The sequence below is a fragment of the Cupressus sempervirens genome, chromosome 3 (genome assembly GCF_028749045.1).
Source record: "Cupressus sempervirens isolate cs-2001-9-10 chromosome 3, ASM2874904v1, whole genome shotgun sequence".
Lineage (NCBI taxonomy): Eukaryota > Viridiplantae > Streptophyta > Pinopsida > Cupressales > Cupressaceae > Cupressus > Cupressus sempervirens.
This window is the reverse complement of record NC_143120.1, coordinates 738,441,192-738,513,280: the sequence shown is the minus strand read 5'-3', so window position 1 is coordinate 738,513,280 and position 72,089 is coordinate 738,441,192. Positions and strand designations below refer to the sequence as shown.

Genomic DNA, 72,089 nt, shown 5'->3' with positions numbered 1-72,089 from the left:
TTATTTGCAAAAAAAGTCATTTAAAAAATCATAAATGTAACATAACCACTGATAGTTTTATGTGTTTTCATAAATTAATGATTGTAACATAATCACTAGTTGATTGGAATGTGTTGTTATTATTCTATAGTGACTAGATTAAGGTAAAAATAGAAGTTTAATAAATAGTTGTGATGTATAGGAAAGAGAGATATCTCACATGAGAGGGGGACGAATCTAAGATGACACATAAGATACTTTTAAGAGGGAGCTATACTTGTTAAAAAATTTACAATGCATGTAATGGAAAATCATAGAGAATCTTTAAAAGGAAATTAAAGAGTATGAGAAGTGGAAGGAAAATGTTGTTTTGTAGACTCGTATTCAAATTTGGGTGTCGATTTTCTAATGAAGGATTCAAGCACTGCAATTTGGTAGTTTTGGCTCATGTTATCCTTGTATCTCACTCTATCCTTGTATCTCACTCTCTCTTATTCCCCACCTCTTTATATTTCTATTTTTTTCCATATCTATATTTTTTTTTCCATATCTATGTAGCCATCTATCCTCTTTATCTCCCCCTCACTAATGTGAAGATGTTGAGCAAGAAGTGAGGTTTAAGCACTTTCTTCTTCCTAATCTACCAAACTAAAATTTTGGCCTTCCTAATATCTTACTCCTTTAGGATATCATTTTTGTGGCCTATCCAAAGTGATAGGGTCATTTGTGAACTCATCCAAGGTGAGTACTTCTCCAATCAAGATCTTGCACCTTTTTGTTTTAGAGACACTAGCCCTATTCCAAGCCAATAACTATAACTCTTCACCAATGTCTTCACCAACCCCAAGTTTCTATTGGGACACCTTCCTTATGTTGAACTGATTGAGAATCAACTCTTGGTTTAACCCTCCAATTGTCATACAGTACAAAATGTTGACTATCATAGAATTCCTTATAGGTCTCCTGCTCTAATTTTTTGGACTTAAATTCCTCTTAGGTTGAAATATAACTATTCTATGGGTAGATTTAGACACCCTTTTGGAATTTATTTAAGACTCCAAAGCCTTGATTCCCAATTCCAGTCCTATAGCACTTAACCCATGTAAAGTACATAGACCTAATAAGGTCACACTAGGTTTGGTTTTCAAAGTAATTACTAGATAATTGGTGCATGGCCTTAGACCTCCTCTACTAACCAAAAATAACTCAAATCCACCATTAAACAACCCATCAATTCAATTCAACATTTTAAAATCTTTTTGATCTCAATCCTACCTGAATACACTAAGCTATACAACTTAGGGACTAACGCAAACATGGTTTTTCCATCGAGACACTTCTTGAGCTCTAGGAATCTATAATTATACCTTACTTACTTGAATTTTCTAGACTCTTAGAGAATTCCACTAGTTCAAATACAAGTTAGGGCTTCATTTGTGGAATGAGCTTTAACAAGACTTTTCCTAGATTGTTTCTAGAAAACTTGCCTTAAACACTTTAAATCAAAACTAAACTATCTCAAACCAATTTAAAATATCACAATAACACAACTTAGGATCTTCAAAAAATCAACTTAGTTTGTAAGAATCACCATAGATATGATTGCACAACTAAAACCATACTCCCTAAGGTACTTCTCTAACATGTACCATGCTTACTAACCTTGTAATGAGCAATTAATCTAAAGAATTGGTGGCCACCAAGCAAGAAAGTTGTGAAAACAAGGGTTAAAGTTCAGGGGACAAACCTATAGCAGGAGATTTTTCTTAATATGGATAGTGTTTGAGTTTGGGAACATGCTTGTGATGAAAAAATGTTGATGTTTGCATCTTTAATTGGTCAGAAAAGTGTCGGCACGTGTGGGATTGACCAAGCCCTAGGAATAAGGGTTCTGAAAGGGTGAATTGGGGCTTCTAGGGTTAGGGAAATCTTAGATTGAAATTGAGTGTGGAATCTCCTAATTAAAGACATTTTAAGAGACTGTGCAAAATTTGGAAACCAGATCTTAAGTCTTCCTATCAATTGCTTTGTAATAGCATCATTCTTACATTGTTGGAAATAGGGGCAGCATGAAGGATCTCTGATATTTTCTAAAGGAAGGGTATCTAAGTTTTATATATGTTTTGTGCAAGGATAAAGGGTATCCAAAACATCCATTTCTTCAAGGAGTCTTTTGGGAAAAAAGAGAGTTATTGATCAAATTGTCTTGCTGCTATCACTGAATTGGAAAAACTTGCATTGACAACATTTGGGTACATTGAGCATTTTGGCTTAGAAGGTATTGAAACTGAAAGTTATTTATTGGAACATGTTAAATATGCCAAAAAAAACCTATTTAATATGTTATTGATATTTATAACATTGAAATAAATTTATTGCTTGTCAATGACTATTTTAGCAATTACCTAGTTTGATCTCATCAATCGTAACTTACTCAATTATTCATATTAAGAGGTACTATCATAAACATAGCATCAGTATACATATCATAATCAAACTATAGGATTGAAACTCCTACAACATTCTACAATGCATACTTTATTCAATCAATATCTAGTAACATGCTAAAAACACCAAGTAAAATATTGAATGTTAATGACAACCAAAAAATGGATTCACATATTATCAAATCTATACCAATATTCATCAATAAATCAAGTAGCAGTGTTGCATAATTTATGCCTAAAATCTCCCCCTTTCACATTAATGGCAACACTCATCTTAAAACATACATTAATGGCAACAATTACATATCATAACACTACAACATGACAATACTCACATATCATCTTGACTTATTCATGGATGAGTACACTCATATTCTTCAATACTCACCAATATTTATCATCTTCAAATTATGATGAAACACAATAATATTTCCACTCTTTTCTATTATATATTCTCCCTTATGAAAATACTCATAGAACTAGATTGCAACACTTCTCTACTTCATGTCTCTGCTTGACTCATATCTTAACTATAACACTTCTCTCCTTGAGTAGCATTCGCCAATAGTTCATTTGTCCCCCTTTGACTCATATCTTCTATTTTTACATCACTACCTTTGATATAAGTCCATTCAATATTTTATCTTCATCTCCATATAAATAATCTCCCTATAACCAATCTCCCCCACTTTGACAAAAATTCCAAAGGTAACAAATCATTCATAATATATGCCCCTTTACTTTTTATTATTATTGATTATAACTTTCTTTCTCTTTATTTATCTTGGCGTTACAACATCACACTAAGAATTCTCCCATAGTCATGCTAAGAATTCTCTCTAAGTCATGCTAAGACTTCTCCCTCAATGGATTATACCACTACACCAATTCATACATATGATATTCTTCGTAAGTACATATGAAGTGATACAATCAACATATTCATTTAGTTAACTTTAGATAGGAGAATGGACCCAAATCTGACTTTGATATCAACATACCAGATCTTAAGTCTTCCTATCAGTTGCTTTGTAATTGCATCATTCTTACATTGTTGGAAACAGGGGCAACATGAAGGATCTCTAATATTTTCCAAAGGAAGGGTATCTAAGTTTTATATATGTTTTGTGCAAGGATAAAGGGTATCCAAAAATCCATTTCTTCAAAGAGTCTTTTGGGAAAAAAAAAAGTTATTGATTAATTTTTCTTGCTGCTGTCACAAAATTGGAAAAACTTGCATTGACAACATTTTGGTACATTGAGCATTTTGGCTTAGAATGTATTGAAACTGAAAGGTATTGATTGGAACAAGTTAGATATTCCAAAATAAACCTATTGATTCCTTGAAACCTCTAGAGTTGACTATTTGTAGATTTTGCCCATCAAGACCTAGAAGGGTCTCTTGGAACACTTCTACACTTTTGCTCATTTTGGGTTGTCTAAAGGGCTCATTATACTTTTTTCTATATTAGAAGGGGACAAGATGAGGTTGGGGATAGGGTTTAATTGGCCATCCAGAGCTAACGAAGTAGACAATTTGATCCCACGATGAAAGGTGAGAGAGATTTGGCAATTGGCAACTTTGTACTGGCCAACACTACAAGTTTCAGCATCACCCGAGATGGCATCATAAAATGAAAATGGAGTGTAATCTCCAAAAAGAGAGAGATGTTATTGTAGGTCTCCGCAACATGGTCCTATAGGAACTAGAATCACATCTATACCTCGCACGAGCTCTGAGATATGCCCCGTAAAAGATCACAACCATATGGCATTTAGTGACCCTTAGGGACATTCTGGTTTGGTGTGCCTGAGAATGTTCAAGCACTAAAGGGGATAGGATGAGGTTGGGGATAGGGTTTACCCAACCACCTAGAGCTAACAAAGTAGACAGTTTGATCCCACGATGAAAGGCGAGAGACATTTGGTAGTTGGCAACTTTGTACTGGCCAACATTGCAAGTTTTAGCATTACCCAAGATGGCATTGTAAAAAAAAAATGGAGTGTGATCTTCAAAAAGAGAGAGAGGTTATTGTAGGTCTTCACAACATGGTCTTGTAGGAATTGGAATCACATCCATACATTGTACAAGCTCTGAGATATGCTCCGTCAAAGATTGCAGCCCTATGGCATGTAGTGACCCTTAGGGACATTTCGGTTTGGTGTGCCCAAGAATGTTTGAAATATGAAGGGGATAGGACAAGGTTGGGGATAGAGTTTACCTAGCCAACTGAAGCTAATAGAGTAGAAAATTTGATCCCATGATAAAAGGCGAGAGAGATTTGGCAGTTGGCAACTTTGTACTGGCCAACACTGCAAGTTTCAGCATCACCCGAGATGGCGTTGTAAAATAAAAATAATGTGTGATCTCCAAAAAGTGAGAGAGGTTATTGTAGGTCTCCACAACATAGTCCTGTAGGAACTAGAATCACATCCATACCTCACAGAAGCTCCGAGATATGCCCCATCAAAGATCGCAGCCCTATGGCATTTAGTGACCCTTAGGGACATTCTAGTTCGGCATGCCCAATAATGTTAAAGCTTTGAAGGGGATAGGATGAGGTTAGGGATAGGGTTTACCCAGCCACCCAGAACTAGTGGAGTAGAAAGTTTGATCCCATGATGAAAGATGAGAGAGATTTGGCAGTTGGCAACTTTGTACTGGCCAACACTGCAAATTTTAGCATCACTCGAGATGGCGTCGTAAAATGAAAATAGAGTGTGATCTCCAAAAAGAGAGAGAGGTTATTGTAGGTCTCTAAAACATGGTCCTATAAGAACAAGAATTGCATCCATACCTCAAACGAGCTTCGAGATATGCCCCATGAAAGATCGCAGCCCCATGGCATTTAGTGACCCTTAGGGAAATTTCGGTTCAGCGTGCCCGAGAACGTTCGAGTGTTGAAGGGGAAAGGAAAAGGTTGGGGATAACATTTACTAAGCCACTTGGAGCTAATGGAGCAGACAGTTTGATCCCACGACCCTTTTTCCACTAAGTTGCAAATTTGAGTAACTTTTACAACTTTCAACAATGCAACTTTGCACAAAAAGTGCAATTTTTACATTTTTCACTTGATTCCAATTCTATAACTTAGAAAAGGTTTGGAAACAATAAAACCTCAAAGGAATATAGGAATATAGATAGTTTTATGGTTATTTCCTAAAAGTTGTTAAATTGTTGCAAAAGTTGCTAATGCAACTTTGCAATTTTTTCACTTTTTGGAATTTCAACAAATACCAATATAAATGAATCCTAATCATTCCAAATGATTATTATAGGACTCAAAACCATTAAAAAAACCTTAAAAAGTTCAAAAAATTGCAAAAAAGTGCAAAAAGTTGAAAAATGCAAAAAGTTGCTAAAGAGCAATTTTTGCAAATAATAGTTGTCAAACTGAAAATGAGGTTGTATGGTGTTCCAACCATCCAAATGGAAGTTATAACTATTTTAAGGCATGTACTTAAGATCCCCACACATGGGAAGGTCATTGTATCATGGATGGTGGACAACATTGGTGAATTAAAAACTCAAATTTTTTGTCTTTTTAAATAGTTTTTCAATTATGTACGGCCTTTATGGATTGGTGGTGGTACAAGTATTATATGATTGGATAGAGGGTTGAGTTAGGATTCCATTTCAATTGGTTTGAGGTCTTTATCTTGTATATAGAAAAATTTATATCAGTTTTAGTGTAGCTAGGTCAGATTTACTCCAAATTTGAGAGTTTCAACAAGATGGAATCCTAACTTGCAAACCCACTATGGGATTTAAATGCTACTTTGTGGAATGAAATTTAGGAGATGGTTCTTTGAGATGGTAGAGATTTAGGGCTGTAGGAGCATGGCATCTATTTTTACCAGCAAGCCCTAGATTGAACATAATCTTATGTATAGTCTAGGTTTGAAGGAAAAAGAAGGACCAGGCTCCCAAACTAATTAATCTGACCCAAGTGAAGGGTGTAGAAGGACAAGTTTGATATATAGCAGAAATAAAAGGGGTTGAAGCAAGTCTATGAACTCATTTGTTTATGTTTTCCTTGTAACCCAGCCTAGACTAGCCATTTAGGATTGTGACACAAAGTGGGCATAACTTGATGCTAGAGTCGAGTTGGTGGTTAATCTTTTGGAATCTGTTATGGGATGTTAAAGAGTGTTTAAAAATGCAAAAATAGTGGGGGGTCCTTTATATGGTTTGGGAGTTTGACCGTTAAAAATAGAAATTGTCCTAGTAGGAAGTGTTGGTAATAGTTTTGAAATTTGATTGTTGAGTGTTGAGAAACCTCAAGTTTGGTATTTTTCTTGTTGGTTTGAGTCTATAATAACCATTTCCATCTAAAAAGTTGAGTGCTGAAACCATTTAAGAAGTATTTTTCTTTGTAGGCCTATTGGTGGCAGGGAGTTCCTAAGTGTTGATGCAAGTTGTTTTAGTACCCTAAGTTTGAGGGTTGGGCTTGTGAAGTGGAGTCCACTTGCATGGTAGAGTCTCCTTGTATTAGAAGTCCATTTGATCCTTAGTCCTTGGTGTCTTCAATGAATTTATCTCCATATAATGACCTTGGTACCCCTACACCATTAAGCGATGATGATGAACATGAGTAAAATTATGAGATTTGTGCCTACATGTTACAATGAAAAAGTCATATCTATTTTGAAATTAAGAACTATAAAACAAGTTTCAAGAGAAGCTTAGGCTGGAAGACTTTTTTTCTATGAGATGACTACTCTTGGTAATAAGCTACCAAATATTGAAACTACACTCAAATCCAATATTTATAAGGATAAGGAAGAACTTTTGAAAGATAGTAGCTATGCTAAGTGTAAGAATTTTCTCGAGGAAAAAAATGAAAATGACAAGATCTAGTAGCTCAGTCGATAACATAAATTTTCCAATTGTTGGCCAACACTGATGCAGGAGCACCAAGGTCATAAGCAGGAGGCAAGATGAGAAATCCTTAGGTGGATTGGAAGACAAATGGCCTTCTAAGGTCATTGAAACTTGTAATGAGTTTAATCATGGAAATTTGATCTTGTTTTCATCATATTGTAATCAAAGCTTTAATGTAAGCCTTAATGGCATTATTGAGCCTACAAGGTACCTAGGGGTCATTAGGAATGGATTTGGATTGATCCTAGGTTAGGGGTGGATAGAAAAGACCTATAAAGGTCTTGAATAATTTTATAAGGCTATCAAGGCCTCTAAAATATGTAAAAGGCACTAAAAGTGCAATATTTTGTAAAATTGCCAACATTGGCAATATAAGCCAAAATGGGCTTAATCGAGTCATGTAAGGGGTCCAAAGGGTAGATATGATTTTTGTTTAATTTTTTGTGTTTAATAAGGTCTCAAATGACCATATTAATGTAATGGGATAGTCATGTAGCAAGGAATATCAAAAACTTGTCAATTGACAACTAAAAGTGTCAATTTGACAACAAAATAAGGTGATTAATGCACAAAGGTGGTTAGAGGGGTAGTTAGGGAGGTTTCATTTGGTTTTGAGAGTCTAAATGAGTTTAAAACCTCATTCCCATGTGTGAGAGACAAGTTTGGAGATAATCATGACTTTACATCACAAAGCATTCACATTCTAACAATTTTCATATTCTTTCATTACATTTTGATCTAAACAACAAATTCTAAACTTTCACTTATTCAAATGACTAATCTAAAAATGGGTCCTATTAAAGAATCTAATATAAATTCAAATAATGTATCTAGATTCTAAACAAATAAAAACATAAAATCTATGATTTAAATTAAATCTCATCACTTACACATCATAACAATACGGTCCACCTTAGTCATGTGGATCATCTTGGGGAAGAGGTTGTAACATTGTATTTAGATCCAATTGATCACTTTTTCTCTCTCTCCCTCTCTCCCTATTCAATCTAATGAGCCAACTAGATTTTCTCGACATTTTAATGTCTCAAGTATTGCCTCATGGTCTGACTCATGAACTTTCCAAAGAATCTTATTATGTGGTTTCCCACCATATTTTATCAAGTGGACATTTGATGCGACAACAAGGTTTGAATAATGAAGAATCTTCCTCTCTATTTGCCAATCCTTGAATAACCACAAGTTAGGGTTCTTCATAGAATATCGTCTAAGCCATGTGCCTGTTACAACCACCGCACCGACATGGTACTCTAAACCTTCACCATCTATAACTAAGTGATCCAATTTTTGTTTGGCTTAAACAAAACAAAACAAATAATAATCTGTCCCTTCTTCATTGTCTTTAGGTGCAATAAAAACAAAAACATGGCCTACAGTGACAAATGTACAAAATGCGGTCATTAATTCAGAAAATACTTGGGTAAAAGTTATAATGTTAAATATTGAAATTACAAAGATATATAAATATATATATTACCAGGTTGCACTAGATATAACAAGTGGTCAAAGTCAATAGACAAATCTGTCTCTACCATTTCCAGTGCTTGTGGGGGACGATAGGTGTCGATTGGGTCCAAAACTTGTATATCCCATTTTTCCACCCATTTAGTTGACTCACAGTCATCCCAATTTTTGTCTGCACATGATGGACAATAGCATGCCATTTTTTGTGTGTGGATACTCTATGAACTTGCATAAGAGCTTCTAAAAGAGTGTAACTCACTAGACCCTGTTGGTGTGCAACAATCCTGATATGGTGCAATGTTAGTATTATCTATCAACCAAAAAATTCTATGAACTGTAGACTCACCTTCCTTACCTGGACCCATTGTAGTGTTACACCATTGGGCGATGGATTTTGCATCTATCAATATTGCTCCATCTTTGTACTTGAGTTCTTCATGAGCCAAGACTCTTTTAATGCATGTGCCTGCACCATTGTGCTCTCCCTTACCATGACCAACCTCTGTGAAATTCCACATATATTGAATTCTACACAACCTATGCATCCTGCTCAACCAATAGAACATCCGTGCATTCATGAATTGAGATGTGCAATTGTTTGACCAAATAATATGGTGATGATATGTTATGTCCCTATTAGCAAAATCTTCATTAAATAGTTGAAAACAACCATGTACAAACTCTGTAGAATGTGATCGATCATTGTTGATGTAAAAATGGTACTCCCTCAAAATCTTCTTGTCATCCTCTATACTTCTAGGTGAATGCATGAATGTTATGTGAACAAATATGGAAACCTATTGAGAAGTATAATACTTTGCTTGCACCTCAGTTTGTGGTTGTAGTGTGTAGTTATCTATAAAATCTACAACCGAAACAATGGTATCCAGTGGAAACATATCCTTGCACAACTTGAATTGCAAATCCAGCCATCGAGCTCTATGGGTATGCCTTGCATACTCATAAATAATCTTTTCACAAAAAATCTTCATGAACTTATACACTAGAATATTTTCAATGACTAAATCAGATCTTTTACCATGATTTCCATCTTTTAGAGCATATGTCACTGTCTTAATTTTTTCATAATCTACTATTTCATTTTAAATTGCATGTGTACTATCCATATGTTGACAAGTTGATAAAAGTTGCAAAGAACTACAAAATAAGCACGTACCATCCAAGCATGATGTCTTGTAAAATTTTTGGCCATCCCCTATTTCACATAAAATTTTGGATATGAATTCCCTTGAAGATCTCGGTGGCTCATTTATGTCACAATCCTGCGAAACAAACTGAGAATTCAAAACTACGCATATATGCCTTAAAACATCAAAATGGTTAGAAAAGTCAATATGTATCCTACAACAACAAGTTGTGTGTGTGTGATTTATCTTCACATAAAAAGGTTTACCCATCTCAAAAAATCTTTGACTTACTCAAATTTGAGGATACATGCCAATAAATTTTGCAAAAAAATGTGTTTGAGTTGAGTCCAAAAAATGTTTCGCATGTGGGTTGTGATTTTGGCTACCAATCCCTATTCTTACAACATCTCTTTGATTAGGGAAAACATGTGTGTTATTTTTCCAAAAATCTTCAATCAATGATTTCAAGGCTTCACTAATTTCTTTATCTTTTTGTGGTAGTCTACTGCTAAATGCCCATAACTCATTTTTTATTGGATCTTCCAATCTCTCATGGCTTAGCATGGCTCTCCTTAGAGTACCTCTACCAATTTTTAATGTTTTGCTTGTTTTTCTCATGAGTCAAGATTTCTTCATTTGGCTACTTACTATTGTCGTTGTAAGTACTTGTCTTGTGATATTGCTATCTTTGGTGCGTGATTTAGAACCCACTTTTTCATAAGCACTCAGTCAATTCTTTACAATATTTTTTTCATTTGAATCGTCTATCGTTCTTAGCCCAAGAATCTTCATGATAGGCCTAAATTTCAAAATTTTCATCATTTCAACAAATAATTGGCATTGACTTGTAATATTTAATTCTTCAAAACATAATCTCTACATACAATTAACTTTTCTTTGACAAGTATGCTTGCTAATCTTGTCAGGCATTGATTTCAAAATGTTAGTATCAATATCAATCAAATATTTTGGTCTTCTAAAATGAATTCTAGAAGGTGTTATAATCTCTTCCATTCTCTCAATATTTTGAACATCAACATAAGGTCGAGTGTATTGCGTACCTTGAACCGAAGACAATGTGCCTTGAAAATAAGATGCAAAAGATGGAATATCACCTACTTGATGTGTTTATGTCATGCCTTCAACATGGCATGATGGAGTATGTATATCGTCGGATCTACAAATCAGTGTCTCTTCAACATGAGAGGATGATATGAATCCAACATTGGAAGATGGTGTAGTGGACAATATGACTCCAACATTGGAAGATGCTGTAGCGGACAATATGACTCCAACATTGGAAGATGGTGCAGTGGATGATATGAATCCAACATTGGAAGATGGTGTAGCTTCACAATTCAATTGTCTTCTTGTGTGTAACAGTCTCATTTGTTCTCTTTGTCTTTCCAATTTTTCCTCTTTGTTTCTTTGTACCGGTGGTTCTTGATCCTCTTCGAAAGTCAATTCTTCATTATTGCTTTGCAATTTTCTTTGCTCACCTAGTAATTTCATTTTATCTCTTTTAATTGCCAAATCTCTCTCCCTATCTTCATTTGTTTGAGTTTTTGGTTTCTTCCTTGGCATGATGATGATTTCTACATGTCAAATTATTCAAATATCTGAATTATTTAAAATGTGTAAATTACAAATTATTCAAATACATATAAAAAATATAATTATTTGAATGAATACACAATATATATCAAATGATTTGTCAAATTTCTAACCATTTCAAAATAACATTTCATTCAAACATATAAATTTCAATGAATTCACTATATATGAAACAACATTTCAAATTATAATCAAATTTGTATCTATATATCAACAAACAATACTTAAAATAGATTGCAAAAATTGTTTGTATATAAGGAATATTCAAAAACTCTTCAAATCACATATCCAATGATTGAATTTGGTGTTTTCTAGCTTCCAACAGTGTTGAAATAGTGTTTTCTATGTTGAAACCCATGATTTCTATCAGAATAATAGAGTGCATAATAGACCAAAAGTAGAGAATGGATGAAATGGGCCCCAAAGTTACTTTTTGACCATTTTTAGGTGATTTCACATAGTACGTACGCACTACAAAGTGCATACACACTATAAAGCACGTACGCACTATGTGAAAACATATCACTCTCCATCCTCCCTACTCTCTATCCTCCCTACTCTCTCTCCCATCCCCTACCCTCTCTCTTCCTACTCTCTCTCCCCTCTCCCATCCCTTACACACACTCTCTCTCCCCTCTCCCATCCTTTACTCTCTCTCTTGCTCTCCCTCTCCCATCGCCTACTCTCTCTACCTCTCTCCTCTCCCATCCCATACTCTTTAGATCTCTCACACACTCTTATACCCCCACTCTTTTGTCTCCCATCCCCTACTCTCTACATCTATCACACACACTCCCATCACCCCTATCTCTTTCCCTCTCCCTCTCCCACTCCCTCTCCTACCACCTACTATCTCTCTCTCTCTCTCTCTCTCTCTCCCCCATCCCATACTCTCACTCTCTCTCTCCCATCCCCTAATCTCACTCTCTCTCTCTCCCATCCCATATGAGCTCTCTCTTCCATCACCTACTCACTCTCACACTCTCTCCCATCCCCTACTCAGTCTCTCTTACAAACACACTCCCATCCCCCCCCTCTCTCTCCCTCTCCCACTCCCTCTCCCACCACCTAATTTATCTCCCCCATCCCCTACTCTCTTTGTCACATCTCCCATCCCCTACTCTCTCACACTCTCTCCCATCCCCTAATTTGTCTCTCTTACACACATTCCCATCCCCCCCCCTCTCTCTCCCTCTCCCACTACCTACTTTCTCTCCCCCATCACTGTACTCTCTCTTTCTACCACCCACTACTCTCTCTCACAGTCTCACACTCTCTCCCATCCCCTACTCTCTCTCTTTCACAGATGCACACACTCTTATCCTCCCACTCTCTTCTCTCCCATCCCCTACTCTCTACATCTCCCTCTCCCACTCCCTCTCCTACTGCCTACTATCTCTCTCTATCTCTCTCTCCCCCTCTCTACTCTCTCTCTCTCATCCTGTACAAGCTCTCTCTGCCACTACCTACTCACTCTCACACTCTCTCCCATCCCCTACTCTATCTCTCTTACACACACACTCCTATCCCCCCTCTCTCTCCCTCTCCCACTCCTTCTCCCACCACCTACTTTCTCTCCCCCATCCCCTACTCTCTCTCTCCTCTCCCATCCTCTACTCTCTCACACTCTCTCCCATCCCCTACTCTGTCTCTCTTACACACACACTCCCATCCCTCCATCTCTCTCCCTCTCCCACCACCTACTTTCTCTCCCCCATTGCCATACTCTCTCTGCCACGCCCTACTCTCTCTCGCACTCTCACACTCTCTCCCATCCCCTACTCTCTCTCTTTCATAGACACACACACTCTTATCCCCCCACTCTTCTTCTCTCCCATCCCTTACTCTCTACATCTATCACACACCCTCTCATCCCCCCTATCTCTCTCCCTCTCCCTCTCCCACTCCCTCTCCTACCACCCACTATCTCTCAAGTTCTCTCTCTTCCTCTCTACTCTCTCTCTCTCCCATCCCTTACTCTCTCACTCTCTCTCCCATCCCCTACTCTCTCTCTCACTTTTCCATCCCCTAATCTCACTCTCTCTCTCTCCCATCTCGTATGAGCTCTCTCTGCCACCATGTACTCCCTCTCACACTCTCACACTCTCTCCCATCCCCTACTCTATCTCTCTTACACACACTCTCTCATCCCCCCCCTCTCTCTCCTGTCCCATCCCCTACTCTATAGATTTTTCACACACACTCCCATCCCCCCTCTCTCTCCCTCTCCCACTCCCTCTTGCACTGCCTACTATCTCTCTCTCTCTCTCAAGTACTCTCTCTCCCTCTCTACTTTCTCTCTCCCATCCCCTACTCTCACTCTCTCTCTTCCATCCTCTACTCTCTCTCACACTCTCTCCCATCCCTTACTCTCTCTCTCTCTCTCGCCCCCATCTTGTACGAGCTCTCTCTACCACCTCCTACTCTCTCTCAAGCTCTCACACTCTCTCCCATCCCCTACTTTATCTCTCTTATAAATAAATACACATTCCCATTCCCCCCCTCTCTCTCGCAGTCCCTCTCCCACTGCCTACCCTCTCCCATCCCCTACTATATCTCTCTTACACACTTCCATTTCACCTCTCTCTCCCTCCCACCCCCTCTCCCACCGCCTACTATCTCTCTCTCTCTCTCTCTCACTCTCACTCTCTCCCTCTCTCTCCCATCCCTCTGCCATTGCCTACTCTCTCTATCTCTCTCTCCCCTCTCTCATTCCCTACTCTCTCTCTTTCACACACACACACCCATCCCCCCCCTCTCCTCTCCCATCCCCTACTTTTTCTATCACTCACTCTCCCTCTCCCACTCCCTCTCCCACTGCTCTCTCTCTCTCTCTCTCTCTCTCTCTCTCTCTCTCTCTCTCTCTCCCTCTCTCCCGCCCTCTCTCTCTCTCTCTCTCTCTCTCTCTCTCTCTCTCTCTCTCTCTCTCTCCTCCCTCCCTCTCTACTCTCTCTCTCTCTGCTACCCCCTACTCTCTCTTACATTTTCACTCTCTCTCATATCCCCTACTCTCTACCTCTTTCTCTCTTACACACATTTCTATCCCCACTCTCTCTCCCTCTCCCACTCCCTCTCCCATCACCTAGTCTCTCTTCCATCCCCTACTCTCTCTTGAGATACCCTTTCTTCCCCCTCTCCCATTCCATACTCTCTCTCTTTTATACACATGCACTCCCATCCTCCTCTCTTTCTCTTCCTCTCCCACTCTATCTCCCACCACCTACTTTCTCTATCTCTTTGCCTCTCTCTCACACACACATAGCCATTCCCCTGCCCCCCCAACCCAACTCTCTTTTGGTCTTGGTTTGCAATTTAGGCCTCAATAGTGTGTGCGCCCTATAGCACACATGTGCTACTAAGAATTCAATGCTTTCAATAGTGCATGCATTCTATAGGGCACACACGCTATTGAAAGCTTTGCATTAAACCCAAGCCTAAGGCTTGGTTTTGCCTTGGAGATCCAACCCAAAGGTTTGGAGTTTATAAATAGGTTTGAGACATATTTTTCAGAAAACATACCAAAAATGATTGATTTTTCTTGTGTGCTCCCCTTCAAGATTCCTCATGGTTGGGTATCGATAAGATCATGTTACATAGCATTATAGGTCTCTGTGTTAGCTATCTAACCATATAATTAATTTTTAATTTGAACTATTTCAAACCTTTCATCTATAATTTCTTTGTAATGTATGTTCATTTTTTGTCAAAAACCACCATGTACTAATTGGGCTATAGATTTTAGCTAGTTCATCAAATTTTGCAACAACTTAGTTTTTTAGAAACGAGACTCCATTCTACAAACTTTGAAAAAAAAAAGTTTTGATTTTAGAGTAGTTTTCAATTATTTCTAGGGGAAGCACATATATATTTCATGTTTTTGGGACGTGTCTAGTTAAAAAATTCATTAAAAAAAAATACACATTATAAAATTACTCAAAAAATTTGGGATAAACTACATAGTGTTAAGTAACTTTTGACCAGATCGATTAAAGAATTTCAAAAAAAAAGTTAAAATTTTAGGGGGGCCACACTTTGTACAGTGTTATTTTTTTTGGAATAAATAGTACCACTTTTAGTGGCCCCCTTTTTTGAGGACCTTAAACTAGACCATTTTGAAAAAAAATTAGTAGTTTAGAAACTAGATTCAAAGGACTACGAGTTTTGTTTTTGTCATATCTTAAAATTGTGAGCTTAACTATCTTCAAATTCTTGTTGAAGTTCAAAATTTGCAGATTTCAAGAAAAAGGTGTCCACTTATACCTCCCTTTTGGCACCATAACTTGGTGCGCTTACCCTTTTATTAGTTTGAAGATTTTAGGGTTTTTTGGTTGAAGCCAAATGCTCCCAGATTTTGTAATAGTTTTTATCTTATTTAAATAGAAAGCAAGCATACTAAAATGTGTTGTTCCCTACTTCTATTCATCATTGCATAGTTTTTGAATTTGAGAAATTCATAGTTGAAAGCTTCATCCTTCAGCTTTCTACATTTTAATGGTAGAAATATTCAAGTTATAATTTTGGTCTACTGCTCACTTGGCTCAATCTTTGACCAAGTTCTCTCTTTGCTGTTATTACTGAGCTCACTTGACATCCTCTTTTGTTGAGCATCACCTTGCAATGGTGACCGAGCTCACTTGGCATCTTCATTGTCATGCTCACTCAGCATACACTACTATTGAGCTCACTCAGCATATACTATTTTCAAGTTGCCCTTATGTGCTAAGTTCACTCATCTTCTTCTTATGCCAAGCTCACTTGGCACCCACTACCTATCACTCGACATCCATTGGTGCCAAGAAAAATTGTCACTCGACACCTTTCTATGTTGAGAAAAATATTCTAGTGTTGTGATTTTTTTTTTCACATGGTATTAGAGCTTTGAGACCCCACATCCATAGTGAGTTAGGGCATTTTTTTCTTGAGATAATTGACATGGTAGGAGATCGAGGAAAGATATGGCAGCAACCACTATCCTTTAATGGACAAAATTATGATACATGGGCAAAGAAAATAAAAACCATAATGGTAGCTAATGACTTGTAGGAGTTTGTGGTCAATGGGTTAAATGATTTGATAGACCCATCTCAGTATGCTACCCTTACCAATAATCAAAAGACTCAGCTGAAGGAGTTAAGGAGAAAGGATGCTAAGGCATTAACTCTGATTGAGGCAACAATGAAAGAGATAGTTTTTACCAAGATTGTAGTAGAAAATTATGTGAAGGAAGTGTGGGATATCCTTGAGACAAATTTCAAAGGGATTGATAAGGTCATAGTAGTAAAGCTTTAGATGTTCAGAAGAGAGTTTGAGAACCTTCAGATGAGGGATAATGAACCTATTGTAGAGTTTAGCTCACGAATCTCCACTTTGATAAACCAACTCAAATCAAATGGAGAAGATTTTGATGAGAAGAGGATTGTGGAAAAGATATTGAGGAGTTTACCTCAGAAATATGACAACCTTGTGATGACCATAGAGGAAGCAAATGAACTCACCACATTGACCATGGATGAGTTGATGGGAACTCTTCAAACCCATAATCACCGGATAAATAGATCAGCAACAACTTCCCAAGAGCAACTTTCAAGGCTCAAAAGACTTCAAGAGGTAGGGGGAGATGAAGAAATGGCTCTAGTAGAGGCTTAAGAAGTAGAGGTCATGGAAGGAATGGTCAAAGGAATGCTAGTGTAAAAAGCTCAAGATGAGCAAGCAACCAAGAGGGAGCAAGCACCTCTCAAAATAACTCTAGAGGAGGTAAGAACAATTACAACTCCAACAAGAGCAATGTTGAATTCTACTACTATCATAAGTATAGGCATTATGCAACTGAATGCTGGAAGAAGTAGGTTGATTAGTCAAAGAAGAATGCTAATATGGCTAATGTGAACATGAAAAATGCAAACAATCCCATATCCTTCATCATGTGTAACATTGGTAAAGAATGAAGCCCTGAGGTATGGTACCTAGACAGTGGTTGTAGTTATTCTCTTTCATTGACAAGACCTTTAAGTAGGAAATTAAAATTGGAAATAATGGGACCATTCCCATAGTGGGAAAAGGATCTATTATGGTTCGCAGCAAGGTAAGAAGAAGGAGATACAAAATGTGTATTTGTCCCCCGGTATGAAGCATAACTTGATGAGTGTTGGACAACTCATTAAAAATGGATACAAGGTGCTGATGGAAAATGACAAGTGTGTCATTCATTAGAAGGATGGGAGTAATAGATTACTTGTAGTAGTCTAAATGATAAAGAACTAGATATTTCCATTGAAGATAGAGACATGTTTCTCTTCTCAAGTTAGTGATGCACCTCCCAAGCATGCATGTATAATAGTACATTAGAAATCAGCTCTTAGAAGCATGATTGAAGACCCCTCCAAGCTTTGGCATCTCAGGTATGGACATCTTGGCTTTCTTGGTTTAAATTTGTTGTCCAAAAAAAGAATGGTAGATGGTTTGCCAAGCATAGTATATTCCTATGACAAATGTGTTGTAAGCAACATAGGCTTTCCTATAATTCTAGAAACTCTAGAAGGGCTAGAGCACCTTTAGAATTGGTGCATTTTGATTTGGTAGGCCCTATGCAAACTACTTCTATTGGGGGGAGTACTTATTTTATGACTTTCATAGATGATTTTAGTCGTAGGATATGGGTGTATTTTTTGAAGAAAAAATATGAAGCATTTGATAAATTTGTTGAATTCAAAGACCTGTCTGAAAAAGAATGTGGAAACTATGTTAAGGTCCTTAGATCAGATAGAGGATGGGAGTATACCTCCAATATGTTTGTAAACTTTTACAGGAAAAATGGCATAAGAAAAGAGCTTACAACCAGCTATAGTCCACAGAAAATGGAGTGGATGAGATGAAGAATAAGATCATTGTTGAACTAGAAAGAAGCATGATGAAAGCAATGGGACTCCCAACTAAATATTGGGGAGAAGCTATAGCAACAACAATATATTTGATTAACAGGTGTCCTACAAAATTAGTTCATGAAAAGGTTCCTCTTGAGGCTTGGTCAAGGAACATATAAATAGTTGAGCACTTGAGAGTGTTCGAATATGTAGCATATGCACATGTGCCTAACTAACAAAGGAAAAAACTAGATGGCAAAGGTGTGAAGTGCATCTGCATAGGGTATAGCTTGGAATCAAAGGCCTATAGCCTATCTGATCCAATTGATAAGAAGATCATCATCTCAAGAGATGTGGAATTTCTTGAGAATCAGTCATGGGATGACTCAATAGATGAATCCTCAAGCACTTCAACTAAAGTGCCTACTATTGAAGAGGAAGAAGATGACATTAGTGATCAGCAAGAAGATGGAGCAACAAACATGGATTGTAGACAAAGGAAAAAAGATAAGCAACCCTTAATATGCTGAGCAACAACTCCAAGCTCATCAAGACACCCCTGAGCTAGTATGCAAAATAGTAGCAACAACAATATGAAAAATTTAGATCCCACTCTCACCTCCCTACTACCAAGAAAAACTAAAATTCTAAGGGAGATATACCAAGAAGAAATGTATGAAAAAGATTATGATGAGAGTGTAAATTTTGCATTATTTTCTCATATTGATCCAATTTATTTTGAAGAAGTTGTAAATGAAGAGAAATGGTGTAATGCTATGGATGAGGAAATAGATGCTATTGAGAGAAATGAGACATGGGAGTTAACTACCTTGCCTCCCAAGAAATAAGTAAATGGAGTGAAATGGGTATACAAGACCAAGTGCAATGCTGAAGGAAAAATAGATAGGCAAAAGGCATGATTAGTGGTCAAGGGGTACAAGTAGTAGTATGACAGAGATTATGATGAGACATATGACGCATTTGCAAGAATGGAAACTTTGCATGCTGTCATAGCAATTGGAGCCCAACACAAATGGAAGGTATATCAAATGGATGTGAAGTCTGCCTTCATGAATGGTGTATTCAAGAAAGAATTTTATGTGGAGTAGCCACATGGTTATGAAGTTGCAGGTGAAGAATACAAAGTGTATAGATTGAAGAGATCTCTATATGGGCTGAAGAAACTTCTACATGCATGGTACAATAGGATTGACTCATATTTGATGAACAATGACTTTAGCAAAAGTTATGGTGAGCCCACACTTTACATCAAGGCAGAAAATGGTAATGTGTTGATTATTATCTTTTATGTAGATGATTTCATCTTCACTGGAAATGATAATTTCCTAATTGGTGAGTTCAAAGAGGCTATGAAAAATGAATATGAAATGACGGACCTAGGTCTCTTGAAGTACTTTCTAGGCATAGAAGTAAAACAAATGCATGATGGCATCTTCATCTCTCAAGGAAAATATGCAAGGCAGATCTTGGAGAGATTCAAAATGTAGAATAGTAAATCAACCCTAACACCAACAATAATAGGTCTAAATTTGAGGAAGGAAGATTTCAGTAATAGTGTGAATTCAACACTATAAAAGAGTATGGTTGGAGGTTTGATGTATTTGACTGCAACTTAGCTAGACATATTGCATGTAGTAAGTTTGATTTCCAGATTTATGGAAAAACCAAAGGATTCCCATTGGAAAGTGGGAAAGAGGATCCTAAGGTATGTAAATGGTACCAAGGGATTTGGGATTTTGTATACTCTTGATAATAATTCAAAGTTGGTTGGTTATACAGATAGTGGCTGGGCTGAAAGTTTAGATGATAGGAAGAGCACTTCTAGATACATGTTTCATATGGGATTGGGTGCAATTTAGTGGGCATCCAAGAAGCAACCTATTGTTGCTCAATCTACAAAAAAGGCTGAATACATAGTAGAAAATGTAGCAGTATGTCAAGCTATTTGGTTAAGGAAGATCTTGACAGTTTTGAATGAAAAACAAGAGGATTGAACCACAATTTACTATGACAATATCTCCTCAATTGCATTATCCAAGAATCCAATCTTCCATGGGAGAAGCAAGCATATAGAGATCAAATATCACTTCATCAGAGAGTTTGTGGAGAATGGAAATATCAAGATGGAATTTTGCAAGTCTGAGCAACAACTAGTTGGCATTTTTACTAAGCCTTTAGGCATTGGAACTTTTGTGCACCTAAGAGAGAGACTTGGTGTAGTTGATTTGGATAAGGAGTGATCCTTGTTTGTTTGGCTTAGGACAAAGGGGGAGTGTTGAAATATTTAATGCTTCTAGTCATTTACCCCTAGAGCCAAACATCCACCTACCACCTTGACAGCTTGCAAAATGGTTAGAAAAAATAATGCATGGTAGGTGAGTTCAAATTCAAAATGGGAGGGAAAATATTTTTGGAAAGAGACAAAAGGAATGAATCTGATTCATTCGATCAGTTGATTAGTTGAAGACATGGAGGAGTTGTAGAGCAGAGCAAAGAGAGAAAAGGAAATTGATCAGCAGATCAAGTTAGAGGTTTAGAAGAAAAAATGAAGTTAGTCTTGTGTCTATAGTTGTACATGTTTCCAATTTTGTTATTCTATAAGTTTTTTGTTGATTCAACCTATGAAGCAATGATTGCTCTAGGCATTGTTGTATGCATCCATTAGAACTACAAGTTTTAAGTTTTAAATTTTATTAGTTTGAAGATTTTAGGGTTTTCTAGTTGAATCCAAATGCTCACAAATTTTGTAATAATTTTTATCTTACTTAAATAGAAATCAATAAAGCAAGAAAACAAACTAAAATATGTTGTTCCCTACTTCTACTCATCATTGCATAGTTTTTGTATTTGAGAAATTCATAGTTGAAAGCTTCATCCTTCAGATCTCTGCATTTTAATGGTAGAAATATTCAAGTTAGAAGTTTGGTGTATAGCTCACTTGGTTCAATCTTTGATTGAGCTCTCTCTTTGCCATTATTTTTGAGCTCACTTAGCATCCACGTTTGTTGAGCATCACTTTGCAATGGTGACTAAGCTCACTCAACATCCTCACCACCGAGGTCACTTGGCATACACTACTGTTGAGCTCACTTAGCATACACTATTGTCGAGTTGCCCTTTTGTGCTGAGTTCACTTGGCTTATTCTTATGCAAAGCTCACTCAACACCCATTGCCTATCACTCGACATCCATTGGTGCCGATAAAAACTATCACTCAACACCTTCCTATGTCGAGAAAAATTTTCTAGTATTGTGATTTACTTTTTTTCCATAGATGCATACAGAGACAACATTCATTTTAGTTCTGATCATAGGGTGTAAAAGAATAGAGGGAGACAACATTAATCGTAGGATGAAAAAGAATACACTCTCCAAATATGGAATTCTTCCTCAAGACTCCAATGTACTATTTCTAGGTATTTTAGAAGCACAATCATCTACTGCCATTTAAGAAGTAATTGAGAGAATAGCTAGGCATTCCCTAATACTGGGGAAATCTACATGCACACGATACATGATTTTGGTGCATTTCAAATAGTGATCAAAGTTATGAGTAGTAGTTATATGTGTGTGTGTGTGTGTGGTTCCCTATGGTTGAAAAGCATGCTTCCAAAACACTTGATCCTTTTGAGAATTTGAGAATGGCGATAGAATGGGTTTCTGCTGCAAACTTTCTCATCAGGCCCTCAAGAACAATTTTATATCAACAGGGCTCCCAATTATGAATAGAAACTGACCTTCCATTGGAGGTCCCTGTCTATTGATACAACTTTTCTACAATGTTAGAAACCTAATTTAAGTTTGACTTCCCATGTCTACAACTTTTAAAGATCAAGATTTTTGTTTCTTTTGAGAGAGTGTCATGAACCACTCAATAATGATAACATTCTTTTCCTATCTATTATCCATCATTTTTCTTAGTCTTCCTTTTCATAATCTTATTTGGAAATTAAAAATTGCTTTATTTTGTATTCTTCTAATTCATATGGAGATTCAAAAAATGGTTGAACATTCTATCAAAGTCTTCTTAAATTTCCAATAACATGTGTGGTAGGACACACATGTGATGTGTCTTTAACGCCCATAACTTCTCATGAAAATATTCTTTCCCTAACCACCTTCTTGTCCAATTTTTCTTTTCATAATCTTACCTCATGATTATAAATTGCTTCAATGTGCAATTTTTTAAATAAAAGTGGAGATTCCAATAATAATTAATTTGGATTGGTCCATGTGGTGAATTATAATAGAGTCTCTTCTTTATTTTTCCATCCCCAATGATTGAGCCTTCCTTGAATCAGCTTTCTCCCTCTATCCCAGTCTTCTTAATTTTTCAATAACATATTTGGTGGGACACATCTATCTTGATCTATAATAGATTTGGATGCATTTCAAATAGTGATCAAAGATATAACTAGTAGTTACCTATATTTTGATATATTTATGTGGTTCCCTGTGATTGGAAAGCATGCTTTCAAAACCCTTGATCCTTTTGAGAATCTAAGGATGGAGATAGACTTGGTTTATCCCATAGATTTTCTCATCTAGACCTTTCAAGAAAATTTTTACATCAGCAAGGCTCCTAGCCATTGGATATCCTTGTCTATCCATAAGCTTATAGCAGTGATCACTTATTCAATACAGCTTATCTAGAATACCGTCAAGCTTTCGTCCCACACTAGATACCTAATTTCAGTTGCCTTTCATGTCTACGTCTTTTAAAGAGCATATTTCCCTCACCTTAGAGTGAGAATCATGAAGGACTCATTATCTATTTTTATTGAATGCTCATAACTTCTTAGACAACATATTTTTCCTTGTCACCTTCTTGTTCAATATTTCTTTTCATAATCTTATTTTGAGATTATAATCCTAATTGCTATATTGTGTATTTTATAATGTAAGAAAAGATTCAATAATCTTTGATGTTGATTGGTCCATGTAGTGATTTATTAAAAGACCTTTCTTTTATTTTTCTATCATCAATGGCTTAGCCTTTTTTTTAAATCAGCTTGCCTCTTTCATTCTAGTCCTCTTAAATTTTCAATAACATGTTTGGTAGGACATGTCTATAACCATAGAGGAGATGGACCAATAGTTGATGAAGTTAGCCCTCTCTACTAATGGTCACTCTCCCCTATGTCTTTCCCTCTAATTTCCTCCAAGCCACTCCAAATTTTAGATTTTTTGAAAAGAAATTTTACATTAGAACCCTCTTTTTATAGATTTATTTAAACTGATTTGTGCCCTTGCAATTTTAAGACAAAAAAATCATTTAAATTCATTTTATTATTAATTATTTGAATTTTAATATACTCTATTATAGTATAAATAAATAATAAAAATATTTTATTTTGATCTTTTATAAAAGACAAAATCATAATTATTATTTTACATTATAACTACACTAATAATTAATATTTTTTCAAATGAAAAATAAAAATAAACGAGTTCAAAAAAAATTGACGATTGTAAAATGGGAATATTAAATAATGGTAAATACAATATTTTTTACCGTTAAATAAGATAATTCTAAATAAATTAATTTTAGCTAGACAAAAAGTAATTAGTATTGAGTTAATTTTCATATTTTTAATAAGATTTAAATATAGAAATATATTATAACTATATCCACCTTCTTAATGGTATTTTTAATCCAATTCTATTTGTTTCCATTTATTGTTTTAGGAGAAATCAGTAAGGGGATAGAGTTATCTAATGAATCACCTTTTAGCCAAATCCTCCATTTAGTTTGTAAAAATGGCATCATGGTGTTATTTTCCCATGTTGGAAGGTGACTAATGAATTTGAAACAGATCCTCTCCTCTCTTAAGATATTATTTTTCTGATTCTCATACTTCCTTTGTTTGGACTATTAATTCTATTTAGCCTCTATGATTTTTTTTAAACAAAAGGCTATAGTCTATATATATTGATTAAAAAAAGTATAAACTAAGTAATAGAGGCAAAATTACCACTTTATCATAGGGGAAGAAATAGAGATAAGTGCCTAAAAAGAAGAAGTGGAAATAGCTACTATAAAAGAAATAAGCCTACCCCTATCCTCAAAAGAATATTAGAGGGAGAATTTACACAAAAAGAGAAGTAAATTTTGTAGTCTGACATCAAAATTATATGAACCAAAAATCTTCCTAAGGAAGAAAAACATAGCAAATCCAATAATTGTAGAAGTGGAAATAGCTATCTATAAAAATTCCTATTGCAATCACTGATTGTTAATTTCCTATATTAAATAATTATTAAACTACCAAAAATAAATTCACAACTAATATCAAAAAATAACACAACTGCAACTTTACCTATAAAATATAGAAAGAAATTCACAACACGTAGAACACAACATTTTCAGCCAAATTGTCCCAAGAAAATCCCCTAAGAGAAAACCAATTCTACAAATGAGGAATTATATTAACTTTAGCAAATCAAGAGATACAAAATTCCTTGCCTCTCACTACAAAAACTTAGACAATCTCCTAATTTCTCCTACTGATATTCCTCCTTTGTTATCCCCAATGCTATCATTGTGCCCTTGCTAACACTGCAAGATAATTTTCTATCACTACAAACTCATTTTCTATCACAAACTCATTTTCTAACATTGCAAATGCTTCTACAAAACTTATTCTCCAAATGCCCCCCTAACCCCCTTTTATACTACTCCTATTGGGAAGACAACGGGTGAGACTGATTCTTAATAGACAGTCAAGATTAAAATAACTTAGCAACCTAACCAAGTATCAACCTTCTAACCAAACAAGGCTACTAACAACTTTCAAAGCCATATAGCTTCATGTGTTTCCATGCTAGCTGCTATGTATTCTACTTCTGCTAAACTTAGAGCCACAAACTTCTGCTTCCTACTGAACTAAGATACAACCCCTAATCCCAAACTAAAACAACACCCTAAAGTGTTCCTTTTGTCCATTGTATTTCCTGCCCAATCTACATCAATATAACCTATCAATCTAATACCTTCACCTCAAACATATCTGATCCCATACTCAACTATACCATGCAAGTAATGCAACACATGCTTGGTTGCTATCCAATGTACTATCTTTGGTTCAACCATGAACTGACTAAGAGAGTTCATTGCAAATGAAATATTTGGCCTGTTGTTGACCAAATACATAAGAAAACCAATCAACTACCTATATAAAGTGGGATCTACATCCTTCTCCTTAGATGCATCTGCCTTCCTCCAATTTGTGATCATAGGTGTAGACATGGCTTTGCAATCTTCCATCCCAAATCTCTTCAAGATCTCAATGTAATATTTCCCTTGACCAAGGAAAATTTCTCCATCTTTCTACCACACCTCCATGCATAGAAAGTAGTGCATGAGTCCTAAATCCTTCATCTCAAAATCTTCTAAAAGGTCCCTCTTGCAATCTTCTATGAGCACTAGTACACTTGTAAGAAAAAAGTCATCCACATAAAGAACAAGAATGAGAACTTCACCCCCAATCACCAAGTGGTAGAGGTTAGCATTTGCTTCACTCTTCACAAAGTCCATCTCTTGCAAGTATGTATCAATGCACTCATACCACACTCTTGGAGTTTTCTTGAGTCTATATAAGGATTTCTTCAATCTGCACATGTGGGTCTCCTTATTGTGTGCTACAAAGCCTTCTGGTTGCTCTATGTTTATCTGCTTATTTAATTCACCATTCAAGAATGTTGTCTTAACATCCATTTGATGGATCCTCCATCCCATTTGTGCTATAAATGAGATCACAACTCATATAAAAGTATACCTAGCCACTAGAGAAAATGTCTCCTCATAATCTATTCCTTCCTTTTGAGAGAACCCCTTGGCCATGAACCTTGCCTTGTATTTCTCAATGCTACCATCTACACTGTGCTTTATCTAATAGATCCAATGTGATCTAACTACTATCCTATCTATTGGTCTAGTCACTACCTCCCATACATCATTATGCATAATTGTCACCCATAGCATCCTGCCATACTTGATATCATGTAGGCTCTTGATAGGTGGAAGGTTCACAATCTACCAACTAACTAACTAATGCCACATAGTCATTGAAGTTGACTAGTTGTCTTTGCTCTCTAGTACTCCTTCTAGGAGCTTCCACAAACTCCTAAGTATCCCTTTGTGTCTCTTAAACCTGATCGTTCATGCTGCCAATTGTAGAGGATGAAGTATCAATCTTTAAGTCTTCTAGATCACATTTCTTGTTTCTGCATGCTTTGTGAATCTTCACCACCTGAGTCTACACTTGTACTAGTAATTGTACTTATTCTTTGTTGTCATTAACTAGGCCTTGGAGCTTCTATTGGCTGCTCACTGTGATCATTTGCTAGCAAATATTAGGACCTTCAAAATGCCTTGTCCTCCATGAACTTAACATCATGTCTGACAATAATTCTTTTGGTCTCAAGGATAAAAATCCTATATGCTTTTGAGGTTTCATTGTACCCAACAAAATACCCCCTCTCTGTAGTTTGATCTAACTTGGTACATGTATCACCTAGAATATGACAATGTGCCAAACTCCCAAATATTTTTAAGTGACCAACATCTAGCTTCTTTCCTGTGAAAGCTTCCTCTAGTTTCATCTTCCCTAGTACCTTGTGTGGAACCTTGTTCTAAATGTAGACTATTGTACTACATGGCTCTGCCCATAGATAACAAGACATGTCCTCATTATGTAGTATAGCTCTTGAATCCTCTGATATAGAATGGTTCTTCCTCTTAGAAAATCCATTCTATTGTGGATTGTAAGGAAGAATCCACTCTCTCTTGATTCCTTTTCTAGTATAGAACTCCTGGAAGTTTTTTCCTTTGTACTCAGCTCCATTGTCTAGCCAAACAACCTTTATCTTCCTTCCTATGGAATTCTCCACAAGAGCCTTGAACTCTTGGAACTGACTAAAAACCTTATCCTTGGTCTTCAAAAAGTATATCCAAGTCTTCTAGGAGAAATCATTGATAAAAGTAACTTAGTACTCATATCCTCTAAGAGACTTTGTCAACATTAGTCCACAAACATCTAAATGCACTAGATCAAGAACACCCTTAGATGTGGTGTCACTCCATGGAAAAGATGCTTTCAAAAACTTTCTCAACACACATCCCTTACATACACCATCATGCTATGTGCTCACCTCTAGAACACCTGTCATGATCTCACAAATCAATTTAAGTGCTCCATGATGAATATGGTCCATCCTCCTATGCCATAGCTCTCCAAGATATATAGGATTATTGTTCCTCATGAGTGCCTTAGGAGTATCAAACTGTAATCTATAAAGGCAACCACTCCTAACTCCTAGGGTTAGGGTGATTTCCAATCCTTATGTTTAATCAACACATGTGTCCCTCTAAAGAGTACATTATGCCCCCTATCTTGAAGAATAGATATAGAAATCAAATTCATACCTAAGCTTGGCACATGCAACACATCATGAAGTGGAATTATCTTTCCATTCTTCCTTTGAAACTAAATAGTCTATTTCCCAACTAGGTTGAGTTTGGACAAGTTTCCCATAAAAATATGGATATTGGTGTTCTCCTCCTTATAACTGGAGAAGTACTCTCTAACTCTTGTCATATGAATTTACGTCCCACTATTTATATACCAAACACACTATAAGGTTGAGTTCACCATAGAAGCTATAAGTCCAAACTCATCTTCCATTCTACTAGAGAGTTCTTTTGCACTTGCTAAAGCTACCAGCTACTTCTTTGTATTCTTCCTTTTTAGGCAATCACTGACATAGTGATCATACCCATGACAACCAAAGCACTTACCCTTAGAAAGGCCCTTCTTCTTTTTCTCAGTTTTTGAATTTCATGATCCTTTGCTAGACCCCTTCTTTGCTTTCCCTTTCCCTGCTAGGGCAACATTTTCCTATTCCACCTCACATTTTTGACTCTTGTTGGCCCCATTGACAAGACTTAGTCTAAACTCCTCCTAAGTGAAATTAGTCCATAGTCAATCCCAACTGAGTAAGGTATCTCATCCACTAACAACTTGAACAAAGACACCCCATTTCTTAGCAAACCCATTTAGGGCTATTCTCTCTAGCTTGTCATCACTAGGGCTATCTCTAATATCTGCTAACTCATCCTTGACAAGTCTAAGCTTGGTGAGGTAACTTGTGGCATTTTCTCCTTGGTTCATCCGGGTATTCTTCAAATTGTCTCTGAGAATCATCTTCCTATTGGTGGTAGCATTAGGGTATAGATTTAGAATGACATCCCACATCTTCATTGTATCTAGCTCTGAGATATATGGAAAAATATAATCCTTGACACCATCAAGGATTATCCTCCTCACTTTGGCATCTTCCTTCTTATATGTTGCAAGTTGTGTAGCATTTGTACGTAGAACTAAAAAAGTGGTAACATAATCCTTGATACCATTCTCTTCCAACAGTAAAGTCTAGCCTTCCAAACACCAAAATTTGAGGCACCATCTAAACTATCCTAATCTCTCAAACTAGATGAAGCCATCTCAAGGGATTAAATCAATATAAATCCAAAGAGATCAATCTAGGTTTTATAAACCCTTAATTTCTTTCCTAGGAAAAAACCCTTCTACTCTCAATATTGCTCTAATACCATGTGAAAATTCCTATTGGAGTCATTGATTATTAATCTCCTATCTTAAAAATTATGAAACTATCAAAAATAAATTCACGGCTAATATTGAAAAATAACACAACTACAACTTTAGCTATAAAATATAGAAAGAAATTCACAACACAAAGAACACAATATTTTTGGATAAATTGTCCTTGGAAAAACCCCCAAGAGAAAACTAGTTCTATAGATGAGGAATAATATTAACTACAACAAATCAAGAGATACAAAATTCCTTGCCTCTCATTAGTAGAACTCAGAAAACCTCCTAATTCCTCCTATTGATATTCCTTTGCTATTATCCCCAATGCTATTACTACGCCCTTGCTAACACTAAAAGATAGTTTGTTATCACTGTGAACTCATTTGCTAACACTACAAATGCTTCTACAAAACTTACTCTCCAAATGCCCCTGTTACCCACTTTTATACTACTATTGGAAAATCAATGACTAAGATTGATTCTCTATCAAAGGTTGAGATTAAAACAACTTAATAACCCTAACCAAGTTGGTTTCTAGTTGCTTCTAAAAGTGGTCAATTAATTAGAAAATATTTTTCCCTAATCTAACCAATTAGTTATCAAAATAATTACTTGCTAAATAATAGCATATGGACAAACAACTATCCAAGCTACCAAAACTAACACTATCAACCAACAAAAAAAGGAAAATAGGCAAGCCTATTCATTTATAGCATCCCTTGGTTGAGAAAAAGAGACATTAGTTGATGCCCTTGAAGATGAAGCATGCCCAAATGTCCTAGAAGAAGTAACATAACAATATTGAAGAGAATGACAATGTTGACCAAGAGGAGTGGCCCAACATTACCATTGAAATGTTTAAAAAAAAAAAAAGAAGGTACAAACCTTTGAATTCAACACCTTATCGTGGATCAATCTAAATCATCTCTTTGAGTTCAAATACCTAAAACTAAGTGTGTCCAAAGTAGACTTAGCTATAACATACACTAAATAATATGCAGACCCTTTTCTCAATCTTTTAATGGAAATAACATTTCCCACAATAGTCAAGCTCGACCAAAACTAATATTTTTCCATAATATCATGAAGAACAATATCAAACAATAAACCACCTCTAATAACCTTTGTTACAAGCCCTAAAAGATCAATATTAGATTGAACAAAGTCCACTGTATTTGATAGGAAATCTGAAGCTAGTTGGTTTGGAAAAGGTAACCATTTTGAACCAAGAGATAATACCTCATCACCTAAAAATATCCTAATGCTTGAGGCACACAAATCACAATCCATATTAAGGAGAGTGTTTAGGACATTATCTTAGATAATAGAATGTGGATGGGTGAAGAGAAACCAAAAGACACACCACAAATCATCCATTAAATTCAACATGCTCCATTTTATTTGAAATGCATTATGAACACAAAGGTCCTTCCTTGCTTTCAAATATAGATTCTGCCAAACTTGTGATCCTTTAAACCTAGCGCCACACAAAATCCTAAGTCTTCATGAGGTGAAGGTAATCATACACATAAGTGGAATGTGGATGAAAAAAGGAGTGAAAAAATATATCACATGTAACATATTTGTTTCCATGAAAATTATGCATGACAAAAAATGAAGTAGAAATTTTTGTACACAACTACACATATGCCAAAGGGAATATGGCAGACCTTGGGGAACAAAATTAGTGGAAATGACAACATGAATTAAATAAAGGTAGATTTTTATGGAGATTTGAAATGATATTTAGTGTGTGACAATCAATGGAAATTAATACCCCATGATGTCATACCATGACCTCTTAGGCACGTATCATTTAAAAAAAAAGTAAAAATATGAAGGGATCAAGTGCCACATTAGGGGTTTAAAATCCATGTTGGATTATCTCCATATTTAGAATGCTAGCCACATTGTGAAAATCCCATAAGTTAGGTAAATAATCATGAAAAGAGTGCTCATTTGCATCAATTGCCAAGTTTGCAAGGGCATCTGCTAAATTATTCCCTTATATGCCCAATAATAATGTTTTAAAAATTTGAAATTATATTTCCCACTTGTTGCATAATATAATAATAATATTTTGAAAATTTGAAATTATATTTCCCACTTGTTGCATAATATAATAATAATGTTTTGAAAATTTGAAATTATATTTCCCACTTGTTTCATAATATAAGAAATCTTCCAATTAATTTAAACACTTGAATTCATGGTGTGGATGAATAAAGTTGAATCCCCTTTAATGTGTAAGTTGAAAATGTCCAAATTGATTGCAACCCTAAGGCCAAAGAGAACAACCAGTGCCTCTGCTTGATTATTCATTTAAAAAAGAATGGGAATATCATAACCAAGGATCTAGTTCCCCCACTCATCATAAAGGAAAAAAAAAGCTCCATATATTCTCAATTTTCCATGGGAGGAGCCATTAAAATTTGATTTCACATAAGGAAAAATAGGAGGATACTATTTGATATCCTTTTTACACTTAGTTTTAGAATCTATAATTCTAGCTCCCAGAGATGTAATATTGAGTAAAGGCCAAGGATTTTTCATACCATTATCTTAGTTAGTAAACCAATTGGATGGGTGGCTTACTTTAAGAACATCAATGTTGACAATATCAATAATATTCCTTTCTAACCTTTTTATGGAGTTTTGAAAAGAAGAGAGATTATGTCTAGATACTCTATTATTTTGTTCCCACCATAGTGCACGTGTTGCAAGAAGAGATAACATCCCATAGATAACATCCCTTAGTGATGTGAATAGAGATGCTTTATACAATAATGACCAAGATTCAAATAGTGGCCATCAAGAAATTGGGAGAGAAAAAATACTTGTATTTTACACTAGGCCCATCTCCAACAATCATTAGCAAATGAATACTAAAGGAATAAGTGATCAATATTCTCATCAATTGGCCTACATAGTGAAGGGGGGGTATAAGTTAAGTGTGTGGCTAGGAGATCTTTGAAATCAATGTAATATTTGTTTTGTTAAAATGGTTTAACATGACACCATTTTTCCTTGATTCCTCCATAGCAAGAAGTAAATCAAATCCAACAATATCCCAACATTTTTGAAAGAAGATTTATGTAAAACCATTTAGACCTGAAACCTTATCTGGAGGAAGTGAAAAGACTACTTTCTTACCTTCCTCCAATGAAAATTCCTTCACTAGCATATGGTTATTAACAGGTGATATGATAGGGGGGATATATTTTTAGTATCAGTTCAACATTTAATTGAGAAGAATGTTGAGAATAGTTTTGGGGAGGGGCTAACAAGTACTTGAAGAATAACCATCCTTCATGAGGAATATCAAAGGATTAGAGAGTTGAACACTAGAATTTTTTGAATGAATAGAAAAAATGGTAGTGGTTGCTCTTTTTTTTAAATCTTTTCTATTATATGAAAGAAAGTTGAGTTCCTATCCCCATGCATGAGCCAAATCTCCCAATACTTCTATTTCCAAAAAAATGCCTCTCTATGAGATAATTCAACCCATTCCTCATGAAGGGCTTTTATTTGAGTAAATAAATGAGCACTAAGTCCATGTTGGATCGCAATATCATGAATTTTGTTCAAACCTCTTTCCACCCTCTACTTTTCCTTAAAATATTCTTAAAAGGCTTATTCATTTCATACAATTAATTTTATTTAAATATGATGGAGTTTCATGTGGAATTGACATGTTTGGGTACCATTAGAGAATGGGACAAAAATCCACCATTATCCGATGCATGGTAGTAGTTGTGGTTGATGAAGCCACATCTTCTCAAACTTTAATGGAGGTTGATTTTTCTTGGTTAGATTGGAGCCAAATGTTTAGGGAAACCACATGATGTTTTGAGGAGATAAATACCAAAATAAGAGATTTTATGGTGTTGGAAGACAAAAAGCAATCGCTAGAACTCCCTATGGTTTTTTACTCTTGAGCTGATCAAGTTCTCCTCTTCACCACTTAGTAACATTCCACTCATAATAAAAATGCTGAAAAAATAATGTTGGTGCCCTTTTAACACATACGTAATCTCATTTATCCTCCTTATTTTTCTCTTAGTAACTTTCTCCAACTCACTTGATGCATAATAAATGTACCCTTATATTGGCCACCCTATCCTCTTATTTTTCCCTTGATTTTTTTAGTAGAAATTCAATTAAAGCCCAGAAACTATTTAGTCACCAATAAAAGAAAAATGAATTTGCATTTGATATTTATTTTTATAATTTAACCTAGCAAATTCTATCATATGACAATTGATTAATTTAATAAATTAAATATATATTAAAAGACAAGTAAAAAAATTAGTTCCCTATCTTATATAACACAAGGAATAATAGTAATTAAATAATTGAAGGGTTTACCCAATAGTGAAACTATGAATTTAAATTCTATGTTGAACTAGGTCTTCATATGTTGTACCTACCCACTTTTTCTAATGTCACTGACTCTTGAGTGCCAACTTAGATTCTTTATTCATCTGCCCAGTAATAATTATCCAAGATTTAGAGATACAAGATAAATAAGTTTTTTGAAATTAATTATCGTCAGAAATAGGGGCTAGCCTTGAAAAAAAATGCTGTAGAATATCTACAAGTCACATATAACACATTTTAACCTACTCCCCTTCTTGATTTCAAAAATCCCCACATCAAAAGTCTAACAAAATATTACCATCACTTAGTAACTACGAGAACTCTTAAACATAATATATACATTTCTTTTGATAAAAGAGAGTCAAAAGAAGTACCATGAGTAGAGCCCACATGGGCCAAGTGCCATAATAAAAAAAGAAAAAAAAAAAAAGACTAAAGCCAAAAGGAGAGTTAAGTCCCCTTATTCTTATCTTTCCCTTTAGGTTTATTCAATAGCTAATACAAGAAATCATCCATCATGAGCCTATAAAGAGAGTTTGTGGTGTCTACCCCCACCTTAGTAGTGAGGTCTTCCTTCTCACCATCCAGGGGGTGAAGTGTCGATGTTGTCAAGTACATAACCCTCATGACATCATCAAATCTCTTCTCAAAGATCTCTTGACTCTCTTCTAGCTTCTTGAAACTCCTATTAATGTTCGCCAACCCCTAATCATTTTCCTACTTTTCTCCTACAAAGGTCCCCTTGGGGTTCTTATCAAGGGTCTATTTTCCTTTGTTGCATTGACAAGGAGGGGAGGTTAGAGTCTCACCTTTTTTAGCCACCTATTTTTCTAGAGTATTATTCTTTTGGGTTATGAAACATGAGAAGGAATAGAGCTTAATTTTCTGCTTTATCTTTCTTTTACCTCACTAACTATATCCGAATCCTCATCCACAATGTATTTCTTCCAAAAATATTTCTTCTCTAGTCTTTTCTGAGGGGGTTTGCATTTTATACTTCCAGTGGAGTCCAAGCTAACAGGGCTCTTAGTTTTTGGCTTTAGTTCCACAATCACATATTTTTTTTTATTATTTCTAAGGGTTCTCCTCCTACCACCTTCCATCTCTATATTAGAGTCCAAAATTTGGATATTCTTCTTGTAAATTTTCTATTAGATTTTAGAAAAATTCTCATAGTTAATCTATTTGATTATAGCTTTGAATTACAATGAAATTGTTCAAAATGTATATATCATAATATTCTTCAAGTTTGGTTTTACTCTCCTTCAAATCTACCTTGCATTAATAGATTTTGATGCTTAGCAAGATTGAGTAGATTTATTATATATACATCATGAAAGGGTGTGATGGTGAATGGACATGTCTTTGAAAGGGGACATGACCATTCACAATCATACCTAATAATAGTTAAAAAGTAATAATCAAAAATTAAATCTTTACCATCGATAATTATATTGATAACTATAAGAATTTGGTATAGCTCTGATAACATGTGAGAATTTTCCTAAGGAAAGAATGAAATGCCAAGATCTAGAAACTCAAGAGATAACACAAGAGAGACAAGACATGATCAAATGAGAATGGATATCAGATGATTGGATAAATACATCATAGAATAGCCTTGTATATAAAGGTAACTAGAATGACTAGGAGTCAACAAAGAGATAATCATCACAACTAAGCACATGTCCACTAGTAGTGGATTATCCTCCATTGAGTACAGAAGTTTGTGCAATGATGAGAGGATAATTTTACATAGGTGTATCTCATAAAGAGATGTTGTAGACACCATGTGCTCTAATAAGTTGCTAACTCCTATGTTGTTAATAAGATAACTCATATGTCTATGCATATTCCTAAGTGTCTACATGAAAACTAATATAAAAATGCATTATCCTAAGTAAACTTAAGTAAAGTGTAATAATGATTAATCATTTACACTAACACCCCCCCTTTAAGTGAAACTTAGGGGAATGCACTTAAGCTTACAAAGCTATATGCAAGATACAATGTGGGTCCCATCTACTAGGCCATGTTAGGTTCCCATGTACAAATACAATGATCTACATACTATGCTATGCTATGCAATGCAATGCAATACAATCTCTCTAAAAATAAAGAAAGAGGGAATACCTCATGGGTAAAACCTCCTTCAAAAAGAGAGATGAAGAAATACAAGATGCATGCAAGGATGGAGTAATCAAGACCCCCTTAGTATGAAATACATCATACATGTAGAAGCATATATCCCACATAAGAAAAAATATATGATGGTATCCCCCCATATTGAATCATCTCCTGCAAGGATGTCATGAAGAAAAAAAAGTATCCAATGCCTATAAATGACATTTCTCCCTTTAGGAAGAAGATACACCAAGTATAGGTGCAAGTATACTTCCCATTGTGGATAGGAAGATGGATGCTGCCTCTGATGTTTGCTATATGTTGACAAGTCCTTGATGAATGTAAACACCACAAGCTAATCTAGTGGATGCCCAAAAGAAGGTGGCAAACAAGGTAACATGTCCATGTATGAAAGTGAATCAAACTCCAAAGAAAAAGAATAATCCTTATAGGAAGATATGGAAAGAGAAGTAATGTAGCCTCCCCTCAATGATGAATGCACACCCATGAAAGAAGCTCCTTGATGACTAAAGAAGCTACATCATGAAACCTGAATGATGTTCCTCCTTGTAGGAAGAAGTGGTGCTATAGGTGTAGTAGAGAATGCTCCCCAACTATTAGAAAGAATCCTCAAAAGATATGATGTTTGAGGAAATTGGAATACAATCTCCAAAGATTGATGTGTCCTTTGAAGTAAAAGAGTCCTCCTCTAACTGCTGAAAATAAGTGTCCACAATCATGTTAGTCTCAAAAGAAAGATCAAGTGGTTGAGGGTCAGAGTGTTCAACAAGTGAAGAAAAATTCTCCTCAACTAAGAGAAGATGGATGTCATCAATAATGTCTCCCATATCTTCAATGCAAGACTCTAGAAACAACATTGCAATGTATGGAAGGAAGTCATTTAATGAAGTTGAAATAGGAAGATATGGTGTTTCTTAGTGCATTGAATTAGGAGCATCTATGGCTGGAACTGGATTAGTAGAAGCAACAAAAGCATCAAGAGTTATGATCTCAACTAGAGTTGTAGGTACCACAACTGGAGTGACTGGAGGTAGAATATCCTCTGGTAATGGAGGGACTCGTGGATCTCCATATTCTTCCCAAAGACACATCTAAATGTCATGAGGAGTGCTTGCCTTACTAAGAGGAGCAAAAGATTCCGTACTCATACTATTATACATAAAGCAAAGAAGAAGGGAAAGATGTCCCCAATTAGTATTAGGTGGAAATATCCTCGAATATATATAAGGAAACACTCCGTTAAGTTCTCTTAGATGATCAATCATCAAAGCACTACATTTCTGATAGTTCCTTTTTATCAATTTGAATCTTAAACCAAAGTGACTTTTGACATGACTCCATGAGATCAAATGATGTATGCACCCCCAAAATGCAAAAAATAAATCAAAGAAACCCCCCTTAATGCATGATTTGGCACTTTATATTTAGTGTGATTGCAATGGCCACTTGCCAATTTAGGGCCTAAGTGGATTTCTGATTTTGCTGGTTATAATAGAAAATATGAAACTATATTAGGCTCAACAATATAACACATAAGATCTCTCAAGGATCTAATCACAAGTGCCAAAATAGGCCAAAAATGACCAAATTATGAAAGTACTATGTCTACTAAGAATTATTCCAGACTGACACCAGATTTGGAAAGTAGACAAAAAATTATGCACTTTCAAAACAATAGCACTTGAATATGTGTCGAGATGAGTCCAAACTAAGCCTTTCAAGTTGAAAAAATTGGGATTTGTGATTTTCAGAAAAATTTAGAAATAGGGATCACAAACAACCTACACCAATGTGCAGATCACAAAATTCTACCTCAAAATAAAAATAATTGCTCAAGAAAAGGAGTCCGTATGAGGGAGATAACATTGTTTGAAAGTCATCTCTATAATTATTTTTTTATGAATCACCACCACTACACCTCCAAAAAAAATGACTCTAGATTTCACCTCAGATGTCCAATTTTGATGAAACAAGTGTTGATTTAGGTTTTTTTTGACCTTCTGAATGTGATGCCAATATTTTATTTGCACTAGCAAGCTCCAATCTTGACCTACAAAAGAAAATCTCTCTAATGGCTATGTAATGAAACTTCTATGGCTCTGATACCCTGTAAATTTTTTTCTAAAGTAAGAATGAAATGCCAAGATCTAGAAGCTCAAGAGATAGCTCAAGAGAGACAAGATATGATCAAATAAGAATGGAAATCAGATGATTGGATAAATATATCATAGAAGAGCCTTGTATATAAAGGCAACTAGAATGACTAGGAGTTAGCAAACAGATAAACATTACAACAAAGCACATGTCCACCAAGATTGGATTATCCTCCATTAAGCATAGGATTTTGTGCAATGATGAGAGGATAAATTTACATAGGTGTATCTCATAAAGAGATGTTGTAGACACCATGTGCTCTAATAAGTTGCTAACTTCTGTGTTGTCAACAAGACAACTCATATGTCTATGCATATTCCTAAGTGTCTATATGACAACTAATATAAAAATGTATTATCCCAAGTAAACTTAAGTAAAGTGTAATAATAATTATTTGTTTACACTAACAATAACCAATATAGTGAGATCACAGTTTAATTTGAAGCATTCAAAATTGTATTGATTCAAAACAAGGATTAGTATATATAAGATACCACTGTGATACAATATATGATATCAATTATGATATAGAGATCAAGAAATACAAAATTGATATATTTTAGAATATATGTATATGTTTATATAGATCAGTATGCATACATACATACATACATACATACATACATACATACATATATATATATATACAGATTTTGATATCGATTAGAGATATTGTCTAACCAAAGCTACAAACTTTAACACTTCTCCATGATAATTTATGTAAGTATATAGTGTAGAGAGGACTTATGGCTTTTGGTATCAACAATAGACACAACCTAAGACAAAATTTGAGTGGTCAAAGTAGAAGTAGCTAGGTTAGGGAGGATGACTAGAACATTTATAGACTGGGTAGGGAAAAGGCTTTTCTAAAAAATGAATAATTTAAACATAAATGTCTAGTGGAGGATATTATAGGGTTTACCTTTGTTCATCTTCTCCCTAACCTTGAGTATATTATATCTCATGAAATGATGGTTGAAATAGTCAAATCAGATGAGATCATGGTTTCAAAAATGGTTTAAAATGGGGATATGATAATAGTAAAAAAATGTGAAACATACCCTCTAAGGGGAGATAGCACATGATAGCGTAGCATACCTCTTTCTTGGTATTTAGTAGATCCATTATGGAAAATCCACCATAGTCCCGCATTAGACTTCCACCCAAGTTGAATAATTGGTTAAGGTTGGCTTCATCTGTGGGTTTCTTTTTGTCATTTTTGGTCATCCAAGGAGAAATTGCTAACCTTGGCAATGACTTCTTCATTGATTTCAAATGAGATCCCATTCACAATGTCTTGACTATTGTTCTAAGTATTGACAAATTGCATAGAGACAAACTCATCATAACCCTCAATGCACTACATAAACAGAACTAGACCACCCTCCTTCAGATAAGTCCAAGAAAACTCATTTTATTTTTTAATGGAGATCGACTCAATGTGAGCTGGGTTGGCACCCATTTATCCACTCTCTCCCATGTCCCCAATGAAATATTCAAAAATATTTGACATTATGCCAACTATCTCACAATTTAGGCTAAAAAAAAGTGAGTAAGGCTAGTGCTCAGAAACTCTAGAATCAAGAAATTTGAACAATGGTCACCCAAATGAAAAAGATCCAAGTAATAATCATCCACCATAGGCACATACCATCAAGAATCATAATGAACTTTGGTACTCTATGTTCGATGCTAGCCACATCTTTGTTCACCAGCAATGCCAATACTTTCATTATTTAATACACCGGTCATTTTACTCTTGGTAAGATTGTACCGAATCTTACAAAACTTGACATTCCATTTTAGGCAAAAATCTCTCCCATATTGATCACCACTTGACAGAGCAATCAAAACCCTTTTATAATTAATAATAGTATAGTCAACTTTTTGCAAGACAGCCCAAAGAATGATTTCCAAAAAAGTGGTAACTTTATCACATACATTATTCGATCCCATAAGATTATTTTATATCTCTTGAAATTAAGGCTTGGATATGAGTTGGCGGTCCATCAAAGTTATCCTAGCTACATGTCTTAGTCATTGTATATCTAATAGTTGCCACAACATCTACCACTTGATTACCTTCGCAGTGTATGTGTTGAATAGCCTCTTGCCCAAATATTGAGATGAGGCTATGGACATCCTTAATGACTTTGTTAATATTTCAGCTAACTTTACTTTTCCCTTAAATTGCTTTGATAATAAGTTGTGAATCTCCCTTCACCACCAATTTTTGAATTCCAATTCGTCTAGCATGGCTGAGCCCCCAAAATAACCCCATAACTACGAGGGTGCCCCCTATCTCTATTGGTTCAAAGCTCCACTCAAAAGGATCTTTGATAAAAAATAAACATTTGAGAAAAAGTAAAACAACTATACTATGTAAAGTTATTGTTAATATTACTTTATTAAATTGAAATCTATATATTTATATTGAAAAGTAGTAATTTAAATGATTTTTTAAAATTAAAATAATGTAACGAAAACATAAAAGATATTTTGAAAAAACCAATATAAGTTAGTTAATTATTCAATTGTTTAGGAAGATTTGATAAAACAATTTAGTTAATTCAAGACAATGAGTAAATTAAATAATATGAAATGATTAAGGCAAATGATGAATTAGATTAATTGAAGAGTATAAAAGGAAATAGCAATTCATAATTAAATATTATTTAATAATTATAAAAAAGAAGAAATTAATTAGCTTTAATTGACTAATAAAAATATTCCATTAAAATAATGAGAAAATCAATGATGTTTCAAATGAAATAATTGAACATTGTGTACTATTGAATCATACATTAGAAAAATTAGCCACTAAAAGATAAGAACTTACTGAAAAAGAAAATATTGTAATTTTAGAATTTGTGTCATTTCTTATACATCAATCAATAGTTCTTATATTTTCTTAAAATATTTAATAGTGCTAACCTATGTACTATGTAATTAAATTAAACTTCTAAGATCAAAATGGGAAAAAATTAAAAATAAAACCTTCCTAAAAGATTTTGTTTTATATAAAACCAAGTGAAAAAAAGGGCAAACATAAATTCCTATGAACAGAGTAGAAGTCTACAAAACTAAACGCAAAGTGTTTTTCCATGGCGCCGTTTTCCATAGATCTTCAATCTGAACCTGAATGGATTTTCCAAGAACCATTTAAATTCTTCACGCCTCTTCTTTGGTTCACTTTGGTTCATGTTGATAATGCTACTTCATTTTTTCCTTCATATGATCATGAGAATGTACCCGTGAGGTTCACATTATGGAATTCATCATCATTGGTGCAGGAGCTACTGCCGTAAGCCAAGCCTTAGCCCATTTTCTTATTAATTCATAAGGAAAATCTCTGTCGGTTGTAGCTCTCTAGACTGTGAAGTATCATTGAGGAAACTGAAATAATTATAAACAATTTTATAATTTGGACAAAAGAACTAATGGTATAAGACTTTTCAAATGTACTCCATTATTATGTCTAATATAGGCATATATATAAATTCTTCTTAATCATGATCTCGTAGACAATCTTTGATTCAGGGCAATGGAAATATACAAAGTTGATTCTGGCTTAATAAAGCCATATATGTACTTTCAGGTATACAACGGAACAGAGAAAAAAGGCAAACGAAAAATGCAATATAACATAGCAAAGACCTTTACCAGGTGAAGTCATGAACACATACAAAATAAAATACAAGGGCAGACTATAGTGGACTTATAATTACTATTAAAAATATTCTTAATGCACGATCATGCTACGGTGGTTTGCTAGGGAATGTTGGAATTTTAAATTATGTATGGTTGTCCCTTGAGCCAAGCACACACCTATCTATCAGGGAAAAGTCGGAAAATTAATTTTTGTAGGAAATTTTGAATTCAAATTTTTGTGTGGGAAATGTTTGTGGACAACAGGAAGACAAAAGAGAGGGAATGTTGTTCATTCCATTCAATTCTCATCAATGAATTAGAAAGCAGCAGCAACAAGGGAAGACAGAGATTTCATTACAGTAGCCGCTGGGTGTTTTGTCTGGTTGTGCACTTTTCGTAAGAACTCTGAGTAGCTCCAGGTTATTTGCATGCAGCTCCAAAATGCTACAAGTTTGATTACAACAATAATAGTTTTAAGTTTTATTTATATGAAGTTTGTAGTTTCTAGATTTCCATTTGTAAAAGTTATTTCAAGAATTTTAATAGAACAAAAGACAGCAGGAAGACAAAAGAGAGGGAATGTTTTTCATTCCATTCAATTCTCATTCAGTGAGTTAGAGAGCAGCAGCAACAAGGGAAGTTCTCAAATTTTATTCTCTGTTTATGACAGAGATTTCATTACAGTAGCAGTTGAGTGTTTTGTCTGGTTGTGCACTTTTCGTGAGAGCTCTGAGTAGCTCCAAGTTGTTCGTATGCAGCTCCAGAATGCTACAAGTTTAATTACAACAGCAGTAGTTTTTAGTTTCATTTTTATGAAGTTTGTAGTTTCCAGATTTGCATTTGTAAAAGTTATTTCCAGAATTTTAATAGAACAAAGATATCAAGTTTTATTGCACATCTCTAGCTCTTTGGTTGTTTGAGTTTTAGGTGTCTCATATCCCCCATATTCCGCTGTGCATTTTTTTCTATTCAACAAAACAGAACAGCAATCTCTTTTATTGCTCTGTCATATTGAGAGATTTTTAGATTCTGTTGACAGGGAAGGTATAGTTGAAGGCTAGATTGTTTGCAAGCAAGATATTATATTTTACCATATTTCTCCTACTTTTTCATATCTATCCTATTTCATTCAGTGACAGTTGGCAGAAGAAGATGAGTAAGTTGCAGGAAGGTGGGGTTGGAAATGGGACCAAATTGAAGACTGTTCAAGGTACCAGTACCATCAGCATTGATAGAGTAGAAGAGGAGAAAATCATAGAAGCTGAAAGTGCTCAGAATCTCAATGGATTTCATAAAGAGTTGAAGTTTCCAAAAAGAAAATTTCCATCCTCAAAAGGCTTAGAAAAGATAAACTCTTGGGATAAAAGAGTGAGCAAAGACTCTGAGATAAGTATCTCCCAGGCAGAAAAGTATCTTCCATATTCCGCATATTCCACATATTCCACTGTGCATTTTTTCTATTGACCAAAACAAAGCAGTGATAGTTGAAGGGTAGATTATTTGCAAGGGAGACATTATATATTACCATATTTCTCCTACTTTTTCATATCTATCCCACTTTATTCAGTGATAGTTCTTTTTTTGAGCAAGAGTTGGCAGAAGGAGATGAGTAAGTTGCAGGAAGGTGGGATTGGAAATGGGACTAAATTGAAGATTGTTCAAGGTACCAATGCCATCAGCATTGATAGTGGAGAAGAGGAGAAAATCATAGAAGCTGAAAGTGCTCAGAATCTTAATGGATTTCATAAAGAGTTGAAGTTTCCAAAAAGAAATTTTCCATGAACTTCGTACCATGAAGTAAGTTATTCTGAGCAAGAGGCCAGTGTGTCATCTAAGGAGATTGTGTTGATAAACTCTGCAAAAGGCTTAGAAAAGATAAACTCTTGGGATAAAAGAGTGAGCAAAGACTCTGAGATAAGTATCTTCCAGGCAGAAAAGTATTTGAGTGAGGAGAATATTGATACAATTCATGAATCTACAACTGGAAGTAAGATCAAATCTCCTCCTTGCAGTCAGATTTTATATGATTCTCGTCATGAAATGGGTTCTACGGCTATCAATTCTACTTTCATGCGAGGTGGGATAACTGATACTCCCACGGGATCCTCTGAGATGAGCTGAAACAGCCGGTCTGGACTGCTTTCTAATTCTGTCAGTAAATTGGCTGCAACTGACTGAAGAAGAGCGCCTTCAAAGAGTGTATTTGTATGCAAATGTCTGTGCTTGAGAAGAAATTCAATGCCGAAAAGAAGTTATGCGGGCCTGAAAAGAAGAGTTCTTGCCAGATTGATTGAAAAGCAGCGAGAAAAGGCCTTTGCGGATAATGCATCAGAGTGTTGGAATATTTATTGCAGTAGATGTTTGCCCCTCGAGCCAAATGCCCACCTACCACTCGTGACAACCTGCACATCAGTCAGAAACAATGAATGCGGGTAGGTGAGTTTTTCAAATTTGGAGAAGAGGGAGAAATATTTTTGGCAAGAGACAAAAAGGAATGAATCAGTCTCATTCAATTAGCAAAAGTTTAGCAGATTAGAGAGTTGCAGAGAAGAGCAAAGAAGGAAGAAGGAAAAAATCGATCAACAGATTCAGTCGTTCAGAAGACAAAAAGAAGTGTTCTCATGTTTGCAGTATAAATTCTAGGATTTTCTGGTTGAAGCCGAATGCTCCTAGATTTTGTAATAGTTGATCATATTTGAATAGCAAGCAAGTAGGCAGGCATACTAAAATCTATTGTACTTCATCTATTTATTTGCATTTGAGAAGTTTATTGTTAAAAGCTTCATACTTTGGCTCTCTAGTTTTAATGGTGAAACATTCACGTTGTAAGTCTTGTCACTTAGTCTGGTCTTTGTCTAGGTTATAACCTTGCAGTTAAAACTGAGCTCCCTTGGCATCTACTTCTGTCGAGCACGACTTTGTAGTGGCTACCGAGCTCACTCGGCATCACTTGCTATCGAGCTCACTTGGCATCGCTTGTTGCCAAGTTACCCTTTAAGTGCCGAGTTCACTCGACATCATCTTGTGCCAAGCTAGCTTGGCACCATCTCCTATCACTCAGCACCTACTGGTGCCAAGCAAAATTGGCACTTGACAACTTCATGTGCGGAGGAAAATTTTAAACTTGTGATTTTATTTTTTCACATGGTATCAGAGCTTTGAGGCTCCACATCTACAGTGAGTTAGGGCATTTGTTTTTTCTAGGATATTTGACATAGTAGGAGATGCAAGAAAGATATGGCAGCAACCATTGTCCTTTAATGGACAGAATTATGATGCATGGGCAAAGAAAATGAAAACCATAATGGTTGCAAATGATTTAGGAAAGTTTGTGATAAATAGATTCAATGATGTGACAGACCCAACTCAGTATGCTACCCTCTCAAATCCACAAAGAACTTAGTTGAAAGAGTCAAGGAGAAAGGATGCTAAGGCATTAAGTCTTATTGAGGCAGCTTTGACAGAGACAGTTTTACCAAAGATTGCAATAGCAAATTATGCAAAAGAAGCATGGTATATCCTCGAGACAAACTTCAAGGGAACTGATAAGGTCAGAGTAGTGAAGCTACAAATGATCAGAAGAGAGTTTGAGAACCTTCAGATGAGGGACAATGAACCTATTGTAGAATTCAACTCACAAATCTCCACTTTGATAAACTAGCTCAAATCAAATGGAGAAGAATATGATGAGCAGAGAATAGTAGAGAAAATATTGAGTTTGCCTCAGAAATATGACAATCTTGTCATGACCATAGAGGAAGCAAAATACCTCACCACATTGACCATGGATGAGTTGATGAGAACTCTTTAAACCCATGAGCACTGGATAAACAGGTCAGCTACTACTTCCCAAGAGCAGTCTTTAAAGGCTCAAGAGAATTCAAGAGGCATGGAGAGAGGAAGAAATGGCTCCAGTAGAAGCTTAAGAAGCAAAGGTTGTGGAAGGAATGGTCAAAGGAATGTTGGTGTAGAAATCTCAGCAAGAGAAAGCAACCAAGAGGGAGCAAGCACCTCTCAAAACAGCTCTAGAGGAGGTAAGAAGAATTACTACTCGAACAAGAGTAATATTGAATGCTACTATTGTCATAAGTATGGACATTATGCAAGTGAATGCTAGAAGAAATGGGGTGATCAGTCAAAGCAAAATGCTAATGTGGTTGACGTGAACATGGGAAATGCAAACAATCCCACTACCTTCATCATATGTAACATTGGTAAAGAAGGAAGCCCTAAAGTATGGTGCTTGGACAATAGATGTAGCAACCACATGAGTGGTAATGAAAGTTTATTTTCTTTCATTGATAAGACTTTTAAGTCTGAAATTAAAATGAGAAATAATGGAACTATTCCCATAGTGGGCAAAGGATCTATTATGGTCCGCACAGAGCAAGGTGAGAAGAAGGAGATACAAAATGTGTATTTTTCCCTCAGAATGAAGCACAACTTGATGAGTTTTGGACAACTCATTCAAAATGGATACAAGATGCTGATGGAAAATGACAAGTGTGTCATTCATGAGAAGGATGAGAGTAATAGATTACTTCCAGTAGTCCAAATGACAAAGAACTGGATGTTCCCATTGAGGATAGATACATGTTTCGCTTCTCAAGTTAATGTTTCACCTCCAAAGCATGCATGTACACTAGTACACCAGTAATCAGCTCTTAGGAGCATGATTGAAGACTCCTCCAAGCTTTGGCATCTCAGGTATGGACATCTTGGCTTTGATAGTTTAAATTTGTTGCCTAAGAAGAGAATGGTAGATAGTTTGCCAAGCATTGTAGATTCATATGACAAGTGTGAGGCTTGCATATTAGGTAAGCAACATAGGCTTCCCTTTAATTCTGGAAATTGTAAAAGGGCTAGAGCACCATTAGAGTTGGTGCATTTTGATTTAGTAGGCCCTATGCAAACTACTTCTATTTGGGGGAGTACTTATTTTATGACATTCATAGATGATTTTAGTCATAGAACATGAGTGTATTTCTTAAAAAATAAATTAGAAGCATTTGAAAAAATTGTTGAATTTAAAGCCCTGGGTAAAAAAGAATGTGGACACTATGTTAAGGTCCTTAGATCGGATAGAGGAGGGGAGTATACCTCCAATGTGTTTGTACATTTTTGCAGGTAGAATGGCATCAAGAGAGAGCTTACAACTAATTATATTCCATAGCCAAATGGAGTGGCTGAGAGGAAAAACAAGACCATTGTTGAAATGGCAAGAAGCATGATGAAAGCAAAAGGGCTCCCAACTGAATATTGGGGAGAAGCTATAGCAATAGGAGTATACTTGATCAATAGGTGTCCTACAAAATTAGTTCATGATAAGATTCCTCTTGAGGCTTGGTCAAGGGGCAGATGGACATTTGAGCACTTGAGAGTGTTTAGATGTGTAGCATATGCACATGTGCTTAAGGAACAAAGGAAAAAGCTGGATGAAAAAGGTGTGAAGTGCATCTTTACAAGTTACAAATCAAAATCAAAGGCCTATAGGCTATATGATCCAATTGCCAAGAGGATCATCATTTCAAGAGATGTAGAATTTCTTGAAAGTCAGTCATGGGATGGCTTGGTATATAAATCCTCAACCACTTCAAGTAATGTGCCTACTATTGAAGAGGAAGAAGATGTCATTGGTGATCAACAAGAAGATAGAGCAGCAAATATAGATTGTAGACAAAGGCAAAAAAGCAAGAAACCCTTAACATGCTGAGCAATAGCTCCAAACACATCAAGATAGCCCCGAGCTAGTATGCAAAATAGTAGCAACAACAATACTGAGATTTCAGATTCCACTCTCGCCTCCCTATTTCCAAAAAAGACCAAGAGTCTAAGGGAGATATACTAAGATGAAGGGTATGATGAAGATTATGATGAGAGTGTAAATTTTGCACTATTTTCTCATGATAATCCAATTTATTTTGAGGAAGCTGTGAATGAAGAGAAATGGTGTAATGCCATGGATGAGAAAATAGATGTTATTGAAAGGAATAAGACATGGGAGTTAACTAATTTTCCTCCAAAGAAACAAGTAATTGGAGTGAAATAGGTTTATAAGACCAAGTGTAATGCTGAAGGAAAAATATATAGGCATAAGGCATGTTTAGTGGTCAAGGGGTACAAGCAGTAGTATGGCAAAGATTATGATGAGACATATGCCCTAGTTGCAAGAATGGAAACTATGTGTGCTATCATAGCATTTGCAACCCAACACAAATGGAAGGTATATCAAATGGATGTGAAGTCCACCTTTCTAAATGGTTTACTGAAGGAAGAAGTGTATGTCGAGCAGCCACCTAGTTATGAAGTTGTAGGTGAAGAGAACAAGGTTTATAGATTGAAGAAAGCTCTTTATGGACTCAAGCAAGCTCCATGGGCATGGTACAATAGAATTGACTCATATTTGATGAGCAATGGCTTTAGCAAAAGCGATAGTGAGCCCACACTTTACATCAAGGCTGAAAATGGTAATGTGTTGATTGTTGTCTTATATGTAGATGATTTAATTTTGACTAGAAATGATAATTTCTTAATTGGTGAGTTCAAAGAGGCCATGAAAAATGAGTTTGAAATGACAGACCTAGGTCTCTTGAAGTATTTTCTAGGCATAGAAGTAAAATAAATGCATGATGGCATTTTCACCTCTCAAGAAAAGTATGCAAGGCAGATCTTGGAGAGATTCAAAATGAAGAATAGTAAGACAATCCCAACACCAACAACAATAGGTTTGAAGTTGAGTAAGGAATATTGCAGCAAAAGTGTGAATCCAACACTATACAAGAGCATGGTTGGAAGTTTGATGTATTTGACTACAACTTAGCCAAACATAATGCATGCAGTAAGGTTGATTTCTAGATTTATGGAAACACAAAAGAATTCCCATTGGCTAGTGGCAATGAGGATCCTAAGGTATGTGAATGGTACCAAAGGATTTGAAATTTTGTATACTACAACAAATGATTTCAATTTGGTGGGTTATACAGATAGTGATTGGGCTAGAAGTCTAGATGATAGGAAGAGCACTTTCAGATACATGTTCCATATGGGATCAGGTGCAATTTCATGGGCATCCAAGAAGAAACCTATTGTTGCTCAATCTATAGTAGAGGCTAAATATATAGTATCTAGCATGTCAAGCTATTTGGTTAAGAATGATCTTGACAAATTTGAATGAAAGACAAGAGGATGGAACCACAATTTATTGTGACAACATCTCCTCAATTGCATTGTCCAAGAATCCGGTCTTCCATGGTAGAAGCAAGCACATAGAGATTAGATATCACTTCATCAGAAAGTTGGTGGAGAATGGGGATATCAAAATAGAATTTTGTAAGTCTGAGTAGTAGCTAGCAAACATATTTACTAAGCCATTAGGCATTGGAACTTTTGTACACTTAAGAGAGTGTCTTGGTGTAGTTGATTTGGATCAGTAGTGATCCTTGTTTGTTTGGCTCAGGATAAAGGGTGAGTGTTGGAATATTTATTTCAGTAGACATTTTCCCCTAGAGCCAAACACCCACCTACCACCCCTGACAACCTGCACATCATTCATAAACAATAAATGCAGATAGGTGAGTTTTTCAAAATTGGAAAAGAGGGGGAAATAATTTTTGCAAGAGACAAAATGGAATGAATTAGTCTCATTCGATTAGTAGAAGTTCAATAGATCAGAGAGTTGCAGAGAAGAGCAGAGAATGAAGAAGAAAGAAATCGATCAACAGATCCAGTCATTCAGAAGGAAAAAGGAAGTGTTTTCGTGTCTGCAGTTGCACATGTTTCTTTTTGTCTTTCTGTAACTTCATGTTTTATTGGATTTGTCTTGTGAAGCAGTGATTGCTCAAGGCATTGTTGTATGCAACCTTTAGAGCTATAAGTTTAAAGTTTAAAAATTGAAGTTTTATCCATTTGAAGTTTTTAGGATTATTTTAGGATTTTTTGGTTGAAGCTGAATGCTCCTAGATTTTGTAATAGTTTATCATATTTGAATAGCAAGTAGGCAGGCATACTAAAATCTATTGTTCTCCATCTATTTATTGCATTTGAGAAGTTTACTATTAAAAGCTTCATACTTCGTCTCTCTAGTTTTAATGGTGAAACATTCACATTGTAAGTCCTGTCACTCGATCTAGTCTTTGTCTAGGTTATAACCTTGCAGTTTAAACAAAGCACCCTCAGCATCTACTTCTGCTGAGCACCATTTTGTAGTGGCTACCAAGCTCACCGTCATCGCTTGCTGCCGAGCTCACTTAGCATCTATTTGTGCTAAGTTTCCCTTTGAGTTTTGAGTTCACTCGACATCTTCTTGTACTAAGCTAGCTCGACACCTTCTCTTGTCACTTGGCATCTACTGGTACCAAGAAAAATTGGCACTTGAAACTTTCATGTGTTGAGTAAAATTTTAAACATGTAATTTTATTTTTTCACACAGAGTTTAGTGATTTCAATAACACTGCATTCAGAGAAATGGGTTTAAAGCCTCCATCAAAATCTCTTCCTTGTCATTCTGCAAATCATTCCAAAGGAAGTGAGCTTACAAAAAGGATTAAGGGGATTAGTCCTCATTTCATGGCTAATGTGGAATTTGATAGACCAAAGATGGGAGAAAAGGCTCATCAGAGAAAACTGAATGGCAGTTTCTTGGAAAAGGAACATGGATCCATAAAGACTGAAGAAATGTCAAGGCCATCCCTTGAAGTATTTGGGTCTCCTTTTCTAGGTGCACTAGACCTTGTAGAGTCAAATGCAACCCTTAGATTCACACATGCATTTGCTGCTATTTTCGCTGGACCAGGCGAGGAAGAGTTTTATCTTTAATTCCAATTATTGAGAATAGATTCATTATTTTAACAACATTGAATCTATTGCCATGACTAGCTTAACTCTATCCATGAATAACTTAATGTGCATGATGTAAATCTTAAATCTATTAGAATGTGTAATTTCCCCTCAAATGAAATGTAAAAACATGATAGAGTATTCTAGAAATTCCTGATAGGGTTAGCTCAAATTAATATTTAGGTTTGTAAAATTCTAGAAGCTATTTATGTTTAAATAGCTCTAGAAATTCTATTTGTTCTATGTCAGCTAATTTAGTTGTATTTGAAAATAATCAAAGCCCTAGAGGCATCTCATGTTGTTATTGATATGGACAAAATGATTAATGAAATATATTGGTGTCGTAACACATTGAGTATTTTTTTCATTTTAGTTTATTTTGTCCATCCACATTTTATATGGTGTATCAGAATTGTCCTAGATTTTTACATAATCTGCTTGCTATTGACATGGTATCTTACAGTCACATGTGGCCAAGATGATTTAATATATATTATTATTATGAAAAACCTAAACCAGACAATGAAAACTTTATCAAAACGAGGGAGGAAAAGAGAAAAATGATCATTTTATCTTGATTTTGAAGGACATATGAATTCTATTATTTGTTTTTCTTCCATTAAAGCATCCTCATGGAAGAAAGTTTAAGAGGATCACAATACCAAATAGTCAATAGTTATATATGAGAAATATGCTCTCCTCAAAAATCTAAATATAACAAAACCATTGTCTCTCAATCATCTGTATCTGCAAAATGAAAAAATAAAAAATAAAAAATTAGACTAATAAAGTTCAACATATTGCCAAGGTGCAAAAAAAAATCACAAAGTAAGGAAAAATAAACATGGAATGTTATGCATGATCATGCAAGATAAAAATTTGTCAAAGAGACTGAGAAAGGTAAGAATGTCAATAAAATTGGCAGTTTTCTAAAGAATCTGGAAGGTTGAGATAGGCTATGAATAAAATCACAAGGCAACATAAGAAAAAAATGAATAAATTCCACTCTTGCAACAAGAATGTTTATATATCTCTATGAAGCAGCCATGTACTCCATTATATGATCTATATTGGGGCTAGAGCTTGACAAGTTTTATTAATAGACCAGCATCTAACATGTCATAATTTAAGGTCTATTATAACTATTTCAAGACTTACTTCAGCCACTCTAGAGCAAGGTAAAAAGCACGCTAGCCGGTTATCACTATTCACTATTTTTGAAGTCTAGCATTTTTGGTCAGTAAAGATATTTTATATATTGTGTATTTCAATTTTCATGCCATATTTATGGATAGTTTAAACATCATTCTTTCACAACTTTGTTTCAAAAATTATCTTGTTTGAAAAAGAAGTTAAATATGATTTGATAAATAAAATCAATCTCAAAGAGTTTTACACATGAAGAAATCACTCAATGTATTGGAGGAAAAGGTTGTGAGAAACTATCTAAGAAAATGAAAAAAATCAAAACCAGAGCCCAAGGAAGATTTTCATTAAGTTCATGAGAAATAGGATCCCTATGAAGAAAATTCAAGCATTCCTTTTACCTATGATAGAGGTAAAGGAGCCACACAAAAAAGAGTATAAAGTGCCCATTAAAGTTGCAACACACTAGTATCAACAAGTATGGAATTTGAATATGGAACCCTATAGGAACACCAGGATTAGTACATACTCAAGGAAGCAAATTTTTACATTTGTTTACAACATCAAATGAGGAGCTGAAAAGATAGAAAAGTCAACATGGAAAGTATTACCTTTGAACTAAATGAAGATGTAATGGCCCAAGCTATTGGGCTTCATGTGGAAGGGCATAAGTGGAAGAAAACACATGTGCCATAGATGACAATAGCCTTAAATAGATTCATCAATAGGGATGAAGGACTTATGAAGCTGTGGGAAGGATTGAACAGAGCTTCTGAAGCCTTGGGATCAAGTTTAATCTATTATCATAAAATATTTCACTCTTGAAGGTCATTATGGTGTGTATTATTACTATAGTTTTCCTTTCCTTAACCATTTTTAGCATTGTGACTTCTACCTTCTCCATTTTCTTGAGTCTACTATGAAGGATGTTAGTGAATGCAAGAGGTTGGGTAAGAAGGTGACTATTTTGCACAAGGGTTTCATGTTTAGACTTTACAAATTTTACTTGTCTTTGTCTCCTCATAGGGCTATTATGGTCCAAGATACTCTCTCCTCACTGTCCCTTCCCATGTGTAGCATAGTGGACTTACATGGGAAAAATAAAGGTTTGAAAATACCCCAATATTTACACACCTCTGAATAAGTCTCCCTTGTTAAGAGACAAAAAATGGAACTCCAGTCAATATAGTATAAAGGAAGCTATCAAAGGAAATTATGAGATGGAGAATGAAACTACTGAGACTGAAAGAAATGCTAGGTTACAGTTGAACAACTAGAATGATAAAATGTCCACCCACGTTTCTGTGAACTTTAAAATGGATGACCTAAATGAGACCCTAGAAGAACATGAAGAAGATAGAAAGCAAGTTTCACCTATGAAAACTACATCCCACACTCACTCCCAAGAAAACAAAAGGTAAATATTTGATTGTAGGACATGGTATTGTGGAGGAGGCCAACAAATTGGGTTTCTATGACTAGTACACCACTAATGGAAAGGTGAACAAAAAAATGAAATAGAACTACAAATCTTTGATAATTTTTTTTAAGAGACTCCCACACTTTGAAATTAAAGTCATGCATTCTTTGGTGCCTACGGTCCTCCTTCTATAATAACACAAGGAGGAAACCTAGGATCAATGAGATGACAACACCAATAAATCATTTAAAATTAATGTTAGTAGATTAGAAATTATACATAGGGGATGCTTGTCCTTTCACATGATCATGTTAGAAATTGGGATATTGTTGTTTGTGAGACTCTAATTTTGAAAATAAATTATTTCATATTGACTCTTGAATAGCATGGTCATACCTTGAGATTATTCTTCTAGGGTGTAGGCTTTAGGTAGTAAATTAAAATACTCTCAAGGATTCCACTAGAAATCATGTATAATTGAGTATAAGATTAAACATTGTAAAAAATTAGGTAAGGAACATTCCCCAAATAAACTTGGTGGACTTAATAATCCTTAACTCTGAAGTCTTAATAGATAAAGTTGTAAATATAACAAATTTATAGATAAAAATTTTCCATGAAAAAAAAAAATACTATTTTTGTTGTGACAACTATTTGTTCAATGTTCAGTAAGAGATTATTCTCCATAAACATAAGATATCAAAAAAAAATTTATCTCATAAAAATTAAATGCAAAGCTAAAAGAACAAAAAGAGAAAGTGAAAATAAAATGGAAGATGAACATATATCATAGTTAAAATCCAAATAAAACTAGATGCTAGCACAAATTGCTAAAGGGGAAACAATTTTATTGAAAAGGTTATTCTCATAATTATGTCATTATAAATAACAATATGTTTTTCTATTTTTGCTCATGTGGGTAGGGAGAAACATGTTACCAATTGTGCACACTTGTGACTATTTTCTATTTACCATTCATAAGATGAGGCTGATTTAGCCTCCTATTGACCTTCAATTTGCAACAAGATTTTATCATATGTTGAATATTTGTATATCCAAACACAAACTTGAGCAATCCAATTAGAACTAGTAGGCATGGGAACTTTGAACCCTAAGATTCAATCTCAAAATGAAGAAAAAAATCAATCCACCAATTCTCTTGAACAAGAATTTAATAGAAAGAAATCTTATTAGAAAATGATTTTTAGAATCAACAAAAAATGTTGAATTAAAGCTACTCACAATGACATTTCTTAAATTTTCTATCTAAAAAATAAAAAATAAACTAATGAACTCACAGTAAGAGTATTTTTTGACAGTTTCCTGCAATAGAAAGGTGAGGAAATTTAGCAACCATCTTCAATTTTAACTATGAGCTTCTCTAAGTATTTGATCAAACAATACATATTCTCAAAGTCATCTTCTTGAAGGATCATAGGAGAAAAAATGAATTTCTTAAAAGTGAATGCTGGATGTAGAAATAATGTACCTAATAACATAGCTCAATCATAGTTTGAATTCTATAGAGGGGATGTTGCTGCAATGACTCTGATATTTTGTTAAAGTGAAATTTACTACTCTAAATATTTTATTGAAATGCTTAGATGCATAGAGAGCTAACATTCATTTTATTGCTGGTCATAGGGTGCAAAAGAATAGAGATAAGTATGTTATCGAAGAAAATAAAGGCAGAGGAAAATATGATGCACGAAGGGCTTCTCTTGTTTCATTATCTCAAAATCTCTAATTTTTTCGCAAAAAATCTTTTCTTTTATTTCATTCTCTGAGAAACCCTAGATAGCTGAATACAAGAACTAACAATTCCATTCTAAGACATCTTGTGGTGATCCAAATTTTGGTCTATCAAAATGGAAAGAAAGAAGAAAAGAAAAACATTTTCAATTTAAAGAGGCCTAAAAAAGAATTTTTTTTCTTAACTAAATACTTGTTGAAATATTGAATGTGGTAGGTTTTCCCCTGGAGCCAAACGCCCACCTACCACCCTAACAACCAACAAAATGGTTAGAAAAATTAATGCATTATAGGTGAGTTCAAATTTTAAAAGAGGGGGAAAACATTTTGAAGAGAAACAAAAAAGAAATGTATCAAATTCATTCATAGAGATCAGAGAGTTGTAGAAAAGTAGAGCAGAGAAGTGCAAGAGCATAGAGAAAAGAAAGAGATCGATCAACAGATCAAGTCATCATAGTTCAAAAGATAGAAGGAAGTTAGTTTCGTGTCTATAGTTGCACATGTTTCCTCTTATCATTCTATAAGTTTGTTGTTTATTAGATTTGTCGTATGAAGTAGTGATTGCTCTAGGCATTGTTGTATGCAACCATTAGAGCTGCAAGTTTAAGTTTTTTAGGTTTTATAGTTTGAAGATTTTAGGGTTTTCTAGTTGAAGCTGTATGCTCCCAGATTTTTCTATTAGTTTTATCATATTTGAATAGAAAGAAAGAAAGTAGGAAGGCATATTAAAATCTATTTTTCTTCTTCTATTCTTCATTGCATAATATTTTGCATTTGATAAGTTCATATTTGAAAGCTTCATACTTTCACTTTTTGGTTTTAATGGTGGAAAAATCTAAGTTGTAAGTCTGGTTTACAGCCCACTCAGTTTGGTCTTTACCAAGTCCTTTTAGTTTTCTTTCACCAAGTTCTTTCTGCAATTATTAACCCACACTTTACATCAAGGCAGTAAATGGTAATGTGTTGATTGTTGTCTTTTATGTTGATGACTTAGTCTTCACTAGAAATGACATTTTCCTAATTGGTGAGTTCAAAGAGGCTATGAAGAATGAATTTTAAATGACAGGCCTAGGTCTCTTGAAGTACTTTCTAGGCATAGAAGTAAAACAAATGCATGATGACATCTTCATCTCTCAAGAAAAATATGCAAGGCAGATCTTGGAGAGATTCAAAATGCAAAATAGTAAGGCAACCCCAACACCAATACTAGTAGGTCTAAAGTTGAGCAAGGAAGATTGCAACAAATTGTGAATCCAACACTATACAAGAGTATGGTTGGAAGTTTGATGTATTTGACTACAACTTAGCCAAACATAATACATGCAGTAAGTTTGATTTCCAGATTTATGGAAACACCAAAGGATTCCCATTGGAAAGTCGGAAAGAGGATCCTACAATATGTGAATGGTACCAAGGGATTTGAGATTTTGTATATTGTAGTAAATAATTTGAAGTTGGTTGGTTACATAGATAGTGATTAGGCTAGAAGTTTAGATGATAGGAAGAGCACTTTCAGATACATGTTCCATATGGGATCGAGTGCAATTTCATGGGCATCCAAAAAGAAACCTATTGTTACTCAATCTACAGCAGAGGCTGAATACATAGTAGCAAATGCAGTAGCATGTCAAGAAGGATCTTGACAGATTTAAATGAAAGGAAAGAGGATAGAACCACAATATTTTGTGACAACATCTCCTCAATTGGATTGTCTAAGAATCCAGTTTTCCATGAGAGAAGAAAGCATATTGAGATTAGATATCATCTCATCAGAGAGTTGGTGGAGAACGAAGCTATCAAAATAGAATTTTGCAAGTTTGAGCAACAGCTAGCGAACATTTTCACAAAGCCATTAGGCATTGTAACTTTTGTACACTTAAGAGAGAGTCTTGGTGTAGTTGATTTGGATCAAGAGTGATCCTTGTTGGTTTGGCTCAGGAGAAAGGTGGAGTGTTAAAAAATTGAATGCAATAGGTTTGCCCCTAGAGAAAAATACCCACCTACCACCCTGATAGCTAGTAAAATAGTCAGAAAAATTAATGCATAGTAGGTGAGTTCAAATTTGAAAAGAGGGAGAAATTTTTTTGAAGAGAAACAAAAAAGGAATGTATTAGATTCATTCGTGGAGATCAGAGAGTTGGAGAAGAGCGGAGTAGAGAAGTGCAAGAGCACAAAGCAAAGAAAGAGATTGATCAACAGATCAAGTCATCATAGTTTAGAAGATAGAAGGAAGTTAGTTTTGTGTCTGCAGTGGCACATATTTCCTCTTGTCATTTTGTAAGTTTGTTGTTTATTGGATTTGTTCTGTGAAGCAGTGATTGTTCCAGGCATTGTTGTATGTAGTCATTAGAGCTGCAAGTTTAAAGTTTTTAGGTTTTATCAGTTTGAAGATTTTAGGGTTTTCTAGTTGAAGTTGAATGCTCCTAGATTTGTGTAATATTTTTATCATATTTGAATAGAAAGCAAGAAAGCAAGTAAGAATACTAAAATCTATTGTTATTCTTCTATTCTTCATTGCATAATATTTTGTATTTGATAAGTTAATATTTGAAAACTTCATACTTCAGCTCTTTGGTTTTAGTGGTGGAAAAATCTAGGTTGTAAGTCCAGTTTATAGTCCAGTAAGTTTGGTCTTTACCAAGTCTTTTTAGTTTGCTTTCACCAAGTTCTCTCTACAGTTATTACCTAGCTCACTTGGCATCCTCTTGTGCTGAGCACCACTTTGTAGTGGCTACCAAGCTCACTTAGCATTTCTTACTACTGAGCTCACTTAGCATATCCTTGTGCTAAGTTGCCCTTTGTGTGCCAAGTTCACTCGGTTTCCTCTTATGTCAAACTTACTCGACACCCTCCTATCAGTCGACATCCATTGGTGCTGAGCAAAACTGTCACTTGGCATTAGTTGTTACTGAGAAATTTTTTTAGGGCTGTGATATTTTATTTCTCACAATACCCCATGATAGATTTTGAACTCTAGTCCAAATTTCTAGAAAGGAAAATTTTTTTGTAAAAAATTGAAAGATTATTCAAAGCTTAATAGAAAACAACACACCACTACTTTGTTGGAGGTTTGAAATGGCCATGTTGTAGACGTCTAGCCAAGGTTAGTGGTGTAGTGATATCAATCTTATTCAAAATGTAAACATGTGTCTACAAAAGGAAAATACATTTATGTTCCACTGGAAGGAGGCTCTCAACCACCTTAAGCACCACATTATCAAGCTCCTCAAATTTATCTCCAGATGAGTTATGGAATCCCAATTTTCCCATGATGGGAAGACAAGTTAAGAGTAAAGAGACATGAGAAGCTCTTGAAACCAATATCTTCCCATCTCCTATCGCCTTTAGAAACCACACTACAATCTCGAACATAGGTGGGGCAATCCTATCCGAGTGATAATTATCCTTTACATGGTTAAATATTAAATGCATATAGTTGTTTGCCCCTGGAGCCAAATTCCCACCTAGCACCCTGAATGTGTGAGAAACATTAAGGCTCAGTAGGTGAGTTTTCAAATCTAAAAATGAGAGGGAAAATGTTTTACCAGTAAGACAAAAAGAATGTTTTATTTTCATTTGACCAGTTAGAGTAAGTTGAAGAGATCATAAGTTGTAGAGCAGAGCAGAGAGGGAAGAAGAAAAGGAAGTGATTAGTAGATCAAGTTACAGAGACAGAAGGAAGTGTTTCATGCCTATAGTTGCATGTGTTTCTTCTCTAGTCATTCTATAAGTTTGTTGTTTGTTGAATTCATCATGTGACGTAGTGATTGCTCCAGGCACCATTGGATGCATCCATTAGAGCTGCAAGTTTAAAGTTTGAAGTTTTACCAGTTTGAAGTTTTAGGGTTATTTTAGGGTTTTTCTAGTTGAAGTCGAATGCTCCCAGATTTTGTAATAGTTTTTAATCAAAGTGAATAGAAGGAAAGCAGGCATACTTAAATCCATTTCTCTTCCTTATTCATTGCATTTGAGAAGTTTATTGTTGAATGCTTCAAGCTTTGGCTCTTTGGTTTTAAAGGTGGAAAAGTTCATGTTATAATATAGTCACTCGATCTGGTCTTTTTTTGGGTTGAAACTTTGCAGTTTAAGCCAAACTCACTCGACATTCACATCTACCGAGCACAATTTTTTCCAAGATTGTAGTAGAAAATTATGCAAAGGAAGCATGGGATATCCTTGAGACAAACTTCAAGGGAACTAATAAGATCAGAGTAGTGAAGCTACAGATGATCAGAAGAGAGTTTGAGAACCTTCATATGAGGGATAATGAACCTATTGCAGAGTTTAGCTCACGAGTCTCCACTTTGCTAAACCAACTCAAGTTAAATGGAGAAGAATATGATTAGCAGAGAATAGTAGAGAAAATATTGAGGAGTTTACCTTAGAAATATGACAATCTTTTCATGACCATAGAGGAGGCTAATGATCTCACCACATTGACCATAGATGAGTTGATGGGAAATCTTCAAACCCATGAGCACCGAATGAAGAGGTCAGCTACTACTTCCCAAGAGTAGTCCTTCAAGGCTCAAGAGAATTCAAGAGGTAGGGGGAGGGGAAGAAATGGATCTAGTAGAGGCTCAAGAAATAGAGGTAATGGAAGGAATGGTCAAAGTAATGCTGGTGTAGAAAGCTCAAGAAGAGTAGACAACCAAGAGGGAGCAAGCACCTCTCAAAATAGCTCTAGAGGAGGTAAGAAGAATTACAACTCCAACAAGAGTAATGTTGAATGCTACTACTATCATAAGTATGGGCATTATGTAAGTGAATGCTGGAATAAAAAGGGTGTTCAGTCAAAGAAAAATGCTAATGTGGCCAATGTGAACATGGGAAATCCAAACAATCCCACAGCCTTCATCATGTGTAACATTGGTGAAGAAGGAAGCCCCAAGGTATGGTACCTGAATAGCGGATGTAGCAACCACATGAGTGGTAATGCTAGTTTATTTTCTTTCATTGATAAGAATTTTAAGTCTGAAATTAAAATAGGAAATAATGGAACTATTCCCATAGTGGGCAAAGGATCTATTATAGTCTGCACCAAGCAAGCTGAGAAGAAGGAGATACAAAATGTGTATTTTTCCCCTGGTATGAAGCACAACTTGATAAGTGTTGGACAAGTCATTCAAAATAGATACAAAGTGCTAATGGAAAATGACAAGTGTGTCATTCATGAGAAGGATGGGAGTAATAGAAATCCTATCTTGTCTTGCTTTGGTATTGCGGAAATTATAAGGCCTTTGTCGCATGCTCTGATTTTAGTGTTTTGACATTTCGTCAAACACTTTCCCTCCTATCCAGCTGTTCCAAATTCCCTATAAGACCTCCACAAGATGGCAGGACTTATAGTTAGTAACCGTTGTACCAAAAGCTTGGATTGTTAGTAAACGACACCTCCCCACGTTAAGGGGGCAACCCCAGGATAGCCTCGCTACCGAGGACCCCGGACACGTGGTAGCGACAAACCGCACGGACAGACCTACGTCACCTTCCGTTAGGGGCCCACTCTGGGGACATCACAGCCCACCACACTCCGCGGGTCTCGACCTTGAGACCTTCGGCTCTGATACCAAGTTAGTAACCGTTGTACCAAAAGCCCGGACTGTTAGTAAACGGCACCTCCCCGCGTTAAGGGGGCAACCCCAGTATAGCCTCGCTATTGAGGACCCCGTACACGTGGTAGCGACAAACCGCACGGACAGACCTACGTCACCTTCCATTAGGGGCCCACTCTGGGGACATCACAGCCCACCATGCTTCGCGGGTCTCGACCTCGAGACCTCCGGCTCTGATACCAAGTTAGTAACCGTTGTACCAAAAGCCTGGACTGTTAGTAAATGGCACCTCCCCGCGTTAAGGGGGCAACCCCAGGATAGCCTCGCTACCGAGGACCCCGGACACGTGGTAGCGACAAACCGCACGGACAGACCTACATCACCTTCCATTAGGGGCCCACTCTGGGGACATCATAGCAAATGAAAAAGAACTAGATGTTCCCATTGAGGATAGAGACATGTTTCTCTTCTCAAGCTAGTTTTGCACCTCCCAAGCATGCATGTACAACAGTACACTAGAAATCAGCTCTTAGGAGCATGATTAAAGACCCCTCCAAGCTTTGGCATCTTAGATATGGACATCTTGGCTTTGCTGGTTTAAATTTGTTATCCAAGAAACGAATGGTAGATGGTTTGCCATGCATTGTAAATTCATATGAAAAGTGTTAGGCTTGCATATTGGGTAAGCAACATAGGCTTCCCTTTAATTTTGAAAATTCTAGAAGGGCTAGAGCACCATTAGAATTGGTGCATTTTGATTCGGTAGGCCTTATACAAACTACTTCTATTGGGGGGAGTACTTATTTTATGACATTCATAGATGATCTCAGTTGTAGGACATGGGTGTATTTCTTAAAGAATAAATCTGAAGCATTTGACAAATTCATTGAATTTAAAGCCTTGATTGAAAAAGAATGTGGACACTATATTAAGGTCCTTAAATCAAATAGAGGAGGGGAGTATACCTCGAATATGTTTGTAAATTTTTTAAGGAAAAATGGCATAAGAAAAGAGCTTACAGCCAGTTATACTCCATAGCAAAATGGAGTGGCTGAGAGGAAAAATAGGACCATTGTTGAAATGGCTAGAAGCATGATGAAAGCAAAAGGACTCCCAATTGAATATTGGGGAGAGGCTATAGCAACAACAGTATATTTGATCAACAGGTGTCCTACAAAATCAGTTTGTGATAAGATTCCTCTTGAGGCTTGGTCAAAGGGTAGATGGATAGTTGAGCACTTGAGACTATTCGAATGTGTAGCATATGCACATCTGCCTAAGGAAAAAAGGAAAAAGCTGGATGACAATGATGTGAAGTGCATCTTCACATGGTACAACTTAGAATCAAATGATCCAATTGACAAGAAGATCATAATTTCAAGAGATGTGGAGTTTCTTGAAAATCGATCATGGGATGGCTTGGTAGATGAATGCTCAAGCACTTTAGGTAAAGTGCCTACTATTGAAGAGGAAGAAGATGACATTGGTGATCAACAAAAAGATGGAGTAGCAAACATAGATTGTAGACAAATGCAAAAAGCAAACCAACCCTTAACATGTTGAGCAACAACTCCAAGCACATCAAGACAACCTCGAGCTACTATGCAAATAAGTAGTAGTTGTAATACTAAAAATTCAGATCTCATTCTTGCCTCCCTATTGTCAAGAAAGACCAAGAGTCTAAGGGAGATATACCAAGATGAAAGGTATGAAGATGATTATGATGAGAGTTTAAATTTTGCATTATTTTTTCAAAGTGACCCAATTTATTTTGAGGAAGCTGTGAATGAGGAGAAATGGTGTAATGTTATGGATGAGGAAATAGATGCCATTGAAAGAAATGAGACATGGGAGTTAACTACACTACCTCCCAAGAATTAAGTCATTGGAGCAAAATGGGTATACAAGACCAAATGCAATGTTGAAGGAAAAATAGATAGGCATAAGGCAAGTTTAGTGGTCAAGGGGTACAAGTAGTAGTATGGTAGAGATTATGATGAGACATATGCCCTAATTGCAAGAATGGAAACTGTGCATGCTATCATAGAAATTGCAATCCAACACAAATGGAAGGTATATCAAATGGATGTGAAGTCAGCCTTCCTAAATGGTGTATTGAAGGAAGAAGTTTATGTGGAGCAGCCACTTGGTTATGAAGTTGCAGGTGAAGAACACAAGGTGTATAGATTAAAGAGAGCTTTATATGGGCTCAAGAAAGCTCCACGAGCATAGTACAGTAGGATTGACTCATATTTGATGAGCAATGGATTTAGCAAAAGCAATGGTGAGCCCACACTTTACATCAAGGCAGCAAATGGTAATGTGATGATTGTTGTCTTGTATGTAGATGATCTAATTTTAAGTGGAAATGACAATTTCCTAATTGGTGAGTTTAAAGAGGGCATGAAAAACGAGTTTGAAATGATAGACATAGGTCTCTTGAAGTACTTTCTAGGCATAGAAGTAAAAAAAAATACATGATGACATCTTCATCTCTCAAGAAAAATATGCAACACAGATCTTGGAGAGATTTAAAATGCAGAATAGTAAGGCAACCCCAACACCAATAGTAGTAGGTTTGAAGTTGAACAAGGAAGATCGCATCAAAAGAGTGAATCCAACACTATTCAAGAGTATGGTTGGAAGTTTAATGTATTTGATTGCAACTCGGCTAGACATAATGCACGCCGTAAGTCTAATTTCCAAATTTATGGAAACACCAAAGGATTCCCATTGGCAAGTGGGAAAGAGGATCCTAAGGTATGTGAATGGTACCAAGGGATTTGGAATTTTGTATACTATAGCAAATGATTTCAAGTTGGTTTGTTACACAAATAGTGATTGGGCTGGAAGTCTAGATGATAGGAAGAGCACTTCCAGATACATGTTTCGTATGGGATTGGGTGCAATCTCATGGGCATCCAAGAAGAAACCTATTGTTGCTCAATCTATAGCAAAGGCTGAATACATAACAAAAAATGTAGTAGCATGCCAAGCTATTTGGTTAAGGAGGATCTTGATAGATTTAAATGAAAGACAAGAGGATGGAGCCACAATTTATTGTGACAACATCTCATCAATTACATTGTCCAAGAATCCAGTCTTCCATGGGAGAAGTAAACACATAAAGATCAAATATCACTTCATCAGAGAGTTGGTGGAGAATGGAGATATCAAAATGGAATTTTGCAAGTCTGAGTAGCAACTAGTAGGCATTTTCACAAAGCCATTAGGCATTGAAAGTTTTGTACACCTAAGAGGGTGTCTTGGTGTAGTTGATTTGGATCAATAGTGATCCTTGTTTTTTTGGCTTGGGACAAAGGGGGAGTGTTGAAATATTAAATGCATATAGTCATTTACCCCTAGAGCCAAATGCCCACCTACCACCCTGACTACATCAGAAACATTAAAGCTCGGTAGGTGAGTTTTCAAATTTGAAAATGAGAGAGAAAATGTTTTGCTAGTAAGACAAAAGGAATGTTCTATTTTCATTTGATTAGTTACAGTAAGTTGAAGAGATCAGAAGTTGTAGAGTAGAGTAGAGAAGGAAGAAGAAAAGGAAGTGATCAATAGATCAAGTTGCAGAGATAGAAGGAAGTGTTTTGTGTCTGTAGTTGCACGTGTTTCTTCTCTGGTCATTCTATAAGTTTGTTGTTTGTTAAATTCATCCTATGAATTAGTGATTGCTCTAGGAACCATTGTATGCATCCATTAGAGCTGCAAGTTTAAAGTTTGAAGTTTCACCAGTTTGAAGTTTTAGGGTTATTTTAGGGTTTTTCTGGTTGAAGCCAAATGCTCCCAAATTTTGTAATAGTTTTTAATCAAAGTGAATAGCATGCAAGCAGGCATATTTAAATCCATTTCTCTTCCTTATTCATTGCATTTGAGAAGTTTATTGTTGAATGCTTCAAGCTTTGGCTCTTTGGTTTTAATGGTGGAAAAGTTCACGTTATAATCTAGTCACTCTGTTTGGTCTTTGTTTGGGTTGAAACTTTGTAGTTTAACCTGAGCTCACTTAGCATCCATTTTTGTTGAGCACCACTTTGTAGTGGTTACAAATCTCACTCGACATTTCTTGTCGTTGAGCTCACTTGACATCCATTTGTGCCGAGTTGCCCTTCACGTGTTGAGTTCAGTCGGCTTCTTCTTGTGTCAAGCTCACTCGACACCTTCCTACCAATCAAATCCTTCATGTCTTGAGTAAGTATTATCACTTGAAACCTTCATGTGTCGAGAAAATTTTTAGAATTTGTGATTTTAATTTCTTCACATTACATGCTTCACAAATTTTGCATCTTCACAAAATACCTTGAGTGCTCCTTTGAGCATTGCTCCTTTGTAGTTTTGAATAAGATTGAAAATCAGCTTTAGAGTTGAGAAATCACAAGAATCCACACATGTTTTGAACTCTTGAAAAACCACATGCCCACATACCTCTTGGACATCTCTATATATATCTTTCTATAACACCTTCTTTAGATATTTCTCCACTATTTCTTAGTTTCCCGATAAACTCAAGTCCCCACTTTTAATAAGAGATACCATTTCTTGGATACTCTTCTCCACAAATCTTATGTGATTGTGGTCCTCCTCCCTATGAAGCCTTGTTGTTAAATCTAGTGAAAATCTCAAACTCAATCTCTCACAAGAGAGTACTCTCCAAATATGGAATTCTTCCTCAACACTCCAATTAACTATTTCCAAGTACCGCAGACATTTGTCGATGCAATCACTAGCATAAATTTGAGAAGAAACTAAGAGAATAGTTAGTCATTCCATAATATTGGGAAAATCTACATACACGCCATACATGATTTCGATGCATTTCAAATAGTGATCAAAGTTATGAGTAGTAGTTACCAATATTTCTATAAAAATATATATGCAATTCCTTGTTATTGGAAAGCATGCTTTCAAAACTCTTGATCCTTTTGAGAATCTAAGAATGAAGATAGACTAGGTTTCTCCCATAGACTTTCTCATTTGGACCTGTCAAGAGTAGTTTTACATCAGCAGGACCCTCAGTTATGAATAGAAACTGACCTTCTTCCATTGGAGATCCCTATCTATCATAAGCTAAGTAGTAGGAGTGCCTTTCTCAAAACAACTTTTCTGCAACATGGTCAAGCTTCCCTCTCATGCTAGAGACCTAATTTCAGTTTACTTCCTATGTCTACAAGTTTTAAAGAGAAATATTTCCCTGGCTTTGGAGAGAGAGTCATGAACCACTCAGTAATGATAACATTGTTTTCCTACCCACTAGTTTGCTCAGTCTTCCTTTTCATAATCTTATTTGAAAATTAAAAATTTCTTTATTTTGTATTCTTCTAGTTCATCTGGAGATTCTAATAATAATTAAGCACTCCTTGAAACTCCCTCTATTGTAGTCTTCTTAAATTTCCAACAATGTATTTTGTAGGACATTCTTTGGTAAGACACACAGGAATCTTTAATGCCCACAACTTCTCATGACAACATTCTTTCCCTCACCACCTTCTTGTCCAATCTTTCTTTTCATAATCTTACCTCATGATTAAAAATTGCTTCAATGTGTAGTTTTCTAATAAAAGTGGAAATTCTAATAATCATTCATGTGGATTTGGTTCACATGAATTATAATAGCATTTCTCCTCTCTTTTTCCATCACCAAGGGCCGAGCCTTCCTTGAATCAACTTCCTCCTTCTATCTTAGTCTTCTTAAATTTCCAATAACATATTTAGTGGCACCCATCTATCCTAACCTATGATAAAGTGCATCTGGCGACCAAGATTAATGAAGAAAATAATTTGATCTTCTTCACCATAGGGGAGAGGGACCAACAGTTACAGTGTGAAGTCTAATAGTTGTCCAAGTTTGGGAAATTTTAATTTTTTTAGGAACCCACTTTTTATCAATTTATTGAAATTCATTGTGCCCTAATAAAATAAATCCATTTAAATGATTTTTTTTTCTTGATGGAGGGTTTAGACCTGCGAGGCAGCCTAGTGATGTACGAAGCCTATGAGCTACCAACCAGCGAAGGCCACCACATAGACTTTTTAGGAAATCGATATGGGCCCACTCATGCCTGAAACCTCTTTAGCTTAGAGCCAAGGACTGAGGGGCATCCATGTTGTCAAAATCAATCAGGACACATGCCAACCTCATCCCTTATTTTTATTATTGAATAAAATAGGCGTATATATTTTTTTGATGGAGGTCATCCACAAACAAGTTTTAGGTACCTGATACGGGTCCAGGAATGCCTGAAACTTCTTGGACAATATTATAAAATATAAATATTATTATTAATTATTTAGGTATTATTGTATTCTATTATAAAATAAATACATAATAAAAAATATTTTATTTTACTATAATTTGACATTATAACTAAAATAATTGTTAATACTTCTTCAAATTAAAATTAAAAAATAAACAAATTCAATAAATTAATTATTGTGAAATGAAAATATTAAATAATAGAAAATACAATAATTATTATAGTTAAATGACAATATTATAAAATATAAATATAAATATTAATTATTTATGTATTACGGTATTCTGTTATAAAATAAATACATAATAAAAAATATTTTATTTTATTATAATTTGACATTATAACTAAAATAATTGTTAATACTTCTTCAAATTAAAATTAAAAATTAAAAAACCTTAATAAATTAATTATTGTGAAATGAAAATATTAAATAATAGCAAATACAATAATTATTATAGTTAAATATGATAATTCTAAACAAAATATATTTAGCTACAGGGATAACTTTAAGAAACCCCTCCCGAGAAAAATATGTAAAATACTGGCGAATTCAACATTTTATATGCATAAAAATTTTCTAATTGATGGTGATTTTTTCTTTCAAGGCAAGGGAGAAATTTATTTTCTATTGACAAAATTTTCCTTTCCGTATCAAAATTTAATAATAACTACGGAAAATTAAATTTTTTTTTTTTGGTACACAAATAAATGTAGGCAATTTTTTTTGTTGGTCATAAATATTTTTATAATGTAAGAGGCAAATTAATTATTTCATATAACACAAAATATTAATATAATTGGATAATATGTCGGTTTCCAAAGAGAGATTTTTTTTTTTTTTGGTGAATTTATAGTCACAAGTGGTCCATGTCCCACATGCCAAGTGTACATTATATAGTGTACTTGTAGTATGCTAATCCATTAAGATTCAATTAATAATGTGCCCTTTTTTATTGCCAACTTGGTTGTCATCACTTTTAATGTTGTCATTTTATGGTGAAAGGAATTAATTTGGACCATTGATGCAATATAGATCAATGGCTTTAGCTCTATTTCAGGCCCGATTTTAAATGGCATACCATAAAATCTAAATCTTCCTAGAATTAGGACACGTGTCCCAAAGACCAAAACATAAAATAGTTGGCTAAATGGGGATAGTTAGAGACATATGTCAATAAAATGGTAGGCGATGCTCAACCTGAGGGAAAATATTATCTTATTTTAAGGGTGAAATAATATTGTCCATTAAGAAAACATTACAGAAACATTGGCAAAATTTTTAAAATATTTGTGTTTTAAATGTAGATTACATTGGCGATTGGACTGGGATTTGTTACCAATTATGTGTAAACTAATAAGTGATTAGCCTTGGATTTTGACCAAATTATTTAATATCTTGGTGACATGATTGACCCCATATGTAGGTTTTATTAGCCAAATCGAGATTTCCCAAAGAGACAAAATAGCCAATTGGCAAAGTTTCGCCACTAAAAAAATCACCGTTTAGCTATAAAAAAATACTTAATGTTTTTGATTAAGAAAAATAGCAAGAGGGTGTTGGCCTATGGTACAAACAACTGACACTAGATACTACTAAACAGAATTAACAACACCTAATGCCAAATCTAGGATCACCAAGGATCTACAATATAGACTCATGTCTATCAAAGACAAAGGTCTGAGAATGACACACCTTGGGACAAGAACCAAGGACTTGGATGAGCCCTTTAAAACTTCCAGCATACATCCAATCACAAGAAGACAAGAACCAAGAAGAATAAGGTCCTTTCATCACCATAAAGATTGAATAACTAAACAAGGCAACAACCTGCCTATCCTTTCTTCTTTGTTAGAACTAGAGATCCATAACCATCTTGGATCCTTTCTTCGGCCAACACTTTTAAAGATCTTCCACCTCACAATAGTCTCCTTTCCCACCTCAATAGTGAAAGGGTCCCCCATAACAGAAATAGGGGGAGAGAAGATCAAAACATCAAGGTTAGGAAGGTGGAGCCACCAACCCCCCAACCTATCACAAGCAGTAGCCTTGAAAATGTCCCCCTCAATATGAGTCTCCAACAACTCACTCTAGATCTCCACCTCAATAGGAGATAGCTTCACCTCCATAGAAGCCACGCAAGAAGGTGCAACGACAAAAATCCAAGTCCACCACCTCTGTAACAACATTTTAATCATAATGAGAGGACAATGGAGAGCCCTCCCAACAAGGAACCAAACATCAAGGTTAGGAAGATGGAACCACCAACCCCCCAACCTATCAAAAGTAGCAGCCTTGAGAATGTCCCCCTCAATAGGAGTCTCCTCCACAACCAACAACTCACACTGGATCTCCACCTCAATAGGAGATAGCTTCACCTCCATAGAAGCCATGCAAGGAGCAGAGACAAAAATCCAAGCCCACCACCTCTATAACAACATTTTACTCATGATGAGAAGACAATGTAGAGCCTTCACAACAAAGAACCAACCACCCACTAGTGGGGGAACCCAAGCTTGATCAACTAGCATAAAGGAACAAGAACCTAATGCTTGAAACCAATAGTGCCCAAGAGAGACAAGTCACATGAGCTTCCACAACCCAAGATTGCCCCATAGGTAGCAACCCATCATGACATCTAGTAAAGGGAGGCGGTGAGGAACCATCCCAACCCAGTCTTTACCAGCATAAAAGTGAGGAGTACCATGCAAATAGGTAAACTCACCACCAGAGCTGGGGAAGACACAAGATCCAAAAGACTTGATCAAAATAATGTTGTTTCAAGGTAAAATGAACCAAGGAGAATGAGAGCCTTGGTAAAAGCTTTGAAATCCAATACCCCCACCCCTACCCATGTTACCATCACAACCAACTATGAATGTGGGGGAAAACTTATCTCCCCATAGTCGTAGAAGGGCAGAGCCAACCTTCACAAAAATTAGACAACAACCCTCAAAAGAAAGCTGCCCCTAGCAAAAAGTGACACCTTGGAGGAACCTATCAACATTATCGCTAGTAGGAATGGTACCGAAGACCAGGCCCCAATTTCTACACATTATTTTCAAATAATGAAGTGTTGGAAATAGAGATGGAGTAATTGAGAGGGGAGGGGTGAATCAATTACCACAAAAATAAATCCATAGATCCTTAAATGTCTTAAAATATAGTTACTATTGACACTCAGTAACCACACAAATAAATGCTGAAACTTGATAGATGTTCTGTTAACTTATTAAGCATTTAAAGTGATTAACATGCATGCATAAAGGAAATAACATGAACACAAGAGACACCGGATTTAACGTGGAAACCCAATATTGGAAAAACCACCAAGTAACTAGTCACCAATTTCACTCTTCTGAAGTGAGCCCTGTTAGGAGCCAACCCTGTTAAAGGTTACAAAACACACTGTTAGGTGTGACCCTATTAGAGGATTTAATCACCTTGTAAGGAGTGGCCTGGTTGGAGGTCTTAAGAACAATTCAACTGAATTGTCACCTTGTTAGAGGATTTTACAAAATGGCTATTAAACCAACTCTATTAAGAGATTTTGAATCACTGTTACAATGATTAGAAAGCAACAATGAAGTGATCTGAAATATATGCAACTTATCTTTTCTGAATACAAATCTCTATTCTACTTCACTAGATCCTCACTGATTGAATACAACCTTGCAGCTCCATAAGGATATCTAATCCTTCCACAACATTAGCTCATATATTCAATATCCGCTCATTCCATTTACATTCATACATTCACACTCTTATGCATCCACACTCTTACATATTACATGAATTCATAGCTTGACCTTTCATATATACCTTACAGATTGTCAAGTTGGCTCAATTACAAGTTACAACAACTGGAAAACATTAAATCAGTCAGCTACAAACATTTCACAAAACAATTAAACTTAATTCTTTAAAACAATAAAATTCTTCGCTGCCTGACCTAGCTTGGTGACCACTGCTCTAGAATGGTTTCCCCAGTGTTAACCAAGTGAAGCTCAGTAAACACTACAAACCTTGCAACTTCCTTCAGAGACCAAGTTAACTCGATAAACACTGACCTTCCTTCACTTATTGAGTGAACTCGGTAAAAGCTAACTTCCTCTTCGATGATCGAATGAACTTGGTAGACATTGACTTTCCCTTTGTTAACCTTGGGAGCTTGGTTAACATTAACTTTCTGCTACAAAATCTTTTGATGCTCGAGTGAGCTTGGTAAGAGCTAACTTACTGTGTAATGTTCAGGAACATTCGGTAGTCACTATAAATTGCTTTGCTAACCATATGAGCTCAGTAGACTCTATCTGATAGCTAATATGACATTTGTGTAACATCAAAGACAATACACAATTAACAATTGTATCCAATAATCTCCCTCTTTGGCATTGATGGCAACACAACATGTCATAGCAGAATGAAATTTGAAAACAACTCTTTCTCTTATATGGCAACACAACATGTCAACATAACAATTCTCCTTCTAAGATAGAAAACTCTCCCTCTTACAGTAATCTCCCTCTGTGAAGGAATTACATAGCAAACTCTTTACCTTAAACAAATTTTAGAGAGATATGACAGTAAAACTCTCCCTCTTTGACAACACATGCCAAAGACAACTCGACTCAAATGAATTTTAGTGTACCTTTAGTACTGATTCATATGCAATATTTCCTGATTATGCTACATCAACTGATAGATCTTCAACCTGGTATGAGTTGATGCATCACTAAAACTTCATTTTAGTGAACTTCAGATAGGAGAGTGACCCCTAACTTACCTCTTAGATACAAGAATGTATCCTTAGGTAATGGTTTTGTGAATATGTCAGCAATTTGTTCCTTTGTATGAACATATTCCAATCTGATCTCCTTATCTTGAACCAATTCTCTGAAAAAATGATATTTTATTGCAATGTGCTTGGTTTTGGAATGCATCACTAGATTCTTAGATATGTTGATTGCACTTGTATTATCACAGAACATAACAACTGGTTCTTTGATTTCCACCTTCATGCCTTCCAACAACTGTTTCAACCAAACAATATTAGAACAGTTTACTGCCGTAGCAACATACTCTGCCTCTGCTATAGATTGGGATGTACAATTTTTCTTTTTGCTTGTCCAAGAAACCAACCTCTTTCCAAGAAAGAATGCACCTCCACTTGTACTTTTTCTGTCATCAAGATTTTCTGCCCAATCAGCATTAGTAAACACTTTCAAATTTAGATTACCTCCAAATTTGTACCATAAACCATAATCCTCAGTTCCTTTCAAATATCTCATTATTCTTTTGATTACCATTATGTGATTTTCTCTTGGTTTTGCTGAAAATCTTGCTACAATACCAACTGCAAGGGCAATATTTGGCCTAGTATGAACTACATATTGCAACTTTCCAATCATAGATCTATACAATGTTTGATCTACTTCTTTTGATTCATCTTCCTTGGTAAGTTTTAATCCAGTACACATCGGAGTCCCAACTGGTTTACAATCTTCCATTCCAAACTTTTTCAATATCTCCTTGATGTATTTGATTGAGTGATGTAGATACCATTTTTATTCTGTTGAATTTGAAGACCAACAAAGAATTTGATTTCACCAAACATAAACATTTCAAATTCCTTGCTCATTTGTTCTGAGAATTCTTTGCAAAGATCATCATTTCCTATGAACACAGTGTCATCTACAAATATCTCTGCTAAAACAATCTTATCATCTGATCCTTCC

The 72,089-nt window shown here is 35.5% G+C and overlaps 1 pseudogene; it reads right to left on the bottom strand.

Annotated features, from left to right (window-relative positions):
* Nucleotides 1-55,341: 55,341 nt before the first annotated feature.
* On the bottom strand, nucleotides 55,342-65,143 carry LOC149568919 (uncharacterized; annotated as a pseudogene).
* Between the last annotated feature and the right edge of the window lie 6,946 nt (nucleotides 65,144-72,089).